This window comes from Rutidosis leptorrhynchoides, chromosome 2 (genome assembly GCF_046630445.1).
Source record: "Rutidosis leptorrhynchoides isolate AG116_Rl617_1_P2 chromosome 2, CSIRO_AGI_Rlap_v1, whole genome shotgun sequence".
NCBI classification, from domain to species: domain Eukaryota; kingdom Viridiplantae; phylum Streptophyta; class Magnoliopsida; order Asterales; family Asteraceae; genus Rutidosis; species Rutidosis leptorrhynchoides.
The window spans coordinates 82,754,238-82,826,326 of NC_092334.1; positions in this window are offsets into that span (position 1 = coordinate 82,754,238).

The following is a 72,089-nucleotide window of genomic DNA, read 5'->3' on the forward strand; positions in this document are numbered from 1 at the left end:
ACCCCTGTTTTTGTAGTGACCCGAACTTTTCCATTTTTATATATATTAATTGAGATTGATATTTACATGACTAAATGTTTCCAACGTGTTAAGCAATCAAACTTGTTAAGACTTGATTAAATGAAATAAGTTTCATATAGATAATTGATCACCCAAGTTGACCGTCGATTCATGAACGTTACAAATTTGTAAAAACTACATGTTGTGGTATATATAGACATATATATATATATATATATATATGGTTGACATGAGATTATGATGAGTAAGTATCTAACTAAGTATATTAACAATGTGTGATATACATAAGAAATGAGATTACTAAGTTAAGAAACTCGAAATGATATATATAACGATTATCGTTATGATAACGTCTACTAAATACATATGTATCATATTAAGATATTGATACACTATATTTAACATGATAAAATGATATTTAAATGTATCATTAAGTGTGTTAACAATGAACTACATATGTAAAAACAAGACTACTAACTCAAGAATTACGAAACGAGACTTATATGTAACGATTATCGTTGTAACGATATTTTAATGTATATATATCATATTAAGAGATATTCATACATCATAATATCATGATAATATAATAATTTAACATCTCATTTGATATAAAAACCATTGGGTTAACAACATTAATTGAGATCATTAACTTAAAGGTTTCAAAACAACACTTACATGTAACGACTAACGAAGACTTAACGACTCCATTAGAATGTATATACATGTTGTGTTTTGATATGTATTCTTACACTTTTGAAAGACTTCAAGACACATATCAAAATACTTCTACTTAACAAAAATGCTTACAATTACATCCTCGTTCAGTTTCATCAACAATTCTATTCGTATGCACCCGTATTCGTACTCGTACAATACACAGCTTTTAGATGTATGTACTATTGGTATATACACTCCAATGATCAGCTTTTAGAAGCCCATGTGAGTCACCTAACATATGTGGGAACTATCATTTAGCAACTAGCATGAAATATCTCATAAAATTACAAAAATATTAGTAATCATTCATGACTTATTTACATGAAAACAAAATTACATATCCTTTATATCTAATCCATATACCAACGACCAAAAACACCTACAAACACTTTCATTCTTCAATTTTCTTCATCTAATTGATCTCTCTCAAGTTCCATCTTCAAGTTCTAAGTGTTCTTCATAAATTCCATAAGTGTAGTTTCATAAAAATCAAGAATACTTCCAAGTTTGCAAGTCTACTTCCAAGTTTGCAAGTCTACTTCCAAGCTTTCTAATCCATTCCAAGTATTCATCTAAGATCAAGAAAGCTTTTTTATTTACATAAGGTTATATTTCTAATTCAAGGTAATATTCATATTCAAATTTGATTCAATTTCTACAACTATAACAATCTTATTTCGAGTGAAAATCTTACTTGAACTGTTTTCGTGTCATGATTCTGCTTCAAGAACTTTCAAGCCATCCAAGGATCATTTGAAGCTAGATCTATTTTTCTCATTTCTAGTAGTTTTATCCCGAAAACTTGAGATAGTAATGATGTTCATAACATCATTCCATTCATACATATAAAGCTATCTTATTCGAAGGTTTAAACTTGTAATCACTAGAACATAGTTTAGTTAATTCTAAATTTGTTCGCAAACAAAAGTTAATCCTTCTAACTTGACTTTTAAAATTAACTAAACACATGTTCTATATCTATATGATATGCTAACTTAATGATTTAAAACCTGGAAACACGATGAACACCATAAAATCGGATATACGCCGTCGTAGTGAAACCGGGAGCTGTTTTGGTTTGGATAATTAAAAACTATGATAAACTTTGATTTAAAAGTTGTTCTTCTGGGAAAATGATTTTTCATATGAACATGAAACTATATCCAAAAATCTTGGTTAAACTCAAAGTGAAAGTATGTTTTTCAAAATGGTCATCATGATGTCGTTCTTTCGATGGAAATGACTACCTCTTTAGTAATTGACATGTAACTTAAATTTCCGACTATAAACCTATACTTTTTCTGTTTAGATTCTTAAATTAGAGTTCAATATTAAACCATAGCAATATGATTCACTTAAAACGGATTTAAAATGAAGAAGTTATGGGTAAAACAAATTGGATATTTTTGATCTTTTTAGCTACGGGAAATGTTTAACAAATCTATACAAATCATATCCTAGCTAACTTATATTATATTATACATGTATTCTAATATATTATGTAATCTTGGGATATCATAGACACGTATGCAAATGTTTTGACATATCATATCGACCCATGTATATATATTATTTGGAACAACCATAGACACTCTATATGCAGTAATGTTGGAGTTAGCTATACAGGGTTGAGGTTGATTCCAAAAATATATATACTTTGAGTTGTGATCTAGCCTGAGACGTGTATACACTGGGTCGTGGATTGATTCAAGATATTATATATCGATTTATTTCTGTACATCTAACTGTGGACAACTAGTTGTAGGTTACTAACGAGGACAGCTGACTTAATACACTCAAATCTTTAAAACATAATAAAAATAGTTGTAATTATATTTTGATCATACTTTGATATATATGTACATATTTGTATAGGTTCGTGAATCGATCTGTGGCCAAGTCTTATTTTCGAGGAAGGAAATATCTGTGAAAGTGAGTTATAGTCCCACTTTTAAAATCTAATATTTTTGGGATGAGAATACATGCAGGTTTTATAAATGATTTACAAAATAGACACAAGTACGTGAAACTACATTCTATGGTTGAATTATCGAAATCGAATATGCCCCTTTTTATTAAGTCTGGTAATCTAAGAATTAGGGAACAGACACCCTAATTGACGCGAATCCTAAAGATAGATCTATTGAGCCTAACAAACCCCATCCAAAGTACCGGATGCTTTAGTACTTCGAAATTTATATCATATCCGAAGGGCGTCCCGGAATGATGGGGATATTCTTATATATGCATCTTGTCAATGTCGGTTACCAGGTGTTCACCATATGAATGATTTTTATCTCTATGTATGTGATGCGTATTGAAATATGAAATCTTGTGGTCTATTGTTACGATTTGATATATATAGGTTAAACCTATAACTCACCAACATTTTTGTTGACGTTTAAAGCATGTTTATTCTCAGGTGAATACTAAGAGCTTCCGCTGTTGCATACTAAAATAAGGACAAGATTTGGAGTCCATGTTTGTATGATATTGTGTAAAAACTTCATTCAAGAAACATATGTCGATGTAATATATTTCTATTGTAAACCATTATGTAATGGTCATGTGTAAACAGTATATTTTAGATTATCATTATTTGATAATCTACGTAATGCTTTTAAAAACCTTTATTGATAAAATAAAGGTTATGGTTGTTTTAAAAATGAATGCAGTCTTTGAAAAACGTCTCATATAGAGGTCAAAACCTCGCAACGAAATCAATTAATATGGAACGTTTATAATCAATATAAGCGGGACATTTCAGTTGGTATCCGAGCGTTGGTCTTAGAGAACCAGAAAATTTGCATTAGTGTGTCTTATCGAGTTTGTTAGGATGCATTAGTGAGTCTGGACTTCGACCATGTTTTCTTTAAAAATGATTGCTTAACATTTTTGTTGGAAACTATATATTATTAACATGTAAATATTATGTGATATATTAATCTCTTAATATGTTTGATATTGTGTGATAGATGTCTACCTCTAGCACAAATCCCATTGACTCACCTAATAATAACGAAGAGTCGAATATATATTGGCAAGATTCACAAGTTCCCGAAGAACCGGAAGAAGAGGAAACGGAACCGGAAGAAGAGGAACCGGAAGAAGAGGAACTGATAATGCTAAAAACGAACATATATTTCATAGCATTATTCCTCAAGAAAGACAAGCTTTTAGTTGCAATTGTTCTATTTACAAGTGATATTCGTTTAAATAATAAAAGGTGAAGACAAAAGACAGATTCGACGAATTGAAGACGCAAACGACCAAAAAGCTCAAAAGAACAAAAGACAATTAAAAAGGTTCCAATTATTGATAAGAAACGTCTCGAAATCACAAGAGTACAAGATTCAAAACGCAAAGTACAAGATATTAAATTGTACGCGAGGACGTTCGAAAATCCGGAACCGGGACCAGAGTCAACTCTTAACGCTCGACGCAACGGACTAAAAATTACAAGTTAACTATGTATATAAATATAATATAATATATAATTAATTATATTAATTATATATATATTATATATATATATAAAAAACCGTCGGCAGAGAAAACTCCAAGGGCTGAGCTGTAAATACTATCTCCGCGACTCGCGGAGTTTGAGGAGCATTTTGCCGCGAGTCGCGGAGCCCCAATTTTCAACTCTGGCTATAAAGCCAACCGAATTCTGATCAAATTTCATCATCTTTTTCTTCCTCTTCATACGTAAAATTTATATTTATATTTATAATTTATATTTTAATTTTAATTTTAATTTTAAATCCTAATAATAAGGGTATGTTAGCGAATGTTGTAAGGGTGTAAGTCGAAATTCTGTCCGTGTAACGCTACGCTATTTTTAATCATTGTAAGTTATGTTCAACCTTTTTATATTAATGTCTCGTAGCTAAGTTATTATTATGCTTATTTAAAACGAAGTAATCATGATGTTGGGCTAATTACTAAAATTGGGTAATTGGGCTTTGTACCATAATTGGGGTTTGGATAAAAGAACGACACTTGTGGAAATTAGACTATGGGCTATTAATGGGCTTTATATTTGTTTAACTAAATGAAAGTTTGTTAATGTTAATATAAAGATTTACAATTGGGCGTCCCTATAAATTACCATATACACTCGATCGGACACGATGGGCGGGGTATTTATATGTACGAATAATCGTTCATTTAACCGGACACGGGAATGGATTAATAGCCACTAGAATAATTAAAACAGGGGTGAAATTACATTCAAGGGTAATTGGTGTAATTGTTAACAAAGTAGTAAAACCTTGGTTTACACGCAGTCGATAACCTGGTGTATTCATTAAACAAAGTATTAAAACCTTGTTACAATTCGAATCCCCAATTAGTTGGAATATTTAACTTCGGGTATAATAATAATTTGATGAGGACACTCGCACTTTATATTTATGACTGATGGACTGTTATGGACAAAAACCAGACGGACATATTGAATAATCCAGGACAAAGGACAATTAACCCATGGGCATAAAACCAAAATCAACACGTCAAACATCATGATTACGGAAGTTTAAATAAGCATAATTCTTTTATTTCATATTTAATTTCCTTTATTTTATATTTAATTGCACTTCTAATTATCGCACTTTTATTTATTGTTATTTAATCGCACTTTTAATTATCGTACTTTTTAATTAACGCAATTTTATTTTATCGCATTTTTATTATTCGCAATTTCATTATCGTTATTTACTTTACGCTTTAATTTAAGTCTTGTATTTATCTTATATTTTACATTAGGTTTTAACTGCGACTAAAGTTTTAAAATCGACAAACCGGTCATTAAACGGTAAAAACCCCCCTTTATAATAATAATATTATTTATATATATGTTTGTATTTTTATAAAAGTAAACTAATATAGCGTTGAGCTTTGTTTAAAGATTTCCCTGTGGAACGAACCGGACTTACTAAAAACTACACTACTGTACGATTAGGTACACTGCCTATAAGTGTTGTAGCAAGGTTTAAGTATATCCATTCTATAAATAAATAAATATCTTGTGTAAAATTGTATCGTATTTAATAGTATTTCCTGCTAAAATTAATAACTATTTTATATACACCCCGCTGCACCTCAAGTATTTTTGGCGCCGCTGCCGGGGAACTCATCTTAAAAGCCGGAAGCGCAACGCTAATATAAAAAAAAAGATTTTTTGTTTACTTTTATTAAAATTCGTTTTTGTAAAAATACGTTTTAATTATTGAAAAATATAAAAAGAAAAACAAAAATATAAGCATTTTTAAGATTTTGTTAAATATTTAAGTTTTATAAGTTTCTTTATCTTTATTTTAGTCTATAATAATATAAATTTTATTAAACATCTTTCATTTATATAAAAAAAAAAACAGAAAACATAAAATAAAAAAAAAAATAAAGAAAACGCGTAAAAACTCAACCCTGTCAGCTGAATTTCTGATCCCCGCGACTCGCGGGGTTTTCTTCTTTAATTGCCGCGACTCGCGGAGCTACTCTGACACGCGAACAGAAGCCCTAAAACTGCATTAATTACGGGTTATTAATTATTATTATTATTATTTAACCTAATTATTATTATTATTATTATTAGTTTTAGTTTTATTTTTACTTTTTACTTTTTATTTATATATTTTAGTTAAATTAGTTTTATTAAATTATAAAATTAATAGTTTTATAAAATAAATAATATAAAAATAATATTTTTATAAAAATTGTACTTTTTACAACTTTTTGGTATATTTTTATATTTTGTCCCTTTTTAATCGTTGTAGCGTAATATTTGTATTTTTAGCTCATATTTAATTTTAAACTTAGTTTTTGCTATAGTTATTTTTACTCCTAGATTTTTAGGCTTTGCCGTAGAATTCCTTAAGTACTTTTTCTTTAGACTAAAGATTTAGGTGCTTTAGAATTTTGCGACGCCTTTTTAAGTTTTAGTTTTTTTTTTTTAAGTTATTTCCATTTGGGATTTAGTTTTTCCCTGTAAGTTTTAATATTTTTAGACCTTTTACTATGTACCAATTATCATTCCAATTAGTAATTTCAATTTGCGATTATAATTTTAAGTTAGTTGTAGTAATAAGGTTAGGTTAGTAAAGTATTTTTAAGTTTTATAAGTTTCTTTTATTTTTCCGTCACCTTTTATTTTTCAACCATTTTTTTTTCTTTTTTTCAACCCTTTTCGACGAACTCTTTTTCTCTCTTATTTCTCGCCATTCTAGTTTTTAGGACATAGATTTTTATTCTACTTCTTATCTAAATTTCTTAAAATTACAAAAATTTATTTTAAGTGGTTAAATTAATAGACATCAAAATTTTCTGGTTCGTAGTAATAGTTGGATTTGTACGTGGACCGGGTTATTGGAGCCAAACAGTCCTCAATTATATTGAGACCAAACGAATCCTGCCCCTCTGCTGCATCTTTTGGCTATTCGAAACGTGGGCAAAATCAGAAAAGTCTATTGATTGGATAACTTATTATAATTTTTCTTTCTTTTTTAAAACTAATAGGATATTCAGTGAATGCACCGAGCAAGACGTTCATCACCTTTTGTACGTTCACCACCTGTAACTAGATCAAGACATCGTTTAACAAATATAACCGCCGTTGATTTTTCTTTAGAATCATCATCTAGTCGACCAAGTACTTCAGTTCAAATTTCCGATAATCCATTTTTTGAACCCAACCTCACAATTGAGAATCCAGAGAATATTCAGGAACGGTTCATAGATCCTGAACCACTAAACTTTCCTCCGGAACCACCAATCATTCAAACAGAGATTGTTGAGGAACGAACGATTAAATCAGAATCATCTAGTGATACCGAGTCAACAAATTCAATTATGGAGAATCTGGAACCTTTAAGTATGGAAGACCGAATGAGAGCTAAACGCACTGGCCAAGGTCACGCAATTACTCATCCAGACATTAATGCGCCAGATTATGAAATCAAAGGACAAATTCTACACATGGTGACTAATCAATGCCAATTTAGTGGTGCACCGAAGGAAGATCCAAATGAACATCTACGTACCTTTAATAGGATCTGCACACTATTTAAAATCCGAGAAGTGGAGGATGAACAGATATATCTCATGTTATTTCCCTGGACTTTAAAGGGAGAAGCCAAAGATTGGTTGGAATCGTTACCTGAAGGGGCGATCGATACATGGGATGTTTTAATTGACAAATTTCTTAAACAATTCTTTCCTGCATCTAAAGCCGTAAGACTTCAAGCAGAAATTGTTACGTTCACACAGAAGCCAAATGAAACTCTATATGAGGCTTGGACAAGATATGGAAAGTTATTAAGAGGATGTCCGCAACATGGTTTAGACACCTGTCAAATAGTACAAATATTCTACCGAGGATGCGACATCACTACAAGAAAAGACATAGATATAGCAGCTGGTGGTTCTATTATGAAGAAAACCGAAACTGATGCTTACAAAATTATTGATAACACTGCTTACCACTCACATGAGTGGCACCAAGAAAAAGATATCATTAGATCATCTAAAGCAGCTAGAGCCGATTCTAGCCATGACTTAGATTCCATTTCCGCAAAGATAGATGCTTTCGAGAGACGAATGGAAAAGATGACTAAAGATATTCATGCTATACGAATTAGTTGTGAGCAGTGTGGAGGACCACATTTGACAAAAGATTGTCTCAGTATTGAATTAACAATGGAACAAAGAGAGAATATTTCATACATAAACCAAAGGCCTGGAAATAATTATCAGAATAATTATCAACCGCCAAGACCGATTTACAATCAAAACCAGAATTATAACCGAAATATTCCATACAACAACCAACAAGGTCCTAGCAATCAACAAGTATCCAATAATAATTACAATCAGCAAAGACCAAATTTTCAAAACAAACCACCACAACAAACCGATGATAAAAAGCCGAATTTAGAAGATATGATGACAAAGCTAGTTGAAACTCAAACACAGTTTTTCACATCTCAAAAACAAACCAATGAACAAAATGCTCAAGCATTTAGAAATCAACAAGCTTCTATTCAAAATCTGGAACAAGAAGTAAGTAACCTAGCAAGGTTAATAGGTGAAAGAAAACCGGGAAGTCTACCTAGTGATACAAATGCTAACCCACGGAATGAAACAGCTAAAGCTATTACCACAAGAAGTGGTACAACACTTAAATCACCTGAAATACCTGTAACTTCTGATGAAACTATTCCTACTCCACAAGAACCACAACCTGATCAAGATAAGGAAAAAGAACCGGTAGTTGAAAAGGTTAATGAAAATAACACAGTTAAGGATAAACCTTATGTTAAACCATACCAACCACCACTTCCTTATCCGAGTAAAATGAAGAAAGAAAAACTTGAAGCCGAGCAATCCAAATTCTTGGATATGTTTAAACAGATAAATGTAAATCTTCCTTTCATTGATGTGATTTCAGGAATGCCAAGATATGCTAAATTCTTGAAAGATCTAATCACAAATAGAAAGAAAATGGAAGAACTCTCGGCTGTTACTATGAATGCTAATTGTTCAGCAGTACTGTTGAATAAGATACCAGAAAAACTATCTGATCCAGGAAGTTTCACAATTCCATGTTTTCTGGGTAGTCTTAGTTCAATAGAAGCATTGGCAGACTTAGGTGCTAGTATAAATCTAATGCCGTATTCACTATACGCTAAACTAGACCTTGGAGAATTAAAACCAACCAGAATAAGCATACAGCTAGCCGATAGATCAATAAAATATCCTAGAGGGATAATGGAGAATATGCTAGTTAAAGTTGGTACTTTAGTATTTCTAGTAGATTTTGTTGTTTTGGACATGGAAGAAGATTCTCAAGTTCCTCTCATATTAGGAAGACCATTCTTAAACACGGCTAAAGCAATGATAGACGTGTTCGGTAAGAAACTGACCCTAAGTATAGAGGATGAGAGTGTTACCTTTTCAGTTGATAGAGCAATGCAACAACCACAATCTGCAGATGATACATGTTATTATATTCAAACTATAGATGCACATGCAGAATTATTAGAAGAATTTCCAGAATTACAAGGAACAGGAGAATGTTCTTTAGGAGAAGGTAATGAACCAATTGATGAAGCTGAAATGTTAGCTACACTAATAGCTAATGGATATGAACCAACAACAGAAGAAATTCAAATGCTAAAAGAAGAAGACAGATATCGATATAAATCATCGATAGAAGAACCTCCGAAATTAGAGTTAAAGCCACTTCCAAACCATTTGGAATACGCTTATTTACATGGTGAATCTGAATTACCTGTAATAATATCGTCTTCTCTTACTGAAAATGAAAAATCACAACTCATTTCTGTGTTGAAAGCTCATAAACCAGCCATTGCATGGAAGATTCATGATATTAAAGGAATAAGTCCTTCGTATTGCACACATAAAATCCTTATGGAAGAAGGTCATAAAACGTATGTGCAACGCCAACGAAGACTAAATCCTAATATGCAAGATGTAGTTAAAAAGGAAATTATTAAACTGCTAGATGCAGGTTTGATATATCCAATCTCTGATAGTCCATGGGTAAGCCCAGTTCAATGCGTACCTAAGAAGGGTGGCATGACTGTCATCACAAATGAGAAAAATGAGCTTATTCCTACTAGGACTGTAACAGGATGGCGTGTATGTATTGATTATAGAAAATTAAATGACGCCACCAGAAAAGATCACTTTCCCTTACCTTTCATAGATCAAATGTTGGAAAGATTAGCCGGAAATAGTTACTATTGTTTTCTAGATGGATTTTCCGGATATTTTCAAATTCCAATAGCACCCGAGGACCAAGAGAAAACCACATTCACGTGCCCTTATGGTACTTTTGCTTACAAACGCATGCCATTTGGACTTTGTAACACCCCTGCAACCTTTCAAAGGTGTATGATGGCGATTTTTCATGACATGATAGAAGAATGCATGGAAGTATTCATGGATGACTTTTTAGTCTTCGGTGATACATTTAAATCATGTCTAGTTAATCTGGAACGAATGCTAATTAGATGCGAAAAATCAAATCTAGTACTTAATTGGGAGAAATGCCATTTCATGGTTAAAGAAGGCATCGTTCTTGGACATAAAATTTCAAAAGAAGGAATTGAAGTGGATAGAGCTAAAGTAGATGTAATTGCTAAACTTCCACATCCCACAAATGTTAGAGGAGTTAGGAGTTTTCTAGGGCATGCCGGTTTTTACCGACGTTTTATAAAAGATTTTTCTAAAATTGCCACTCCAATGAATAAACTCCTAGAAAAGGATGCGCCATTCATCTTTTCATATGAGTGTATCAAATCTTTTAATATTCTTAAAGAAAAACTCACTAATGCACCGATCATGATAACACCAAATTGGAATCTACCATTTGAACTAATGTGCGATGCAAGTGATTTTGCAATGGGAGCCGTTTTAGGACAAAGGATTGAAAAACGATTTCAACCTATATATTATGCTAGTAAGACGTTACAAGGAGCACAAACGAACTATACAACTACTGAAAAAGAACTCCTTGCTATTGTCTTTGCTTTTGACAAATTTCGATCATATCTCGTTCTAGCAAAAACGGTGGTCTATACCGACCATTCTGCTCTTAGATACCTATTTTCAAAACAAGATGCTAAACCAAGATTAATCCGTTGGATCTTACTCTTACAAGAGTTTGATATTGAAATCCGAGATAAAAGAGGAGCAGAAAATCTCGCCGCTGATCATCTTTCTTGTCTTGAAAATCCCGAATTAGAAGTTCTGAATGAATCGGCCATACAAGACAACTTTCCTGATGAATATCTATTGAAGATAGATTATAAAGAAATCCCATGGTTTGCAGACTATGCAAACTACTTAGTTTGTGGATTCCTTGAAAAAGGATTATCATACCAAAGATGAAAGAAATTCTTCAGTGATATAAAACACTATTTCTGGGAAGATCCACATCTGTTTAAAAGGTGTCCCGATGGAATAATACGCCGATGTGTATTTGGAGATGAAGCTAGTAAAATTTTAAACCATTGTCACACAGGACCAACAGGAGGGCATTATGGGCCTCAACTAACAGCAAGAAAAGTTTATGAAGCTGGATTCTATTGGCCTACAATTTACAAAGACGCACACCTTCTTTGCAAATCCTGTGATGCATGTCAAAGGGCCGGAAAAATAAGTCAACGTGATGAAATGCCACAAAATGTCATCCAAGTATGTGAAGTATTTGACATTTGGGGTATTGACTTTATGGGTCCATTTCCAAAATCTCGTAATAATTTATATATACTCGTAGCCATTGATTATGTATCTAAATGGGCGGAAGCACAAGCTCTCCCAACTAACGATGCACGAGTTGTAGTAAACTTTTTAAAACGTCTTTTTGCAAGGTTTGGAACACCGAAAGCTTTAATAAGTGATCGGGGTACTCATTTCTGTAATAATCAACTTGAGAAAGTTCTTAAAAGATATGGAGTAACTCATAAAATCTCCACCGCATATCATCCACAAACAAGTGGACAAGTTGAAAATACCAACCGAGCTTTAAAACGTATTCTAGAGAAAACCGTAGGATCAAATCCGAAGGAATGGTCCATTAAATTGGAGGATGCACTCTGGGCTTTTAGAACAGCCTACAAAACTCCAATTGGAACCACACCTTTTAGACTTGTTTATGGAAAAGCATGTCATCTTCCAGTAGAAATTGAACACAAAGCATTTTGGGCTTTGAAGACATGTAATCTTGATTTACATGAAGCTGGACGTCTACGATTAAGTCAACTAAATGAATTAGAAGAATTAAGACATGAAGCATACGAAAATTCGTTAATCTATAAAGAAAGAACGAAGAAATGGCATGATAAAAGAATCAGAAGTTCAAAAGAATTTAAAGAAGGAGACAGAGTTCTTCTTTTCAATTCACGATTCAAGCTATTTCCTGGAAAATTGAAATCAAGATGGTCTGGACCATTCATAGTCAAAAGAGTTTTCCCATACGGAACGATAGAATTAATAAATTCAAATGGGATTGAATTTAAAGTTAATGGTCACAGAGTTAAACATTACATACATGGTCCGATGGAAGTCGACAACGAAGTTAATCACAATTTCGACACCACAGCTAACTAAGTGTGGGGAGAATCAAGTCTTTAAAGGATAATATGTATTTCTGTTAGAGTTAGATTGTCTGTTTTCGTATAGTTCTCGAAAATAGAACACGTATGGTCTTTCCCTAGCAGACCCTAAAGAACTAGTCTTCTCCCCCCATTCTGAATTTTTATTTTTTTTAGGTTTTTACGAAATGAAGACTGCCTGTGAATTAAACCATGGTCTAATGCTACACGCTTTGATCACTAAACGTAATAATGACATACTACCGAGCGAATTAGTATCAGTAATCAGAGAAAGAATGGACGGAGTTAGAAAAGGATCCAGATGCGAAGATAATAAGTTACAATTTGGTAAAGGAAAATCAAAATCCGCAGCGAAAAGAAGAGCACGACACCTAGAACGATGTCACAAATGCGGAAAATGGTCACATGGAGGTAAATGTTCAAATAATCAAACCTATTCAAATACCGAATTTGTTACTTTATGCAGAGACGGACCGTTCATATGTTTAGAAGAAAAGACAATGAATGCTCGAGGTTACGCCTATGCAGCCATGGAAAACCAATTAAACCGACTATCTTATGAATATAATAGATCATATAACTAAGAAATCTATTTCACAGGTATGTCTGTACAGTTTTTATTTTTATTTTTATTTTTAACCTTTTGATAATAAACGCTAATTTGTTCGCTAAAAAGTATTAAATTGGTATTAAATAAAATTAGGTTTGGCGACCGAAATTATTGATATCATTCAAAAATTTATTACATCACTGCGAAATTTAACGTTTATTCTTAAGGTATAAATATCTTTAATCAATCAACCCAAAATATTTCAAAAATTCGTCATGAGTTAAATTAGGTCTTTGAACCGAAATTACTTTACCGAAAAGAGGGGCGCATATTTTTGATAATATTTGATTGATTAAAGTGGGATAAAAAGACAAAAAGATTTTTAATTTATTTTTTATTTTTTACCATGTTTTTAAAATTAATATTTAAATCTTAAATTAATATTGTAAATTTTGTAAAAACAATATATTTAAAATTGTAAATATTTGAAAAATTAATATAAGTTTGGTATGAATTTATAATATGAATTTGTAAATTAAGTTTGGTGTGAATTTTTAATTTTTAAAATATGAATTTTTAATTTTATGCATTTCAAATTTTAAGTTTGGTGTGATTTTTTTTATTAATTTTGAATTTTATATTTAAGTTGTGTGAATTTAAAAACAAAAATTTACTTTATCTCATTAAGTTAAGAATATGATTTTTAAAATTCGTCGTAAGTTGAAGACTAGGTCTTTGAACCGAAATTGCTTTACCCGAGGGAGGGACGAGAACTTTTATTATCATTATTTTTAATCTTATTGATTTAAAGTATGCCAAAAAAAAAAAAAATTAAAAAAACCCAAAAATCTTAGCTTTTAAAACAATCGCTATAAAAAGACAAATTTTAAAATTTTGTCGAAGGACGGACTAGGACATCGACCCGAAACGACCTCGTCCTAAATAACAAGGGAAACAAAATTTTAAAATTAATTTCTTAATTGTTTTATAAGTTAAAGATTATATAAAAAAAAAAAAAAAGAGCAAACTCCGCGACTCGCGGAGTTTGCAGTGCAAAACCTCCGCGACTCGCGGAGGGACCAAAATCCAGAAAAAAAATAAAAGAGCTGCACGAACTGATCAGCTCCCACACACATAAACACCCAAATACTGCGAAAAAAGAACCCGAAAATACACCCAAAAACACCCCAAAAATCTCAATTTTTAACCGTTAATCACCAAATTTTTTGCTAAAATCATGTTGAGAAGGATGCTATCTAAGAATTTCTCAAGAAAAACGGTAAATTTCTACACCTAAACACCATTAATTCGAAATTAGGTGTTCTTGAGCTATTTTTCCCCAATTTGATTTTGATGCTTTTTAGTGTAATTAGACTTAAATTGTTTATGTATTATGCTTGTATAACCTAGATTGATGCTGTTTAACATGATTAGAAGCCTTAAACTACAAATTTTGAATAATCTAGGGTTTGTGTTCTTGAGCAATTTGGGGCTTTTTGATATAAACAGGTTATGGCCGATTTTTGTCATGAATTGTTGCTAAATTGAGTAGTGTAACATGTCTAGGTAGTTAAATGATCCAAACTTTGAGCCTAAACATGATTTTGAGAATTAAAGTGGACTTTTTCAAGTCTAAAATTCATGAACTTGATTTTTGAAAGATAATGCCATTTGAGACTTGTTTAATTGCTATTAATGATTATTTTGACATGTTATTTGAGTTGAATGCTTATGAACTTGGCGAACATTTTCGTATATGCTTATTTGAAAAAGTGTAGATTTGATAAAAATGTGAAAATAAGCTTAAGTTTGATATAAATTGATAATGTCATTGTAATTATTTTGATTGATGATTTTGCTGACACTAATGCATATTTGGATGCACAAAATTTGTGTTTGATGTGTTTTGCAGAATGAAAGGGGTGAATCTTCATCCCAAGCCCGCCATGCTCCTGCCGAGAATTTGGAACAACAGGAGGTAGATAACTACTACAAGCAGGATGTACCTCATCCAGTCATGACCTTTTCCGATATGCATTTGGAAGAGTTGCACCCGAACCTGAGATTTGACAGACTTTGGATAGATTATCCAAAATATCAACGGGGTTTGCATACTCTTCACTCTAAGGTTGTTAAGGTACCGAGGGTCATAGAATGGGGACCCTTGGAAGCTGTAGAATTGGCCGGGCCAATTAGGGAATTACTTGTACAGAGGTATGGTAATTCTTCTTTTAATGACTGGATATGTTTATTCACCATACGCAGACCTGTATATAAAGTATGGTGTGAAGAGTTGTTATGTAGTATAGAGTTGAATGATCGGGTAGCTAGTTTAACCGATCGTTCTTTTATTAGATTTTTGTTAGGCGGTTCGATGCGCCACATGTCTTTACTGGACATGGCTCAGGCTTTACGTATATATACGCCTGAGGAGTTAGCGTCTGCCGATTGTAGAGGATTGATACTAAACGGTAGAAAGATAGATGAGAATTTTGATACACACGGTGTGGGGAGTCAAATGACAAGCCATCACCGTTTCAAAGGGGGAAACTACTCTTATTTGGATATAGATAGAGCCGAATTAAGAGTAATACATAGGTTTTTAGCTAATTCGATTACACAAAGGGGTAAAAACAAAGAAAAGGTAAATGAACAAGATTTGTTTTACCATATGTGTATTCGAGACCCACAGAGCGCTGTAAGTATACCATATTGTGTGGGTTATTATTTATCAGCTATGGTTCGGGGGATGCGTCCACATAGCATAATAGGAGGTGGTATTTTTATTACTTTGATTGGTGAATATCTCGGTGTGGATATAAGTCGGGGGGGATTATTAGTAGAAGAACCAGAACCCCGCGACACTATAGGTTTAAATGTATACCATGGTGCGAAAGTTTTGAAGCGGCGAAATAACGCCGCAGTACGATACCATGGTAGACATCCACAGGTGGAGAGAAACCAGCAACAAGGTAATGTAGGAGGGGGGAATGAGATGCAAGAAATGCATAGGTTTATAGCTTCTCAGGAATACGAAAATGCTAGACAGAGAGCATTTGAAGATTGGCAAGTTCATCAGAACCAGATCATAGCGCATTGCCAACATATAGGTAGAAACTATATTCTTACACCGAAACCCGTCTTCCTTCCTTGGTCGATAGAGATGCAGCCACCATATCCTACGTATGACCCTGCCGAAGCATTCTATAGCACTTATGGTTATGCCTGGAACCCCTATTGGTACCAATATCATCCTTAGTATACTTATTTTTTTTTTATTTTGTAATTTGTAATTATTGATACATTTAATATTTTTGTTAATATTGTAATCATTTTTATAATTATCTAACTTTTATTCTTAGACTTTAATAATTTTTGAATGTGGGGTAATATACCAAACTTCAAAAATATGTATATATGTTTGCAGTTTATCTTATGTACACAACAGGGTAAAACAACGCATTTTCAAAGACTGGCATTAAGTTCAGCAAAAGCAACTAATTTTGACGACAAGATGCAAAATATATGTGAAATAACAACAAGACGGAATGAACAAATGATGTGCACCATTTATCATTCAGCAAACAAACGCCAATATATTTGGAAACTTTGGTAAAATTTAATCATTTTCACACAAATCACCCTCAATAATTTAAATTGTTACTGATTTCTTGCAAATGAGGGCATTGCAAGATCTTAAGTGTGGGAAGGGGTTAAATTCTTTCGTATTTTAAAATTTTTTATATTAAACAACTTGGTTACCATTAAAAATACTAGTAAAGCAGTAGTTGTATTAGAATCTAGTGCTCTCTGATAATAAAGAACAGCCCTAGTCTTATATACTGACTACCCAATTCTAGTAAAATTTTTCAAAATTTTCAATTAAATGAATTCAAAATCATGTTTATACATATTTATGAACGATAAAACTAGGTTTTAACACCGAAATTATTGTTACCTCGGAAAGGACATAAATTGAGAAACAAACTAAAATGTTAAAATTCATTTAAAATGGAATAGAGGACGATAAAAAGGAAAATAAAAAGCCAAGTGTGGGAAAATTTACCAAGTTATTTTAAACATATGTCACATATATCTGTAACAAATAACTGAAAATACTTTTGCTTTGGACTAAACTAAACTGTTTTACCCGATGAAAGAAAAGAAGAGATGGATCTACATGATGAATCAATTCCATCATTAAAAGGAAGTAAAGTCTTCCGAAAAAGAAATGCGCTTCTTGATTTAGGTCATGAAGTTGTCGTCCAGACCAGCTGTAGGTTGACGAAAAATCTAGAAAAGTCATCACTAAAATCAGCAGGAAATCCACGGACCTCAGCATTAAACAGGGTCGCCAAGTGGTCAGATTTATCCTAACCATGAGAAGGATTTATCTCGTACAATGGGGAGGCACCGTGCAAATTAGCTGGATAAGACTAATGAATCAGATCCCCAGAAAGGATAATCTCCTTAAAGATTAAAAATCAGCTTTTAAGCCTGATATTACTCAATCCTAGAGATTGACCTTAAAGATTGAGAATTCAAACTCATGGAATTCAATGATATCTAAACTCGAGCTTAAACGAGAAAATATTTTGATCAAAATTACAAACCGATTTGTTTTCTGAAAACCCTATTTTCAATGCGTTCATTACCATTGAACGTAAAATCCTAGGAATTCACCTGGAATTCATTAGGTCACCTGAACTAAATCGGGTGTCAACCGTAAGAACGGTGGTTGCATAGCATGGTCAAAGACAGGACCTTGTGCCAGACCGAAAAATTATAAGGGTGAGCTTTACTATTGCACCTACCAAGGATAGTAATTGCGTCCGACACGTTATAGACCATAATCAAAAGCATGTCACGGGACATTGCCTTAACAGTTGCTTGTTCAACGCTTTCCTTTCAACCGGACGGTAGTTTACCGAAAGGTAATATACGGGACAAGTAAACTGGACGTGTTGCTTTCCAAATACAAGGTTAGCAAGTGGGTGACACAAAACCGCAAGTTTTGAGCTAAAATTTTCAAATCTGAAACCCACCAAACCCACAAAAATATTTTGCAAACACCGGTAAAGGGTTATTCCGGAAAACTTATCTAGGGTAAAAACTAGATTTCAAAAGATCAAATGTTTTCATAAAGATCCAATTTCCTTAATGGATCTAAATTTTTATAGTCATGTGGGACTGTAAACCATATCGTTACTACCATTGTTTATACCGCCGTATAGAAATCACTGATGTACAAAGTGTGAAGAATAAAGAAGTGATTCTAGTATTTCAAGACGATATTGCTTGAGGACAAGCAACGCTCAAGTGTGGGAATATTTGATAATGCTAAAAACGAACATATATTTCATAGCATTATTCCTCAAGAAAGACAAGCTTTTAGTTGCAATTGTTCTATTTACAAGTGATATTCGTTTAAATAATAAAAGGTGAAGACAAAAGACAGATTCGACGAATTGAAGACGCAAACGACCAAAAAGCTCAAAAGAACAAAAGACAATCAAAAAGGTTCCAATTATTGATAAGAAACGTCTCGAAATCACAAGAGTACAAGATTCAAAACGCAAAGTACAAGATATTAAATTGTACGCGAGGACGTTCGAAAATCCGGAACCGGGACCAGAGTCAACTCTTAACGCTCGACGCAACGGACTAAAAATTACAAGTTAACTATGTATATAAATATAATATAATATATAATTAATTATATTAATTATATATATATTATATATATATATATAAAAAACCGTCGGCAGAGAAAACTCCAAGGGCTGAGCTGTAAATACTATCTCCGCGACTCGCGGAGTTTGAGGAACATTTTGCCGCGAGTCGCGGAGCCCCAATTTTCAACTCTGGCTATAAAGCCAACCGAATTCTGATCAAATTTCATCATCTTTTTCTTCCTCTTCATACGTAAAATTTATATTTATATTTATAATTTATATTTTAATTTTAATTTTAATTTTAAATCCTAATAATAAGGGTATGTTAGCGAATAAGTCGAAATTCTGTCCGTGTAACGCTACGCTATTTTTAATCATTGTAAGTTATGTTCAATCTTTTTATATTAATGTCTCGTAGCTAAGTTATTATTATGCTTATTTAAAACGAAGTAATCATGATGTTGGGCTAATTACTAAAATTGGGTAATTGGGCTTTGTACCATAATTGGGGTTTGGATAAAAGAACGACACTTGTGGAAATTAGACTATGGGCTATTAATGGGCTTTATATTTGTTTAACTAAATGAAAGTTTGTTAATGTTAATATAAAGATTTACAATTGGGCGTCCCTATAAATTACCATATACACTCGATCGGACATGATGGGCGGGGTATTTATATGTACGAATAATCGTTCATTTAACCGGACACGGGAATGGATTAATAGCCACTAGAATAATTAAAACAGGGGTGAAATTACATTCAAGGGTAATTGGTGTAATTGTTAACAAAGTAGTAAAACCTTGGTTTACACGCAGTCGATAACCTGGTGTATTCATTAAACAAAGTATTAAAACCTTGTTACAATTCGAATCCCCAATTAGTTGGAATATTTAACTTCGGGTATAATAATAATTTGATGAGGACACTCGCACTTTATATTTATGACTGATGGACTGTTATGGACAAAAACCAGACGGACATATTGAATAATCCAGGACAAAGGACAATTAACCCATGGGCATAAAACCAAAATCAACACGTCAAACATCATGATTACGGAAGTTTAAATAAGCATAATTCTTTTATTTCATATTTAATTTCCTTTATTTTATATTTAATTGCACTTCTAATTATCGCACTTTTATTTATTGTTATTTAATCGCACTTTTAATTATCGTAATTTTTAATTATCGCAATTTTATTTTATCGCATTTTTATTATTCGCAATTTCATTATCGTTATTTACTTTACGCTTTAATTTAAGTCTTGTATTTATCTTATATTTTACATTAGGTTTTAACTGCGACTAAAGTTTTAAAATCGACAAACCGGTCATTAAACGGTAAAAACCCCCCTTTATAATAATAATATTATTTATATATATGTTTGTATTTTTATAAAAGTAAACTAATATAGCGTTGAGCTTTGTTTAAAGATTTCCCTGTGGAACGAACCGGACTTACTAAAAACTACACTACTGTACGATTAGGTACACTGCCTATAAGTGTTGTAGCAAGGTTTAAGTATATCCATTCTATAAATAAATAAATATCTTGTGTAAAATTGTATCGTATTTAATAGTATTTCCTGCTAAAATTAATAACTATTTTATATACACCCCGCTGCACATCAGGAACCAGAAGAAGAGGAACCGGAAGAAGAAGAGGTTCCGGAGGGGGGAATAGTAGGAACCACAGAAAACCGGTCAAATAAAAGAAAATCCTCAACCAATGGACCAAAGTTAATAATGGACAATGGTGTTTCCACTAAGGAAGCAAAATATTGGAAAAATTACCAATTTTCTGATGAATCATATCCTGATGAGGATTCCGATGATGTTATAGAAATTACCCCGACCCAATTTAATGAGGCAAAAGAAAATAATAAGGGAAAAGGCATCAAAATAGAGAAATCTGATTCCGACCCCGATGAACTTTATATGTACCGTCAACACCCGTATTTTCAATATCGTGACAATAACCTGGGAACCTCTAAACCACCAGGTTTTTCTAAACCAATGTGGAAAACTACGGCTCGTATTAGAGGAACATCATATATCCCTAGAAAATTAGGAAAAAGAACCAAGTTCGAAGAAGAAGAAACCAGTGATTCAGATTAGAGGGGTGTGAGCATGTTGTGTAATAAATGTATTGTAGTGTGCTTGTACTTTTATGTTCTATGTAAAAATTGATTGTATTGTTTGTTATTACAAATCTAATCCTTGTCTATTTTACAGTATAAAAACAAAATGGACGTTAAGGGTAGACAACCGAATATTTTAGAAGACCTACCAGAGGATATGATTGAGGAAATCTTGTCTAGAGTCGGTCAGAATTCATCAGCACATTTAGTTATGGCGAAATTAACTTGTCAAACATTTGAAAGACTTTCCAGAAATGCCTTAGTTTATAAAAGGCTTTCCTTTGATAGTTGGGGTATATCACATTAGGGAGACTTTAAGTTACGCCGTGTTTTCTTTAAAGCTTTAAATGCTGGGAACCCAAATGCAATTTTACGCTACGGGTTAAGAACCTATTTTGACTCAACATATCCCAACATAGGATTTCGTGAATTAGAAAGAGCTTCTAACATGCAACATAAAGAAGCATGTTATGCTTACGGGTTAGTGATGTTCGCTTCTTACCAAAGTGAGAAAAAGAACATCGGATTACAGCTTTTAAATAAAACTTTTCCACAAGTGACGGATTCAGTAGTTGGGGTGAGAAACAAGGTTTTTAGATTATTACAAGGCTGTTGGACATTACGAAACCCTCGTCCTTTTGACGACATTACAACATGCTGCCTAGCCAATGGTCATAACTGTTATTTTCCACAAGACCAAGGATGGGTAGTCGTCTTAGTAAAACCAGAATGCATGACTTGTTTTTGGACTTATGAATTACGTGTCTTTATTTCCTTTGCTGAACAACTTGCGTATTAACTAGATTTATCTTCAAAACTGTCCTGTATCATAGTGTACTATATTTCATGTTATATGTAATATAGCGAAGTTGTAAGTTTGAAGAATATTTGTATGTGATATATTATTATAATCAGTTTTTCATATGGAATTGTGGTAGTTGAATTGTATATTAGCTACTAAGTATGAACTTAACGGGTAGGTAGTACCCGAATTTAAACTTATAAAATGCTAATATGAAGAAAAAGCTTTTATAAATGAGTTCATATTATGCTACGAGATACTATTGACTACTCTTAATATTCTGTATGATTAACTTGTTTCATTTGACTATTTTGAAGGAAATGGCACCGACTACTCGACACACCTTGAATATGAGCGAAGAGGAATTTCATGCCTTTCTTGCTTCAAACATAGCCGCAGTACAGGCCGCGCTACATACCAACAATAACTCTGAATCTAGCAATACAGCTAACGGCGTAAGAAATCGTGTAGGATGCTCCTACATGGAATTCACTGCCTGCAAACCTTCAGAATTTGATGAGACCGAAGGACCAATCGGATTGAAACGGCGGACCGAGAAAGTTGAATCGGTGTTTGTCATAAGTAAGTGTGCTGAAGGAGACAAAGTGAAGTACGCTACGCATACCTTCACAGGTATTACATTAACATGGTGGAATACATATCTAGAGCAAGTGGGACAAGATGCTGCTTACGCGCTACCGTGGTCAGCATTCAAGCACTTGATAAACGAGAAGTACCATCCCAGAACTGAGGTCAATAAGCTCAAGTCAGAACTTAGAGGGTTACGAACACAGGGATTCGATATTACTTCGTACGAAAGACGATTCACAGAATTGTGCCTATTGTGTCCGAGAGCATTCGAAGATGAGGAAGAGAAGATCGACGCGTTTGTGAAAGGGTTACCGGAGAGAATCCAAGAAGATATAAGTTCACAAGAGCCTGCCTCCATACAAAAGGCATGTAGAATGGCTCACAAACTAGTGAACCAGATTGAGGGAAGAATTAAAGAACAGGCGGTCGAAGAGGCCAACGTGAAGCTAGTCAAAAGAAAGTGGGAGGAAAATGGTGATAAGAGTCACCAATACAACAACAACTATCCCAACAATCGCAACATCAATCCAACTACAACAAACAACACAACAACAACAACAACAACTACAACAATCATCCCAACAACAATAACAACCGCAACAACAACAACAACAATCAGAAGCAGCTATGCCATGTAGTGACCCGAACTTTTCCATGTTTATATATATTAATTGAGATTGATATTTACATGATTAAATGTTTCCAACATGTTAAGCAATCAAACTTGTTAAGACTTGATTAATTGAAATATGTTTCATATAGACAATTGACCACCCAAGTTGACCGGCGATTCACGAACGTTAAAACTTGTAAAAACGACATGACGATATATATATGGATATACATATGGTTAACATGAGATTATGATAAGTAAGTATCTCCATAAGTATATTAACAATGAGTTATATACATATAAACAAGACTACTAACTTAAGGATTTCGAAACGAGACATATATGTAACGATTATCGTTGTAACGACATTTAAATGTATATATATCATATTAAGATATATTAATATATCATAATATCATGATAATATAATAATTTAACATCTCATTAGATATAATAAACAATGGGTTAACAACATTAATTGAGATCGTTAACTTAAAGGTTTCAAAACAACACTTACATGTAACGACTAACGATGACTTAACGACTCAGTTAAAATGTATATACATGTAGTGTATTTAGATGTATTAAAATACTTTTGGAAGACTTCAAGACATATATCAAAACACTCATACTTAACGAAAATGGTTACAGTTACTTTTCCATTCTTTTCTTTCATCAAGAATTCTAGTCATATTCTTACCCGTATTATACACAGCTTCAAAACGTACTTACTATGAGTATATACCAATAGGAACTAGCATGGGATTCCACTCTTGATTATGTCATGTATGAATAATCAATTTTAACTTCTACCATGAGCTAGTCAACTAACTAGAACTCCTTTTAACCCCACTCACCACTCACCAATTACCACTCATCATTCACTCCATTTCACTTCCAATTCTCTTTCTAATTCTCTCTCAACACACACACACACACACTATTATGAATGTATTTTTACAGTAGTTAATCATCATCTTCATCAAAAATCACTTCAATAATCAAGCTATAATCATCATAGGAAGAACACTTCAAGAACACTTCAAAAATCCCTTCAAGTTTACTAATTTACTTCCAAGCTTTCTAATCCATTCCAAGTAATCATCTAAGATCAAGAAACCTTTGTTATATATAGTAGGTTATCTTTCTTATTCAAGGTAATATTCATATTCAAACTTTGATTCAATTTCTATAACTATAAACTATCTTAATTCGAGTAAAAATCTTACTTGAACTTGTTTTTGTGTCATGATCCTACTTCAAGAACTTTCAAGCCATCCAAGATCCTTTGAAGCTAGATCATTTCTTGTCACTTCCAGTAGGTTTACCTACTAAACTTGAGATAGTAATGATGTTCATAACATCATTCGATTCATATATATAAAACTATCTTATTCGAAGGTTTAAACTCGTAATCACTAGAACATAGTTTAGTTAATTCTAAACTTGTTCGCAAACAAAAGTTAATCCTTCTAACTTGACTTTTAAAATTAACTACACACATGTTCTATATCTATATGATATGCTAACTTAATGATTTAAAACCTGGAAACACGAAAAACACCGTAAAACCGGATTTACGCCGTCGTAGTAACACCGCGGGCTGTTTTGGGTTAGTTAATTAAAAACTATGATAAACTTTGATTTAAAAGTTGTTATTCTGAGAAAATTATTTTTATTATGAACATGAAACTATATCCAAAAATTATGGTTAAACTCAAAGTGGAAGTATGTTTTCTAAAATGGTCATCTAGACGTCGTTCTTTCGACTGAAATGACTACCTTTACAAAAACGACTTGTAACTTATTTTTCCGACTATAAACCTATACTTTTCTGTTTAGATTCATAAAATAGAGTTCAATATGAAACCATAGCAATTTGATTCACTCAAAACGGATTTAAAATGAAGAAGTTATGGGTAAAACAAGATTGGATAATTTTTCTCATTTTAGCTACGTGAAAATTGGTAACAAATCTATTCCAACCATAACTTAATCAACTTGTATTGTATATTATGTAATCTTGAGATACCATAGACACGTATACAATGTTTCGACCTATCATGTCGACACATCTATATATATTTCGGAACAACCATAGACACTCTATATGTGAATGTTGGAGTTAGCTATACAGGGTTGAGGTTGATTCTAAAATATATATAGTTTGAGTTGTGATCAATACTGAGATACGTATACACTGGGTCGTGGATTGATTCAAGATAATATTTATCGATTTATTTCTGTACATCTAATTGTGGACAACTAGTTGTAGGTTACTAACGAGGACAGCTGACTTAATAAACTTAAAACATCAAAATATATTAAAAGTGTTGTAAATATATTTTAAACATACTTTGATATATATGTATATATTGTTATAGGTTCGTGAATCAACCAGTGGCCAAGTCTTACTTCCCGATGAAGTAAAAATCTGTGAAAGTGAGTTATAGTCCCACTTTTAAAATCTAATATTTTGGGATGAGAATACATGCAGGTTTTATAAATGATATACAAAATAGACACAAGTACGTGAAACTACATTCTATGGTTGAATTATCGAAATCGAATATGCCCCTTTTTATTAAGTCTGGTAATCTAAGAATTAGGGAACAGACACCCTAATTGACGCGAATCCTAAAGATAGATCTATTGGGCCTAACAAACCCCATCCAAAGTACCGGATGCTTTAGTACTTCGAAATTTATATCATATCCGAAGGGTGTCCCGGAATGATGGGGATATTCTTATATATGCATCTTGTTAATGTCGGTTACCAGGTGTTCACCATATGAATGATTTTTATTCTCTATGTATGGGATGTATATTGAAATATGAAATCTTGTGGTCTATTGTTACGATTTGATATATATAGGTTAAACCTATAACTCACCAACATTTTTGTTGACGTTTTAAGCATGTTTATTCTCAGGTGATTATTAAGAGCTTCCGCTGTCGCATACTTAAATAAGGACGAGATTTGGAGTCCATGTTTGTATGATATTGTGTAAAAACTGCATTCAAGAAACTTATTTTGTTGTAACATATTTGTATTGTAAACCATTATGTAATGGTCGTGTGTAAACATGATATTTTAGATTATCATTATTTGATAATCTACGTAAAGCTTTTTAAACCTTTATTGATGAAATAAAGGTTATGGTTTGTTTTAAAATGAATGCAGTCTTTGAAAAACATCTCATATAGAGGTCAAAACCTCGCAACGAAATCAATTAATATGGAACGTTTTTAATCAATAAGAACGGGACATTTCAGTTGGTATCAGAGCGTTGGTCTTAGAGAACCAGAAAATTTGCATTAGTGTGTCTTATCGAGTTTGTTAGGATGCATTAGTGAGTCTGGACTTCGACCGTGTTTTCTTTAAAAATGATTGCTTAACAAATTTTGTTGGAAACTATATATTTTTAACATCTGAATATTATGTGATATATTAATCTTTTAACGCGTTTGATATTATGTGATAGATGTCTACCTCTAGAACAAGTCCCATTGACTCACCTAATAATAATGAAGAGTCAAATATAAATTGGAATGATTCGTGGACTGATTCACAAGTTCCCGAAGAGGAACCGGAAGAAGAGTCAGAACCGGAAGAAGAATCGAAACCGGAAGAAGAATCGGAACCGGATGAAGAAATAGAACCGGTGGGGGAAATAATAAAACAGTTAAGTAAAAGAAAATCCTCAACCAACCGACCAAGGTTAATTATGGTCAATGGTGTTTCCGCCAAGGAAGCAAAATATTGGGAGGATTACCAATTCTCCGATGAATCGGATTCCGACGAGAATTCCGATGATGTTATAGAAATTACCCCAACTGAATTTAAAAAGGCAAAAGAAAATAATAAGGGAAAGGGCATAAAAATAGAGAAATCTAATTCCAACCCCGATGAACTTTATATGTATCGTCAACCCCCGAAGTCCTTAAGTTGTAACAATGACCCGGGAACCTCTAAACCACCAGATTTTTCTAAACCAATGTGGATAATGACGGCTCGTATTAGGGGAACATCATATATCCCTAGAAACTTGGCAAAACGAACCAAAACAAAAGAAGAAGAAACAAGCGAGTCGGAATAAGATAGTTGTATTCGTGTGGTGTAATATAAGTAATATAGTGTGCTTATGCTTTATGATATATGTAAAAATTGCTTGTATTAATAAGTATTTTTTTTATGAATCTAACTCTTGTCTATTTTACAGTATAAAAACACAAAATGGATAGACAACCCAATAATTTAAGAGACCTACCCGGAGACATGATTGATGAAATATTGTCTAGAGTCGGTCAGAATTCTTCAGCACAACTATTTAAGGCGAGATCAGTTTGTAAGACATTCGAAGAACGTTCCAAGAATGCCTTGGTTTATAAAAGGCTTTCGTTCGAAAGATGGGGGATATCACATTGGGAAATCCATAAGTTACGATGTGTTTACTTTGACGCATATATTGCGGGGAACCCAAATGCTATTTTACGCAATGGGTTAAGAAATTATTTTGACTCAATATATCCGAATATTGGACTTCGTGATTTAGAAAAAGCGGCTAACATGCAACATAAAGAAGCATGTTATGATTACGAATTAGTAATGTTCGCTTCTCACCAAAGTGAGAACAAGAACATCGGGCTACAACTATTAAACAAAATGTTCCCACAAGTGACGGAGTCGGTAATTGGGGTAAGAAATGAGGTTTTTAGATTGTTACGGGACTGTTGGACATTACGTAACCCTCGTCCCATTGACGACGTTACAACACGCTGTCTTATCAACGGCCATAACGGTTATGTTCCACAAGACCAAGGATGGGAAGTAATCCTAGTAAAACCAGAATGCATGACTTGTTTCTGGACGTATGAATTACGTGTCTTTATTGCCTTTGCTGAACGACTTGTGTACTAGCTAGAATTATCTTCACAATCATCTTGTATCAAATTTATTGTGTGCTATATTTCATGCTATATGTAAAATAAGCGGTATTGTAAGTTTGTAAAATATTGTGTAAAAGTTTGAACGCGAAATATTATTATAATCAGTTTTTCATATAGAATTGTAGTAGTTGAATTGTATATTAGCTACTAAGTATGAACTTAACGGGTAGGTACTACCCGAATTTAAACTTATAAAACGCTAATATGAAGAAAAAGCTTTTATAAATGAGTTCATATTATGCTATGAAATACTATTAACTACTCTTAATATTCTGTATGATTAACTTGTTCCATTTGACTATTTTGAAGGAAATGGCACCGACTACTCGACACACCGTGAATATGAATGAAGAGGAATTCCGTACTTTTCTAGCTTCAAACATAGCCGCAGTACAGGCTGCGCTACATACCAACAATAACCTTGGATCTAGCAGTACAGGAAATCGTGTAGGATGCACCTACAAAGAATTCACTGCCTGCAAACCTTTGGAATTTGATGGAACCGAAGGACCGATCGGATTGAAACGGTGGACCGAGAAGGTCGAATCGGTGTTTGCCATAAGTAAATGTACTGAAGAGGACAAAGTGAAGTACGCTACGCATACCTTCACAGGTTCTGCGTTAACATGGTGGAATACCTATCTAGAGCAAGTGGGACAAGACGATGCGTACGCACTACCGTGGTCAGTATTCAAGCACTTGATGAACGAGAAGTACCGTCCCAGAACCGAGGTCAATAAGCTCAAGACAGAACTTAGAGGGTTACGAACCCAAGGATTTGATATTACCACGTACGAAAGACGATTCACAGAATTGTGCCTATTGTGTCCGGGAGCATTCGAAGATGAGGAAGAGAAGATCGGAAGCAGCTATGCCAAAGGTGTGAAAAGTATCACTCGGGGTTCTGCACCAAATTTTTCAACAAGTGTAAAAGAAATGGTCATAGCGCAGCGAAGTGTGAGGTCTACGGACCAGGGGTTAATAGAACGAAAGGAACAAATGGTGTCGGAACGAGTAATGGCGGAGGAAGTAGTGTCGGAGCAAGTTATGCCAATGTAGTTTGTTATAAATGTGGAAAACCGGGCCACATTATTAGAAATTGCCCGAACCAGGAGAACACGAATGGACAAGGCCGCGGAATAGTTTTCAATATTAATGCGGCAGAGGCACAGGAAGACCTGGAGCTTGTTACGGGTACGTTTCTTATTGACAATAAATCTGCTTACGTTTTATTTGATTTGGGTGCGGATAGAAGCTATATGAGTAGAGATTTTTGTGCTAAATTAAGTTGTCCATTGACGCCTTTGGATAGTAAATTTTTACTCGAATTAGCAAATGGTAAATTAATTTCAGCAGATAATATATGTCGGAATCGAGAAATTAAACTGGTTAGCGAAACATTTAAGATTGATTTGATACCTGTAGAGTTAGGGAGTTTTGATGTGATAATCGGTATGGACTGGTTGAAAGAAGTGAAAGCATAGATCGTTTGTTACAAAAATGCAATTCGCATTATACGAGAAAAAGGAAAACCCTTAATGGTGTACGGAGAAAAGGGCAACACGAAGTTACATCTTATTAGTAATTTGAAGGCACAAAAACTAATAAGAAAAGGTTGCTATGCTGTTCTAGCACACGTCGAAAAAGTACAAACTGAAGAAAAGAGCATCAATGATGTTCCCATTGTAAAAGAATTTCCCGATGTATTTCCGAAGGAATTACCGGGATTACCCCCACATCGATCCGTTGAATTTCAAATAGATCTTGTACCAGGAGCTGCACCAATAGCTTGTGCTCCTTACAGACTCGCACCCAGCGAGATGAAAGAACTACAAAACCAATTACAAGAACTTTTAGAGCGTGGTTTCATTCGACCAAGCACATCACCGTGGGGAGCTCCTGTTTTGTTTGTCAAGAAGAAAGATGGTACATTCAGGTTGTGTATCGACTACCGAGAGTTGAACAAACTTACCATCAAGAACCGCTACCCACTACCGAGAATCGACGACTTATTTGATCAACTACAAGGCTCGTCTGTTTATTCAAAGATTGACTTACGTTCCGGGTATCATCAAATGCGGGTGAAAGAAGATGATATTCCAAATACTGCTTTCAGAACATGTTACGGTCATTACGAGTTTATGGTCATGCCATTTGGTTTAACTAATGCACCAGCTGTGTTCATGGACCTTATGAACCGAGTGTGTGGACCATACCTTGACAAGTTTGTCATTGTTTTCATTGATGACATACTTATTTACTCAAAGAATGACCAAGAACACGGTGAACATTTGAGAAAGGTGTTAGAAGTATTGAGGAAGGAAGAATTGTACGCTAAGTTTTCAAAGTGTGCATTTTAGTTGGAAGAAGTTCAATTCCTCGGTCACATAGTGAACAAAGAAGGTATTAAGGTGGATCCGGCAAAGATAGAAACTGTTGAAAAGTGGGAAACCCCGAAAACTCCGAAACACATACGCCAGTTTTTAGGACTAGCTGGTTACTACAGAAGGTTCATCCAAGACTTTCCCAGAATAGCAAAACCCTTGACTGCATTAACGCATAAAGGGAAGAAATTTGAATGGAATGATGAACAAGAGAAAGCGTTTCAGTTATTGAAGAAAAAGCTAACTACGGCACCTATATTGTCATTGCCTGAAGGGAATGATGATTTTGTGATTTATTGTGATGCATCAAAGCAAGGTCTCGGTTGTGTATTAATGCAACGAACGAAGGTGATTGCTTATGCGTCTAGACAATTGAAGATTCACGAACTAAATTATACGACACATGATTTGGAATTAGGCGCGGTTGTTTTTGCATTAAAGACTTGGAGGCACTACTTATATGGGGTCAAAAGTATTATATATACCGACCACAAAAGTCTTCAACACATATTTAATCAGAAACAACTGAATATGAGGCAGCGTAGGTGGATTGAATTATTGAATGATTACGACTTTGAGATTCGTTACCACCCGGGGAAGGCAAATGTGGTAGCCGATGCCTTGAGCAGGAAGGATAGAGAACCCATTCGAGTAAAATCTATGAATATAATGATTCATAATAACATTACTACTCAAATAAAGGAGGCACAACAAGGAGTTTTAAAAGAGGGAAATTTAAAGGATGAAATACCCAAAGGATCGGAGAAGCATCTTAATATTCGGGAAGACGGAACCCGGTATAGGGCTGAAAGGATTTGGGTACCAAAATTTGGAGAGATGAGAGAAATGGTACTTAGAGAAGCTCATAAAACCAGATACTCAATACATCCTGGAACGGGGAAGATGTACAAGGATCTCAAGAAACATTTTTGGTGGCCGGGTATGAAAGCCGATGTTGCTAAATACGTAGGAGAATGTTTGATGTGTTCTAAGGTCAAAGCTGAGCATCAGAAACCATCAGGTCTACTTCAACAACCCGAAATCCCGGAATGGAAATGGGAAAACATTACCATGGATTTCATCACTAAATTGCCAAGGACTGCAAGTGGTTTTGATACTATTTGGGTAATAGTTGATCGTCTCACCAAATCAGCACACTTCCTACCAATAAGAGAAGATGACAAGATGGAGAAGTTAGCACGACTGTATTTGAAGGAAGTCGTCTCCAGACATGGAATACCAATCTCTATTATCTCTGATAGGGATGGCAGATTTATTTCAAGATTCTGGCAGACATTACAGCAAGCATTAGGAACTCGTCTAGACATGAGTACTGCCTATCATCCACAAACTGATGGGCAGAGCGAAAGGACGATACAAACGCTTGAAGACATGTTACGAGCATATGTTATTGATTTCGGAAACAGTTGGGATCGACATCTACCGTTAGCAGAATTTTCCTACAACAACAGCTACCATTCAAGCATTGAGATGGCGCCGTTTGAAGCACTTTATGGTAGAAAGTGCAGGTCTCCGATTTGTTGGAGTGAAGTGGGGGATAGACAGATTACGGGTCCGGAGATTATACAAGAAACTACCGAGAAGATCATCCAAATTCAACAACGGTTGAAAACCGCCCAAAGTCGACAAAAGAGCTACGCTGACATTAAAAGAAAAGATATAGAATTTGAAATTGGAGAGATGGTCATGCTTAAAGTTGCACCTTGGAAAGGCGTTGTTCGATTTGGTAAACGAGGGAAATTAAATCCAAGGTATATTGGACCATTCAAGATTATTGATCGTGTCGGACCAGTAGCTTACCGACTTGAGTTACCTCAACAACTCGCGGCTGTACATAACACTTTCCACGTCTCGAATTTGAAGAAATGTTTTGCTAAAGAAGATCTCACTATTCCGTTAGATGAAATCCAAATCAACGAAAAACTCCAATTCATCGAAGAACCCGTCGAAATAATGGATCGTGAGGTTAAAAGACTTAAGCAAAACAAGATACCAATTGTTAAGGTTCGATGGAATGCTCGTAGAGGACCCGAGTTCACCTGGGAGTGTGAAGATCAGATGAAAAAGAAATACCCGCATCTATTTCCAGAAGATTCGTCAACACCTTCAACAGCTTAAAATTTCGGGACGAAATTTATTTAACGGGTAGGTACTATAGTGACCCGAACTTTTCCATGTTTATATATATTAATTGAGATTGATATTTACATGATTAAATGTTTCCAACATGTTAAGCAATCAAACTTGTTAAGACTTGATTAATTGAAATATGTTTCATATAGACAATTGACCACCCAAGTTGACCGGCGATTCACGAACGTTAAAACGTGTAAAAACGACAAGACGATATATATATGGATATACATATGGTTAACATGAGATTATGAGAAGTAAGTATCTCCATAAGTATATTAACAATGAGTTATATACATATAAACAAGACTACTAACTTAAGGATTTCGAAACGAGACATATATGTAACGATTATCGTTGTAACAACATTTAAATGTATATATATCATATTAAGATATATTAATATATCATAATATCATGATAATATAATAATTTAACATCTCATTAGATATAATAAACAATGGGTTAACAACATTAATTGAGATCGTTAACTTAAAGGTTTCAAAACAACACTTACATGTAACGACTAACGATGACTTAACGACTCAGTTAAAATGTATATACATGTAGTGTATTTAGATGTATTAAAATACTTTTGGAAGACTTCAAGACATATATCAAAACACTCATACTTAACGAAAATGGTTACAGTTACTTTTCCATTCTTTTCTTTCATCAAGAATTCTAGTCATATTCTTACCCGTATTATACACAGCTTCAAAACGTACTTACTATGAGTATATACCAATAGGAACTAGCATGGGATTCCACTCTTGATTATGTCATGTATGACTAATCAATTTTAACTTCTACCATGAGCTAGTCAACAAACTAGAACTCCTTTTAACCCCACTCACCACTCACCAATTACCACTCATCATTCACTCCATTTCACTTCCAATTCTCTTTCTAATTCTCTCTCAACACACACACACACACACTATTATGAACGTATTTTTCCAGTAGTTAATCATCATCTTCATCAAAAATCACTTCAAGAATCAAGCTATAATCATCATAGGAAGAACACTTCAAGAACACTTCAAAAATCCCTTCAAGTTTACTAATTTACTTCCAAGCTTTCTAATCCATTCCAAGTAATCATCTAAGATCAAGAAACCTTTGTTATATACAGTAGGTTATCTTTCTTATTCAAGGTAATATTCATATTCAAACTTTGATTCAATTTCTGTAACTATAAACTATCTTAATTCGAGTAAAAATCTTACTTGAACTTGTTTTTGTGTCATGATCCTACTTCAAGAACTTTCAAGCCATCCAAGATCCTTTGAAGCTAGATCATTTCTTGTCACTTCCAGTAGGTTTACCTACTAAACTTTAGGTAGTAATGATGTTCATAACATCATTCGATTCATATATATAAAACTATCTTATTCGAAGGTTTAAACTCGTAATCACTAGAACATAGTTTAGTTAATTCTAAACTTGTTCGCAAACAAAAGTTAATCCTTCTAACTTGACTTTTAAAATTAAATACACACATGTTCTATATCTATATGATATGCTAACTTAATGATTTAAAACCTGGAAACACGAAAAACACCGTAAAACCGGATTTACGCCGTCGTAGTAACACCGCGGGCTGTTTTGGGTTAGTTAATTAAAAACTATGATAAACTTTGATTTAAAAGTTTTTATTCTGAGAAAATGATTTTTATTATGAACATGAAACTATATCCAAAAATTATGGTTAAACTCAAAGTGGAAGTATGTTTTCTAAAATGGTCATCTAGACGTCGTTCTTTCGACTGAAATGACTACCTTTACAAAAACGGCTTGTAACTTATTTTTCCGACTATAAACCTATACTTTTATGTTTAGATTCATAAAATAGAGTTCAATATGAAACCATAGCAATTTGATTCACTCAAAACGGATTTAAAATGAAGAAGTTATGGGTAAAACAAGATTGGATAATTTTTCTCATTTTAGCTACGTGAAAATTGGTAACAAATCTATTCCAACCATAACTTAATCAACTTGTATTGTATATTATGTAATCTTGAGATACCATAGACACGTATACAATGTTTCGACCTATCATGTCGACACATCTATATATATTTCGGAACAACCATAGACACTCTATATGTGAATGTTGGAGTTAGCTATACAGGGTTGAGGTTGATTCTAAAATATATATAGTTTGAGTTGTGATCAATACTGAGATACGTATACACTGGGTCGTGGATTGATTCAAGATAATATTTATCGATTTATTTCTGTACATCTAATTGTGGACAACTAGTTGTAGGTTACTAACGAGGACAGCTGACTTAATAAACTTAAAACATCAAAATATATTAAAAGTGTTGTAAATATATTTTAAACATACTTTGATATATATGTATATATTGTTATAGGTTCGTGAATCAACAAGTGGCCAAGTCTTATTTCCCGACGAAGTAAAAATCTGTGAAAGTGAGTTATAGTCCCACTTTTAAAATCTAATATTTTGGTATGAGAATACATGCAGGTTTTATAAATGATTTACAAAATAGACACAAGTACGTGAAACTACATTCTATGGTTGAATTATCGAAATCGAATATGCCCCTTTTTATTAAGTCTGGTAAACTAAGAATTAGGGAACAGACACCCTAATTGACGCGAATCCTAAAGATAGATCTATTGGGCCTAACAAACCCCATCCAAAGTACCGGATGCTTTAGTACTTCGAAATTTATATCATATCCGAAGGGTGTCCCGGAATGATGGGGATATTCTTATATATGCATCTTGTTAATGTCGGTTACCAGGTGTTCACCATATGAATGATTTTTATTCTCTATGTATGGGATGTATATTGAAATATGAAATCTTGTGGTCTATTGTTACGATTTGATATATATAGGTTAAACCTATAACTCACCAACATTTTTGTTGACGTTTTAAGCATGTTTATTCTCAGGTGATTATTAAGAGCTTCCGCTGTCGCATACTTAAATAAGGATGAGATTTGGAGTCCATGCTTGTATGATATTGTGTAAAAACTGCATTCAAGAAACTTATTTTGTTGTAACATATTTGTATTGTAAACCATTATGTAATGGTCGTGTGTAAACATGATATTTTAGATTATCATTATTTGATAATCTACGTAAAGCTTTTTAAACCTTTATTGATGAAATAAAGGTTATGGTTTGTTTTAAAATGAATGCAGTCTTTGAAAAACATCTCATATAGAGGTCAAAACCTCGCAACGAAATCAATTAATATGGAACGTTTTTAATCAATAAGAACGGGACATTTCATGCCAAAGGTGTGAAAAGTATCACTCGGGGTTCTGCACCAAATTTTGCAACAAGTGTAAAAGAAATGGTCATAGCGCGGCAAAGTGTGAGGTCTACGGACCAGGGGTTAACAGAACGAAAGGAACAAATGGTGTCGGAACGAGTAATGGCGGAGCAAGTAGTGTCGGAGCAAGTTATGCCAATGTAGTTTGTTATAAATGTGGAAAACCGGGCCACATTATTAAAAATTGCCCGAACCAGGAGAACACGAATGGACAAGGCCGCGGAAGAGTTTTCAATATTAATGCGGCAGAGGCACAGGAAGACCCGGAGCTTGTTACAGGTACGTTTCTTATTGACAATAAATCTGCTTACGTTTTATTTGATTCGGGTGCGGATAGAAGCTATATGAGTAGAGATTTTTGTGCTAAATTAAGTTGTCCATTGATGCCGTTGGATAGTAAATTTTTACTCGAATTAGCAAAGGTAAATTAATTTCAGCAGATTATATATACCGGAATCGAGAAATTAAACTGGGTAGCGAAATATTTAAAATTGATTTGATACCAGTAGAGTTAGGGAGTTTTGATGTAATAGTTGGCATGGACTGGCTGAAGGAGATGAAAGCAGAGATCGTATGTTACAAAAATGCAATTCGCATTGTACGAGAAGAAGGAGAACCCTTAATGGTGTACGGAGAAAAGGGCAACACGAAGCTACATCTTATTAGTAATTTGAAGGCACAAAAACTAATAAGAAAAGGTTGCTATGCTATTCTAGCACACGCCGAGAAAGTACAAACTGAAGAAAAGAGCATCAATGATGTTCCCGTCGCAAAAGAATTTCCCGATGTATTTCCGAAAGAATTACCGGGACTACCTCCACATCGATCTGTTGAATTTCAAATAGATCTTGTACCAGGAGCTGCACCAATAGCTCGTGCTCCTTACAGACTCGCACCCAGCGAGATGAAAGAACTACAAAGCCAACTATAAGAACTATTAGAACGTGGTTTCATTTGACCAAGCACATCACCATGGGGAGCTCTTCTTTTGTTTGTCAAGAAGAAGGATGGTACATTTAGGTTGTGTATTGAATACAGAGAGTTGAATAAACTTACCATCAAAAACCGTTATCCACTACCGAGAATTGATGACTTATTTGATCAACTACAAGGCTCGTCGGTTTATTCGAAAATCGATTTACGTTCTGGATATCATCAAATGCGAGTAAAGGAGGATGATATTCCAAAAACTGCTTTTAGGACGCGTTATGGTCATTACGAGTTTATGGTTATGCCGTTTGGATTGACTAACGCACCAGCTGTGTTCATGGACCTTATGAACCGAGTGTGTGGGCTATATCTTGACAAGTTTGTCATTGTTTTCATCGATGACATACTTATTTACTCAAAGAATGATCAAGAGCACAAAGAACATTTGAGAGAAGTGCTAGAAGTATTGAGGAAAGAAAAACTGTACGCTAAGTTTTCAAAGTGTGCATTTTGGTTGGAAGAAGTTCAATTCCTCGGTCACATAGTGAACAAAGAAGGTATCCAGGTGGACCCGGCAAAGATCGAAACCGTTGAAAAGTGGGAAACCCCAAAAACTCCGAAGCATATACGTCAATTTTTAGGATTGGCTGGTTACTACAGAAGATTCATCAAAGATTTCTCCAAAATAGCCAAACCCTTGACTGCATTAACGCATAAAGGGAAGAAATTTGAATGGAAGGATGAACAAGAGAAGGCGTTTCAGTTATTGAAGAAAAAGCTAACTACGGCACCTATATTGTCATTTCCTGAAGGGAATGATGATTTTGTGATTTATTGCGACGCATTAAAGCAAGGTCTCGGTTGTGTATTAATGCAACGAACGAAGGTGATTGCTTATGCGTCTAGACAATTGAAGATTCACGAATAAAATTATACGACTCACGATTTGGAATTGGGTGCTATTGTTTTTGCATTAAAGACTTGGAGGCATTATTTATATGGGGTCAAAAGTATTATATATACCGACCACAAAAGTCTCCAACATATATTTAATCAGAAGCAACTGAATATGAGACAACGCAGGTGGATTAAATTGTTGAATGATTATGATTTTGAGATTCGATACCACCTGGAGAAGGCGAATGTGGTAGCTGACGCTTTGAGTAGAAAGGATAGAGAACATATACGGGTAAAAGCTATGAATATAATTATTCGTACTAACCTTACTACGCAAATAAAGGAGGCGCAACAGGGGGTTGTAAAAGAGGGAAAGTTGAAGAATGAGATACCCAAAGGATCAGAGAAACATCTTAATATTCGGGAAGACGGAACCCGATATAGGGCTGATAGAATTTAGGTACCAAGGTTTGGAGATGTGAGAGAAATGGTACTTAAGGAAGCACATAAAACCAGATATTCAATACATCCCGGAGCGGGGAAGATGTATAAAGATCTCAAGAAACACTTTTGGTGGCTGGGTATGAAAGCCGATATTGCTAAATATGTAGGAGAATTTTTGACGTGTTCTAAGGTCAAAGCTGAACATCAGAAATCATCAGGTCTACTACAACAACCTGAAATCCCGGAATGGAAATGGAAAACATTACCATGGATTTCATTACTAAATTGCCAAGGACTGCAAGTTGTTATGATACTATTTGGGTAATAGTTGATCGTCTCACCAAGTCAGCACACTTCCTGCCAATGAGAGAAGATGACAAAATGGAGAAGTTGGCGCGATTGTATTTGAAGGAGGTTGTCTCCAGACATGGAATACCCGTCTCTATTATCTCTGATAGGGATGGTAGATTTGTTTCAAGGTTCTGGCAGACGTTGCAACAAGCATTGGGGACTCGTCTAGACATGAGTACTGCCTATCATCTACAAACTGATGGGCAGAGCGAAAGGACGATACAAATGCTTGAAGACATGCTATGAGCATGTGTTATTGATTTCAGAAACAGTTGGGATCGACACCTACCGTTAGCAGAATTTTCCTACAACAACAGTTATCATTCTAGTATTGAGATGGTGCCGTTTGAGGCACTTTATGGTAGAAAGTGCAGGTCTCCGATTTGTTGGAATGAAGTGGGGGATAGACAGATTACGGGTCTGGAGATAATACAAGAAACTACCGAGAAAATCATCCAAATTCAACAACGATTGAAAACCGCCCAGAGTCGACAAAAGAGCTACGCGGACAGTAAAAGAAAAGATATAGAGTTTGAAATTGGAGAAATGGTCATGCTTAAGGTTTCGCCTTGGAAAGGCGTTGTTCGATTTGGTAAACGGGGGAAACTAAATCCAAGGTACATTGGACCATTCAAGGTTATAGATCGTGTCGGACCAGTAGCTTACCAACTGGAGCTACCTCAACAACTCGCGGCTGTACATAACACTTTCCACGTCTCGAATTTGAAGAAATGTTTTGCTAACGAAGATCTCACTATTCCGTTAGACGAAATCCAAATCAATGAAAAACTTCAATTCATTGAAGAACCCGTCGAAATAATGGATCGTGAGGTTAAGAGACTTAAGCAAAACAAGATACCGATTGTTAAGGTGTGACGACCCGGGAATTTCTGACTAAATTTAAACTTAATATTTATATGATTTCGATACGATAAGCAAAGTGTGTAATGTTGAGTCTCAAAAATTTTGAAACTATATTCATATAATCATATACCTTTGACTATGTCCCGACGATTCACGAACAACAAATTTTAAATAGTTACATATAATATAATTATTAGATATTAAATAATTAGTAAAATGAAATATTAATATATGAAATTTCAAATTGAATTATAGTTGTTATATTAGTATTTATGTTATTACTTTCATTATTATTAGTAATATCAATGTCAATATTATTATTATTATTATTATTATATATATATATATATATATATATATATATATATATATATATATAATATGAAATTGGATACATCCAATTACAAATATTATTTTTATTATTAGAGATATCATTATTATTGTAATTAGGATTTTAGTTATTATTAAAATGATTATTATATTTATTATTTTTATAAATAACCATTAAAATTAAAAATCAATATTAACATTATGATATATTCATTAATAATATCATTTTTATTGTTATGAATTATTTTCATTAACATGATAGATAATATTATTATAATTATTATTATTTATTAAATTATTAATTTTATGAATACTATAATTATTATTATTCTATTTAATTATTCATTAATATTAAAGATGTAAAGAAATCGTATATATATGAATATGAATTTGGCAATCAGAATCTGCTTTACATCCTTGTCAACTGTAACTAGTTTTGTTTTTGGTCTTCAATTTGTTAACCATCGTTATTAATCGTACAAATTTGTGAAAATTAAGTAAAGTGATTTTGTTTTCTTATTCCTGGAAAAGAATATTACTGTCATCAAATTGGGATAAGAAAGCCATTGAATTGATTTGTATTATTAACTAACCCATCTTGCTCTCTTTCTCTACTTCTCATTCCTTCTTGTTTCATTGAAAACCCGTCACCACCTTGGTGACTCTTGATCGACAACCAACCAAACACCACCAACTACGGCTATATATCTTTTCTGTTTTAACCCGTCGCCAAAAACCATAGTACCATCTTAAACAAACGCCGAGAAACCACAAATCACCACCATGGTTCACTATTCTTTTCTGTTGCAACTAGAATCGAACATAGCCCATCTATATTTTTTTCTTGTTATTCGATACCTCCCCATATACTACTACACGTTGATTGATCTATCCAAACAACACAAAAACCCTAAAACCTATGACTGATATTACCAATCGAAAACCCATTTTTTTACTGCAATTACAACAAACCCATTTAACCACCAAACAAACCGCTGCAACTGCACTTCCTTTTTATGTTTCCGTTACAGACGAACAAGGTCACCATTAAATCATCATAAAGACTGCAGTTTCACTTTCCATGTTTCTGTTCCTGCTTATATACGAACCCAACAATCAACACCTGCTATTTTCTTATTCCTGTCCGAAAGCAATCCCCACACAGACCCACTATTGCTATTCTTTATTCGCTAGTTGTTTATGGATATTTGAATACAAACTACAAAACAAGACCCCACTTATTATTTTGCTTTCGGTTTAGATGTCAAACTCCACTCAAAAGCCGGGACCCTTTGTGTTTGTTGTGTTGTTAAGATATTTTTTTTTTACCTTCCAATCCTCGATCAATTATTTTAAGTAACGTGGGATCAAGTTGTTTGGGAATTTTGGTACAACATGGACGTAATTACACTTGGAAGATGAATGTGTGTATATATATATATATATATATATATATATATATATATATATATATATATATATATATATATATATATATATATATATATATATAATATATATACGGCCTTTATTATAACCTAGTAGGCCGCAGGCCACTATCTATGAATGGGTGAGCTTAGAAAAATCAGTTGGGCCAGTTAGTTTGTTGGTGGGTTGCATCAATTGAATTGAATTTGTTTGTTGGGCCGTAACTTGTTTTCGTTTTCTATTGGGCCGTGGCTATGGTGTTGGGCCATCGAAGTTCCTCTCAACAAATCGTGTATGATGATGATGATGCTATAGCTTCAATTGCGTTTCTGCTTCGGTTCCTATTAACATAAGAAAATAATGTGTGATACATATTAATGAAGATAAAAATGATTTGTGTTGTAAAAATAAAAGCAAACAAAATTCGTATGTGTTATAAATTTTAAAAACCACGAGTTATGTCAAGATTAAAGGAACGGTTCAATGGTGTGGAGATGGTTTGTTAAACGAGAGGTCACATGTTCAATCCTGGCCTGGTGCGTTTTTATTTTTAGAAGGGAAAGAAGATGAAACAGAATAAAAGGGATATATAAAATCGGTTATAAAACAAAACAGATAAGCAGTTCAGCTCAGATGGTTATAAGGGGTGTCGGGTGAGTAGAAGGTCATGGGTTCGAACCCGGTTCAGGACGTTTTTTTTTTTTTTTGAAACAGATTTGGAGGTAGTTCTCATATATTTTTTTTATCATTATTATTAACTTAGATGTTACTAATAAAATGATTACTATTACAATTATTATTATGATTAAGGTTAAAAATTGTTATTATTATATATTCATTAATTAATATTGTTATTATTATTATTGTTATCAAAATCAATAAAAGTATTTTTATTAAAATTTTGGAATTATTAGTATTAGTAATATAGGAATTATTATTATCACTATGATTAGATTAATATTAAGATTATGAAAATAATACAAATTTTTTCATTAATATTAGTACTTGTATCATTTGATAATTATTAGTATTATTACTATCATCAACGTAAGTATTATTTTTACTAAAACTATCATTATTACCGTTATCAGTATTATCTATATCATTATCATTAAAATAAAATAATTACGATTACAAAAAAATAAAAATAAAAAAAAGTTTTAATGACATTACTAAGGTTATAAGCATAAAAATAAAGAATATATATAAATATATACTTAATACACATAACTTAACTATATTAATATATCTACATATAAGAATAAAAATATACATAATGAAACTTATTAATCTACTATATATAAATTACATCACTAATAATAATATAATTATTCGATCTCGATTATATATTAATGAATACACAAATGGTATAAGTTCGTGAATCCGAGGCCAACCCTACATTGTTCAGTTCCGTCGTATGCATATGTATTTTTACTACGAAATACAGTATTGTGAGTTTCATTTGCTCCCTTTTACTCTTTATATTTTTGGGACTGAGAATACATGCGCTGTTTTTATAACTGCTTTATTAAATGCTTTTGAAATATATTTTGAACTGCGAATACATGAAATACTTTTATAAATGTTTGACGAGATAGACAGAAGCAAAACATTCCTCGAATCAATTATTATGCAGACAGAAGTTCTGTGGATTATTATTGAATTATGTGGACATGATAATTGCCACCATTGAATTATGTGGACATGATAATTGCCACCATTGAATTATGTAGACATGATAATTGCCACCATTGAATTATGTGGATATGATAATTGCCACCAGTTGATGTGAATGTTATATATCGAGAGAATGATTTTATACAAAGGTTATGTGTATGTTATTTTTGTGCACGAGATATGTGTATGGTTACTAAGATTTATGAAAGATGATTTCGTACACGAGAAATTTGTACTGTATTTAAAAGATATCGCATGTGCATTACATGTGGGTATAGGATTCGGGCCCATTTGTACCATGCAGGATTTAAATCTTGTGGTCTATCAAAATGATGAATTTTATTGTTTACGATAAATTTATGAACTCACCAACCTTTTGGTTGACACTTTAAAGCATGTTTATTCTCAGGTATGAAAGAAATCTTCCGCTGTGCATTTGTTCATTTTAGAGACGATAATTGGAGTCAATCATCACAATGGAACCAGATGTTGGTGACTTCGTCCGGATGGATTAGGACGGGTCCTTTCAGTTGGTATCAGAGCTGGTATAACACCGTCCATGTGTGGCGGGTTAGTCGTAAAGGAGGTTCTCACAGTGTTACCTGTGACGAAGCATTGGCTCTTAATCCTTGCGATCCCTTACGAGGGTTGGCAATTGCCGAGAGGCAGGCCCTAAAATCAGTATCTGAGGTACACTCAGTGGTCACCAGGCGGTTAGCTGGGAAGGCACTGGGTGGGACGTGTGGTGTCCCCAACTGAAGATTTCAGTTGGTATCAGAGCGGTGGTCTTAGTGAACCAGGTTTTGCATTAGTATATCTAACTGATAGTCGTTAGGATGCATTAGTAAGTCTGGACTTCGACCGTGTCTGCATGTCAAAAGTTTTGCTTATCATTTTTGTCAGAAATCATCTGTTTATCATCCTTAGGAAATTATCTGCTTATCATTCTTAGTCTAGACACATCTTACTGCAATGATTGCATGAATAGTGTATAGACAAAATTCGTATCTTAGCGTATCTGCTAATTCATATCTTAGCATATCTGTTACTGTAGACTTTGCCTGACAACTTCCGTAGATTCCTCCGTAACTTATGGAATTTTAGTATTATATATGCATATGTAAATTATGTACTGCAGGGTACTAATCTACATCATATAATCTATTTCTTATCAAAAATCCTTCATCTGATCGTACGAGATGAATCCCTCAACCAGTTCGAGTCCCTCAGATTTCGATAGATATTCCGATAATTATTCCGACAGCTATTCCGACATGGATATTCACCTAAGCTCCGAAAGCGGTGTCATTAGAATGAATCAATCAATCAACCATCCCCAACTCATCTGATGGGTTCGTAGTCGACTTAATCAATGGAGACGAGAAGAAGGCGATCCTTTCCACTAACCGAATTCACCTCTTGGTGAAGAACCTGAAACACTTACCGGCGAACCTATCCAAAACATTATTTTCAGCCTCATTTCCAGAGTAGCTCGACATGATTATATTCTATCCACAATTCTAAACCTTATTCATCCGCTCGTTCTGACCGACAATCATCCCGGAATAATAGAAGAAGTCAACGAGTTTCGCGTTTGAGTAATCAATTTGGAGAATATGGTGCAAAACGTACCAGCTTCAGCAATATCACCGGCAGCAACAGTACCACCATCAGCAACACCAGCAACATAACCAGTACCAACAACAACAACATCATCACACGTCTCAACCTCGCAATATATACCTCAAGCATAATCATCGTTCTACATAAACTATCTTCGTCCTTCATGGCGATTATGTAATCTCTAATGTTTTAGAGATTATGTACTCTAGTTCTAGCCATAAATATGATGAGTTTAATATCACATTGACTCATTAAATCCATGATTACGTCTGAAGAAAATATATATGAATATATATTGTTTCATAAAGATTGTAATTAAAAATTCTTTCGTACAAACTGTTAATGGTAAAAATATTTTAACGGGTAGGTAATACCCGAGGAATATTTAGATTTCATATTAAAAAGTACATTGTACATTCTTTCAAATCTAATTCAATAGTCATTTACTATCATATTTACAACCACCGATATACGTATCCGTTCACCGCAAGATAACCCTTTTCATTTAATTTCATCTTTGGATTTTGATTTATCAGAATCCAACAAGTGGCATAATGAAGAAAACATTGGACAAAATAAAAATTGTTAGAAACAAACAAATTAATTATGAGAAATTTTGTTAAGAATTCACGCTAACTGTTCCTAGCTAATTGTTCCTAGCTAACTGATTACATTTTATTTATCGCAATTTACATTCTCGCAATTTTATTTATCATTATTTAATTTCTATTATTTTTTTACGCACTTTAAATATCGGGACACGTATACAAGGTTTTGACATATCATAACACGCATTTATATATATATTATTTGAATAACCATAGACACTCTATATGCAGTAATGAACGAGTTCTCTATACAGGATTGAGGTTGATTCTACAATAATATATATACTTTGAGTTGTGATCGAGTCTGAGATGTATACGGGTCACGACACGTATTAATTAATTCGAATATTATAAATTAAACTATATATGAATTATTAGACTGTCAACTGTGGACTATCGACTGTGGACAAATAACTTTGGACAATTAAAATGAATTAAAATATTGATTATAACATATGAAACTAAATAATTCTTCAAGTTTGCCACTTGATTTCATCTTAAACCTCATTTGTATCTCGATGATTACAAACTGCGTTCAAACCTTTCGTAATTCTTGAAAACACCTCAATCGAGAGGATGAACCAACCGCACTTCATCTACGAAAGAAGGGATTGATGCATATTGTGATGACCCGGGAATTTCCGACCAAATTTAAACTTGAATCTTAATTGATTTCGATACGATAAGCAAAGTCTGTAATGTGAAGTCTCAAAAACTTTGAAACTATGCTCATATATTCAACTGACCTTTTGACTAGTTCCGACGATTCACGAACCTATAATTGAAAATAGAAATGTAAATATAAATAATTATATATGTAAATAATTATATTAAATATATTAATGAACTATTATGTAATGAAAGATAACTTTAACAAACTAAAAATTGTTATTTTGAATACATAGAGTATATTAGATATAAACGGCTTCAAACATTAGTTATCAACTTTATCAAAGTATTACATGTATAATGTTACACTTTGAGTTTAATTGTCTAATATATATATATATAACTAGTTATCAACTTAATATTTAAAACATAATTGAATATATAACTGTATGTATGTATATATATATATATATATATATATATATATATATATATATATATATATATATATATATATATATATATATATATATATATATATATGATTTCTATTTATAATTATGAATATATTGAAATACATGTACATTAAATATTCAATGAATATTACCATATAATATATTAAATAATTATTAAATATTACATAATAATAAATTACAATATTAAGATGTTAAATGTGGTTTCAAGAAGAGTATAATTGTTATATTAATATTATTATCATTAATTCATTATTGATATAATACTCATATTAATATTAATATCAGTCTTATTAATATTACTAGATATGAAACTTGATACGAATAATGTGTTAAAATTTCTAATACTAGTATTATCATTACTAAAATAAGTATTATTATTATTTATATCATTATTAATAAATTATCATAATTATAATTATAATGTTAGTTATTAATATGATTATCTTGATTATTAGTATTATTATAATCAGTATTAACAAAATTAGTATTATTAAGTACATTATGAATAATATTATTATCACCATTATTTTTAATCATCATTATTATTATCTATTATTATCATAATTATTATTAATATAATTATTATTTGTATTATTAATATTATGATTATTATTATTTATTAATATTAATTATATAGAATATAAATGCAAGAAAGTCGTAACAAGTTGTTAAGGGGTATCAATCCAACTTATCCAAATTTGATTTTCCTGTCTTTGAATCTATTAACCAGTTAAAAGTCATGCAGAACTAAACAAAATTTGGTTGCAAGTTGTTATCAGTATATTTTTTATATATTTATTTTTTCTCCTTTCTCTTCTGCTTTATTGAATCTGACGAGTAACATATAACACATAACCGATCCATTCTTGTATAAATCTGTTATCCAAACTTCTTTTCACTATCGGTAGCAAATCACAAATTACTGCAATTGATTTCAGTTATTATATTTTTTTTAGTTTACAGCTCGATAACACTCTGTACCTTCACGTTTTATTTATAATTCAATTTCGAATGAATTTGCAAAATCTTTAAATGTAGTTATGTTAGGATTAGTTATTTCAAACTTTATGCAAATTTCCAAGTTCTAATTCACAATATCGAAGTCGAATTCTTGAAGTCAAACTTTAATTTTTAAAAGTCAACAGATTTGTTCTTGGTTAAATTCGAATTGTATTTGATGTTTCGAGTTAAATTGATGGTTCCAATAGATTGTAGGATTGAATTGAAATACACTTCGTGTTATAAACTTTGTCCAAATTCTTCTCATTTACGAAATCAATATTCTTTTTAAATAAACCTCGACGAACAGCAGGTTGGGTTCTGTTAATTTAATTTTTTTTAATTCATTCAACTATCCATAAGTATTTAAATGTTTAGTGAAGAATCCGTAGATGTTTGAATTAAGTGATTTGTTGTTTGGCTTGTGTTTAGTCGGTTGGAGGAAGAAGGAAAATAGGTTAGAACTCAGACTGTTTGATTTAAATAATTAAATATGGAGTATAAATCAGATAAAGAGTGGCAGAGGAATGGTTCAGCATGTATGGGGGCGAGCAAGAGGTCGGGGGTTCGAGTCCCTGGGATGGCATTATTCTTTTTAGGCCGAATTTTATGAAAGGTAGTTTCATTTATTATTATTATTATTATTATTATTATTATTATTATTATTATTATTATTATTATTATTATTATTATTATTATTATTATTATTATTATTATTATTATTATTATTATTATTATTATTATTATTAGTGATGTTATTATTAGATATTGTTATTATTACAAGATTACTTGTAATATAGTTACTAGTATTAGTATTAATAAAAGTATTAGTTATAAATGATTATTACCATTATCATAATTATAATTACAGTTATAATTTTTATTGTTGTTATTATTAATTGTTATTACCACTAATTAGTAACATTATAATTATTACTAGTATTATAATTATTGTGAGTATTATAACCAATATTATTATCATTAGTATTAGTATTAGTATCATTTTCGACGTATTATTATTATTAACAATAGTATTATTATCAAGATTGTCATTCGTAATAAGATTGTTATAATTATTATTATTATTATTAGATATTAAGAATTAATATCAAAATTATTATTTTTATCATTATCATTAAATCATTCATTATATTAAAAACTACTGATATTATCATTATTAGTACTATTATTATTAAAAACTATTATTTTTACAACTATATTATTACTTAAAGAATCATTATTAGTAAAACTATCATGTTTCATTTTATATCTAAGTATTATTATTATTATCTTTATTTTAACAGTATTAGAATTGTTAATTTTACAAACAAAAGAGATTATATAAAAGCATACCACCTACTATATTTTTATATGAAATATTATTAATTATAATAATAACTAATTTACATACAATATATAAAATATTTTAAGATAGTATAAATGATAATATAAAAACACATAAAAATATAAATATAAATTTTGAAACATTATATATACATAACAATAAGTTACAATTTAATAATATATTATAATATATATATATACAAAATTTGTTCGGTTATAAATATATGTGTTAATATATACAAATATTATAGGATCGTGAATCCGAGGCCAACCCTGCATTGCTCAGTTATCTAATGTTGTCATATGTAATTTTACTACAAAATACATTAGGTGAGTTTCATTATTCCCTTTTTAAATGCTTTCGCAATATATATTTTTGGGACTGAGAATACATGCGCTGTTTTTATAACTGTTTTACGAAATAGACACAAGTAATTGAAACTACATTATATGGTTGAATGATCAAAATCGAATATGCCCCTTTTTATGTAAGTCTGGTAATCTAAGAATTAGGGAACAGACACCCTAATTGACGCGAACTCTAAAGATAGATCTATCGGGCCCAACAAGCCCCATCCAAAGTACCGGATGCTTTAGTACTTCAAAATTAATATCATGTCCGATGGAGGATCCCGGAATGATGGGGATATTCTTATATGCATATTGTGAATGTCGGTTACCAGGTGTTCAATCCATATGAATGATATTTTTGTCTCTATGCATGGGACGTATATTTATGAGAAATGGAAATATGAAATCTTGTGGTCTATTAAAAATTATGATATGATTATTTATGTTAAACTAATGAACTCACCAACCTTTTGGTTGACACTTTAAAGCATGTTTATTCTCAGGTATTAAAGAAATCTTTTGCTGTGCATTTGCTCATCTTAGAGATGTTACTTGGAGTCATTTATGACATATTTCAAAAGATGTTTCATTCGAGTCATTGCGTTCATCAAGATTATTATTAAATCAATTATATTTAGATATATTATGAAATGGTATGTCTGCCGTCAACTTTCAATGTAATGAAAGATTGTCTTTTCAAAAACGAATGCAAGGTTTGTAAAATATATCATATAGAGGTCAAGTACCTCGCAATGTAATCAACTGTTGTGAATCGTTTATAATCGATATGGACTTCGTCCGGATGGATTAGGACGGGTCCTTTCAGTTGGTATCAGAGCGGTGGTCTTAGTGAACCAGGTCTTACATTAGTATGTCTAACTGATAGTTGTTAGGATGCATTAGTGAGTCTGGACTTCGACCGTGTCTGCATGTCAAAAGTTTTGCTTATCATTTTTGTCAAAAATCATCTGCTTATCATCCTTAGGAAATCACTTACTCATTATTCTTAGTCTATACACGTTTTACTGCATTGACTGCATGAATAGTGTATAGACAAAATTCATACCTTAGCGTATCTGACAATTCATATCTTAGCGTATCTGTTACTGTAGACCTTGCCTGATATCTCTCGTAAATTTCTCCTTAATTTAAGGGATCCTGGTACTATATATATCTATGCAAATTATGCATTGAGAATGCCATCCAACTATCAATTGCTGTCACTAAACTCTTCACGTCAAAAATCTTTCCCGAGATCGCGTAAGATGGCCTCTACGAATCGACCAAGTTCCTCTGACTCCGAAGACAGCGTGACAGGAGCACACCAACCAATCAACTATCGTGATTACTGGATAAAATGGGGGTGATTTTGCGACATACTCACCCTATGGAAAAGGGAAGAAGGTACTCCATATCATGAACCGAATCTACCACCTAACCTTGGAGTACTCGACCCGCTCATCGGCGAACCTGTTCGCAACACCGTTTATACCCTTTTTGCCAGAATTTTTCGTCTTGAGACTACCATTAACGGAACTAGAGAAGATATCTGATCTCTACCTTACACTGATAACCAACCAGGGTTAATATAAGAAGTTAAAGAACTCCGAGCTCGAGTGTTAACTTTAGAGAGCACGGTACACAATTTGCAAGCACCACCAGTATCACCAACACCAGTAACATCACCAACCTTAGCACCAACAGCATTAGTACCACCAACAACAACATCCGCATCACCAGCTTCGACATCTCATTCTGTACCTCGAGTATAATCATCGTTCTACGTATCGTTCTATCTATTTTATTTTCGTTCGACATGGCGATTATGTAATCTCTAATGTTTTAGAGATTATATATTCTTGTTCTAATGGTAAATCAAATGAGATTAATATTACATTAATTCATTAAATTCATGATTATATCTGAAGAAAATATATATGTATATATATTTTCATAAAGATTGTAATTAAAAAAAAATTCTTTCGTACAAACTGTTAATGGTGAAAATATTTTTAATGGGTAGGTAATACTCGAGGAATATTTAGATTTCACTTTAATAAGTTACACTGTACATTCGACGAAACTGATTCAACAGTCATTTACTATCCTATTTACATTCATCGATATACGAATCCGTTCACCACAGAATAACCATTTTTATTCAATTTCATATTTGGATTTTGACTTCTCAAAATCCAACAAGTGGCATAATGAAGAAAACATTGAACAAAATAAAATTTGCTAGAAACAAATGAATTATCTAATTGAAATATTGTTAAGAATCCACGCTAACTGTTCCTAGCTAACTGGTTACATTTTATTTTCCGCAATTTAATTATCGCAATTTATATTCTCGCAATTTTATTCATCGTCATTTAATTTCTGTTATTTACTTTACGCACTTTAATTATCGTCATTTATTTTCTGTTATTCATTTTACGCACTTTAAATATCGGGACACGTATACAAGGTTTTGACATATCATATCGACGCATCTATATATATTATTTGGAATCACCATAGACACTCTATATGCAGTAATGATCGAGTTCTCTATACAGGGTTGAGGTTGATTCTACAATAATATATATAGTTTGAGTTGTGATCGAGTCTGAGACATGTACACGGGTCACGATACGTATTAATTAATTCGAATATTATATATTAAATTATATATGAATTATTGGACTGTCAACTGTGGACTATCAACTGAGGACTACCAACATTGGACAATTAAAATGAATTAAAATATTGATTATAACATATGAAACAAAACAATTCTTCAAGTTTGTCACTTGATTTCATTTTAAACCTCATTTGTATCTTGACGATTACAATCTGCGTTCAAACCTTTCATGATTCTTGAAAACACCTCAATCGAGGAGATGAACCAACCACACGATACCTAAGAAAGAAAGAACTTATGCATATAGTTATGCACCTAAAAAACTCTCGGAAACTTAGTAAACGTTTAACACGTAGTTGTGCTAATTCCTTAGTGTTATTATCACCCAAAATAACATTGCAATTCTTTTTCACAATTAGCCAATTTTGTCACAGCTCCAACAAATCCACTTCAATTTTTTTATTCGAATAAACTTTATTATAAAGATTACCCATCATCATCGTTACCGGAAAACCGTTTATATTTCACCACACTAGCAGTAAACTTACCAGCAACCTCATTACTTCTTGGTTTAAATCTCTCCGATAAATCATTATATTTATTCATTAAAACCTTATCATATACTCATCCGCATCTTGTAACAAGAACTTTCATACCAATTATCGGGAGTTAGCAATCAGTACTTTGAAAACGCACAGCATATCTACATCAACAGTTATATGTATAACTGTTATCTTCTAGAATTATGGTCTTTTATTCTGAATTTCAGAACAGCACTCAGTCTACAAATCAATACTTTGAATGTTGAAAAAGTTGAATGAAGCAGTAGAAACTGTAGACAATCGTAAACGACCTTAGTCGTCAGAATTTGATGATAAAGAATAATATGTTGGAAAAGCTCAGAAACGTTGGAACTGGAAAACGGATAGAGTTAACCATGAAGGAGACTAAGGACAAATACAAGGACCATACCATATATTCAAAGAGCCCAAGTAATTCTGGATCCGATGAAACCTTCAACGAATATCTTACTCCGTATCCATGTTAAAATCTTGCGGAAAAATCTTTCTTCATCAACCATCGAACTTAGAAATTCCAAAATATCATCATAAATATCTTCGATATTTCTGAAGATATTTTCATAAATATTCTCGTCCGAAATTATTTATCTCTTCGTGCTATCTATATTATATCATAAAAGAAACTACTTTAGTTTCTAAAATTCTTTAAAATTCGAGTTTAAATTATGAATGATTTCTGGAGTAGTGTTGAAATTGATGCATGAGTTAGTATAATATAATGACACTTGATCAACGTGATTATATTACAGTAAGTCCTGCTGAGTTTCTAATGGGACGTGATGATTCACATATCATAACTTCATCATGTGCCATGTTACATAACTCTTTCATTCTAATTAACCTCTGAACATATCAAGAAAAATATATTTTTGATAGTTCTATTCTCAATGATTCTGGTAATTTGACGAATCAAATCGTACTATTACGTTCTTTCTTGATTATAATATTTAAATTCATTCGACACTCCATACTTACAACTTCTGGACAATTACTCGTTTTACTAGAGATCGAGAGGAGATTAAAAAGACAAAGAGCTCCGAAACATAAGGGAAGATATAAAACTCGACAATAACACTAAAATTACAATAATTAAAAATTAAAACATCACAACAATTAAAAATTAAAAGATTACGACAATTAATCTAAAAATACAAACTACTTGTCATCGTCGTCGTCATCTGCGATGTAGCGTTCACCAGTCATTTCATCATCTGTGAGTTACTCTGGAGACATCGGTATTTCTCTTGCTGATTCATCTACTGCTTCAGCTGATTCATCGAGGTAACGATAACCCAATGTCTCTTCATCTTCAAGAACCACATACAGAGAAATGCGTTTACCACGATCTTCAATGGTATCTTTTATAAAGTACCATTGATCATCGGTACACAGAAAACTTGCCCTACAATCCACATCATAATCATCTTTATAAAAGAACACATACGTGAATTCACACGGAACTTTTTCCTTCAGAAAGGATAGCAAGTCTTGCAAACCAACATCACGAATGTCGATATCTTCAAACGAAATACTGTCGCTCCACTTGTATTCCTTCATTTGATTACGAAAATCACCTCCGTAATGAACATCGAATGAAACAATCATTGGGAGAAGTGTTAGCATTTTGCAGTTTGGGAGTGTTTGATTTTGATTTTTAGAGAGGTGGAAATATAAAAGAAATATATGTTTAAGTGTATAAAATGAAGTTTATGGTTGGTGTTTATATAATGTAAAAGTGGCCGTTGGGAAAGCCGTTGGGATTTTTTTTATATATTTTTTATATAAATGGCTACAAATTTAGGCGAGTTTTTGGGCAGAGATGGACAATGTCGTTGGGACCTCTCTTATGATAGCTTCATTCGTACTCTTCGAATAATCGAGTTATTTAGATCCATATTACTCAATAATGATAACACTCAATTTATCAACTCATATTCGTCATGAAAATATTTTTATTGTTAGCCATGACGACCTCACTCAAATTTCGGGACGAAATTTCTTTAACGGGTAGGTACTGTGATGACCCGGGAATTTCCGACCAAATTTAAACTTGAATCTTAATTGATTTCGATACGATAAGCAAAGTCTGTAATGTGAAGTCTCAAAAACTTTGAAACTATGCTCATATATTCAACTGACCTTTTGATTAGTTCCGACGATTCACGAACCTATAATTGAAAATAGAAATGTAAATATATATAATTATATATGTAAATAATTATATTAAATATATTAACGAACTATTATGTAATGAAAGATAACTTTAACAAACTAAAAATTGTTATTTTGAATACATAGAGTATATTAGATATAAACGGCTTCAAACATTAGTTATCAACTTTATCAAAGTATTACATGTATAATGTTACACTTTGAGTTTAATTGTCTAATATATATATAACTAGTTATCTACTTAATATTTAAAACATAATTGAATATATAACTGTATGTATATATATATATATATATATAAATCTATATATGATTTCTATTTATAATTATGAATATATTGAAATACATGTACATTAAATATTCAATGAATATTACCATATAATATATTAAATAATTATTAAATATTACATAATAATAAATTACAATATTAAGATGTTAAATGTGGTTTCAAGAAGAGTATAATTGTTATATTAATATTATTATCATTAATTCATTATTGATATAATACTCATATTAATATTAATATCAGTCTTATTAATATTACTAGATATGAAACTTGATACGAATAATGTGTTAAAATTTCTAATATTAGTATTATAATTACTAAAATAAGTATTATTATTATTTATATCGTTATTAATAAATTATCATAATTATAATTATAATGTTAGTTATTAATATGATTATCTTGATTATTAGTATTATTATAATCAGTATTAACAAAATTAGTATTATTAAGTACATTATGAATAATATTATTATCACCATTATTTTTAATCATCATTATTATTATCTATTATTATCATAATTATTATTAATATAATTATTATTTGTATTATTAATATTATGATTATTATTATTTATTAATATTAATTATATAGAATATAAATGCAAGAAAGTCGTAACAAGTTGTTAAGGGGTATCAATCCAACTTATCCAAATTTGATTTTCCTATCTTTGAATCTATTAACCAGTTAAAAGTCATGCAGAACTAAACAAAATTTGGTTGCAAGTTGTTATCAGTATATTTTTTATATATTTATTTATTTATTTATTTATTTTTTCTCCTTTCTCTTCTGCTTTATTAAATCTGACGAGTAACATATAACACATAACCGATCCATTCTTGTATAAATCTGTCATCCAAACTTCTTTTCACTATCGGTAGCAAATCACAAATTACTGCAATTGATTTCAGTTATTATATTTTTTTTAGTTTACAGCTCGATAACACTCTGTACCTTCATGTTTTATTTATAATTCAATTTCGAATGAATTTGAAAAATCTTTAAATGTAGTTATGTTAGGATTAGTTATTTCAAACTTTATGCAAATTTCCAAGTTCTAATTCACAATATTGAAGTCGAATTCTTGAAGTCAAACTTTAATTTTTTAAAAGTCAACAGATTTATTCTTGGTTAAATTCGAATTGTATTTGATGTTTCGAGTTAAATTGACGGTTCCAATAGATTGTAGGATTGAATTGAAATATACTTTGTGTTATAAACTTTGTCCAAATTCTTCTCATTTACGAAATCAATATTTTTTTTTTAAATAAACCTCGACGAACAGCAGGTTGGGTTCTGTTAATTTAATTTTTTTTTAATTCATTCAACTATCCATAAGTATTTAAATGTTTAGTGAAGAATCCGTAGATGTTTGAATTAAGTGATTTGTTGTTTGGCTTGTGTTCAGTCGGTTGGAGGAAGAAGGAAAATAGGTTAGAACTCAGACTATTTGATTTAAATAATTAAATACGGAGTATAAATCAGATAAAGAGTGGCAGAGGAATGGTTCAGCATGTATGGGGGCGAGCAAGAGGTCGGGGGTTCGAGTCCCTGGGATGGCATTATTCTTTTTAGGCCGAATTTTATGAAAGGTAGTTTCATTTATTATTATTATTATTATTATTATTATTATTATTATTATTATTATTATTATTATTATTATTATTATTATTATTATTATTATTATTATTATTAGTGATGTTATTATTAGATATTGTTATTATTACAAGATTACTTGTAATATAGTTACTAGTATTAGTATTAATAAAAGTATTAGTTATAAATGATTATTACCATTATCATAATTATAATTACAGTTATAATTTTTACTGTTGTTATTATTAATTGTTATTACCACTAATTAGTAACATTATAATTATTACTAGTATTATAATTATTGTGAGTATTATAACCAATATTATTATCATTAGTATTAGTATTAGTATCATTTTCGACGTATTATTATTATTAACAATAGTATTATTATCAAGATTGTCATTCGTAATAAGATTGTTATAATTATTATTATTATTATTATTATTAGATATTAAGTATTAATATCAAAATTATTATTTTTATCATTATCATTAAATCATTCATTATATTAAAAACTACTGATATTATCATTATTAGTACTATTATTATTAAAAACTATTATTTTTACAACTATATTATTACTTAAAGAATCATTATTAGTAAAACTATCATGTTTCATTTTATATCTAAGTATTATTATTATTATCTTTATTTTAACAGTATTAGAATTGTTAATTTTACAAACAAAAGAGATTATATAAAAGCATACCACCTACTATATTTTTATATGAAATATTATTAATTATAATAATAACTAATTTACATACAATATATAAAATATTTTAAGATAGTATAAATGATAATATAAAAACACATAAAAATATAAATATAAATTTTGAAACATTATATATACATAACAATAAGTTACAATTTAATAATATATTATAATATATATATACAAAATTTGTTCGGTTATAAATATATGTGTTAATATATACAAATATTATAGGATCGTGAATCCGAGGCCAACCCTGCATTGCTCAGTTATCTAATGTTGTCATATGTATTTTTACTACAAAATACATTAGGTGAGTTTCATTATTCCCTTTTTAAATGCTTTCGCAATATATATTTTTGGGACTGAGAATACATGCGCTGTTTTTATAACTGTTTTACGAAATAGACACAAGTAATTGAAACTACATTATATGGTTGAATGATCAAAATCGAATATGCCCCTTTTTATGTAAGTCTGATAATCTAAGAATTAGGGAACAGACACCCTAATTGACGCGAACTCTAAAGATAGATCTATCGGGCCCAACAAGTCCCATCCAAAGTATCGGATGCTTTAGTACTTCGAAATTAATATCATGTCCGATGGAGGATCCCGGAATGATGGGGATATTCTTATATGCATATTGTGAATGTCGGTTACCAGGTGTTCAATCTATATGAATGATATTTTTGTCTCTATGCATGGGACGTATGTTTATGAGAAATGGAAATTTGAAATCTTGTGGTCTATTAAAAATTATGATATGATTATTTATGTTAAACTAATGAACTCACCAACCTTTTGGTTGACACTTTAAAGCATTTTTATTCTCAGGTATTAAAGAAATCTTTCGCTGTGCATTTGCTCATCTTAGAGATGTTACTTGGAGTCATTTATGACATATTTCAAAAGATGTTGCATTCGAGTCGTTGCGTTCATCAAGATTATTATTAAATCAATTATAGTTAGATATATTATGAAATGGTATGTCTGCCGTCAACTTTCGATGTAATGAAAGATTGTCTTTTCAAAAACGAATGCAAGGTTTGTAAAATGTATCATATAGAGGTCAAGTACCTCACAATGTAATCAACTGTTGTGAATCGTTTATAATCGATATGGACTTCGTCCGGATGGATTAGGACGGGTTCTTTCACATATAGTTATGCACTTGAAAACTCTTAGAACCTGAGTAAACGTTTAACACGTATCTGTGTTAATTCCTTTAGTATTATTATTACCAAAAATAACTTGGTAATTCCTTTTAAAGTAGCAAATTTTGTCACAGCTCCAGCAAGTCATCGTTCGAAACAACCTTATTATCACCTTGATTTATATGCATGCTCTTTTATTGTTACCGGGGAATTTTTTATTAAACTCAACCATATTACCAGCAGATGTACCAGCAACCTCGTCGCTCCTTGGTTTAAATCTCTCTGACAAATCACTATATTTACCTATTGAAGTCTCATCATGTACACATCTGCATCTTGTAACAAGAATTGCCATACCAATTACCGAGAATCAGCAAATCTGTATTTTGAGTCTCGCAACAATTCCATATCAACAGTTATATGTATCCATATAACATTTATCCCTTAGAACTATGATCTTCCATTCTAAAATTCTGAAAAGCAATCAGTCTACAAATCAATACTCTGAATGTTGAAAAAGCTGAATGAAGCAGCAGAAACCGTGGGCAATCGTAAACGACCTTAATCGTCGGAAGTTTGATGATACAGAATAGTATGTTGGAGAATCTCAGAAAAGTTGGAACTGAAAAACTGATTGAGGAAACTACGAAGGAGTCTCTGAACAAAACACAAGGACTAAACTTGTACATTAAGAATCCTGATGATTCTGTTTCTGATGAAATCTTTAGCGAATACCTTGCTTTTGACTCCAAACTCTGGCGGATAAATTTTCTTCACCATCCTTCGATATTAGAAATTCCAAAATATCGTCGTATCTTTTATTATAAATATCCTCCATATTTCTGAAGATATTTTCATAAATATTCTTATATGAAATCATTAATCTCTTCGTGTTAACAGTGTTACATCATATAGAAACTGTTAGTTTCTATATTCTGTAAACCTTCTAATTTAAAATATGAATGTTATTGAAGTAATGTTGGAAATTGATGCATGAATTAGTATAATATAATGACACTTGATCAACGTGATTATATTACAGTAAGTCATGCTGAGTTTCTAATAAAACGTGATGATGGTTCACAGTAGATTATACCATCATCATGTGTCATGTTACATAACTCTTTCATTCTACATAACCTCCGAACATATCAAGAAGAATATATTCTTAATAGTTCTATCGTCTGTATTTTTGATAAATTTGAAAATCAAATCATGCTATCACGTTCCACCCTGCTTAGAACAATAGTCATGTTCATTCGAAACTCCATACCTACGAATTCTGAACCAGTATTCGCTTGACATAAAGTCGGGAAGAGGAAAACAAAAGGATGTAACTCTAAAATATAAAGGAAACGAAGAGAGTGAATTTATAGTGAAATATCCGGCAGAGCAATCAAAACGGATTATCGTATTTAATCATAGAAGATCATATTTCCTTAATTATCGAAGAACCAAATCTTATTACAAGGATTTTCTCTAAATCCCTTGAACTCCGAAGATCAACCATATCTACGTCAAAAGATATGACGAAACATCATTCATTCATTTCACTCTTTGGTGATAGCTTCACTTGTACTCTTCACAAAATCAAATGGTTTTATCTATATTACTCAGTGGTGATAAAACTCTATTTATCAACTCATATGCGTCATGAAAACATTTTTATTGTTAGCCATGACCACCTCACTCAAATTTCGGGACGAAATTTCTTTAACGGGTAGGTACTGTGACGACCCGGGAATTTCCGACTAAATTTAAACTTAATCTTTATATGATTTCGATACGATAAGCAAAGTGTGTAATGTTGAGTCTCAAAAATTTTGAAACTATATTCATATAATCATATACCTTTGACTATGTCCCGACGATTCACGAACAACAAATTTTAAATAGTTACATATAATATAATTATTAGATATTAAATAATTAGTAAAATGAAATATTAATATATGAAATTTCAAATTGAATTATAGTTGTTATATTAGTATTTATGTTATTACTTTCATTATTATTAGTAATATCAATGTCAATATTATTATATATATATATATATATATATATATATATATATATATATATATATATATATATATATATATATATATATGAAATTAGATACATCCAATTACAAATATTATTGTTCTTATTAGAGATATCATTATTATTGTAATTAGGATTTTAGTTATTATTAAAATGATTATTATTTTTATTATTTTTATAAATAACCATTAAAATTAAAAATCAATATTAACATTATGATATATTCATTAATAATATCATTTTTATTGTTATAAATTATTATCATTAACATGATAGATAATATTATTATAATTATTATTATTTATTAAATTATTAATTTTATGAATACTACAATTATTATTAATCTATTTAATTATTCATTAATATTAAAGATGTAAAGAAATCGTATATATATGAATATGAATTTGGCAATCAGAATCTGCTTTACATCCTTGTCAACTGTAACTAGTTTTGTTTTTGGTCTTCAATTTGTTAACCATCGTTATTAATCGTACAAATTTGTGAAAATTAAGTAAAGTGATTTTGTTTTCTTATTCCTGGAAAAGAATATTACTGTCATCAAATTGGGATAAGAAAGCCATTGAATTGATTTGTATTATTAACTAACCCATCTTGCTCTCTTTCTCTACTTCTCATTCCTTCTTGTTTCATTGAAAACTCGTCACCACCTTGGTGACTCTTGATCGACAACCAACCAAACACCACCAACTACGGCTATATATCTTTTCTGTTTTAACCCGTCGCCAAAAACCATAGTACCATCTTAAACAAACACCGAGAAACCACAAATCACCAACATGGTTCACTATTCTTTTCTGTTGCAACTAGAATCGAACACAGCCCATCTATATTTTTTTCTTGTTATTCGATACCTCCCCATATACTACTACACGTTGATTGATCTATCCAAACAACCCAAAAACCCTAAAACCTATGACTGATATTACCAATTGAAAACCCATTTTTTTTACTGCAATTACAACAAACCCATTTAACCACCAAACAAACCGCTGCAACTGCACTTCCTTTTTATGTTTCCGTTACAGACGAACAAGGTCACCATTAAATCATCATAAAGACTGCAGTTTCACTTTCCATATTTCTGTTCCTGCTTATATACGAACCCAACAATCAACACCTGCTATTTTCTTATTCCTGTCCGAAAGCAATCCCCACACAGACCCACTATTGCTATTCTTTATTCGCTAGTTGTTTATGGATATTTGAAGACAAACTACAAATCAAGACCCCACATATTATTTTGCATTCGGTTTAGATGTCAAACTCCACTCAAAAGCCGGGACCCTTTGTGTTTGTTGTGTTGTTAAGATATTTTTTTTTACCTTCCAATCCTCGATCAATTATTTTAAGTAACGTGGGATCAAGTTGTTTGGGAATTTTGGTACAACATGGACATAATTACACTTGGAAGATGAATGTATATATATATATAATATATATATACGGCCTGTATTATAACCTAGTGGGCCGCAGGCCACTATCTATGAATGGGTGAGCTTAGAAAAATCAGTTGGGCCAATTAGTTTGTTGGTGGGTTGCATCAATTGAATTGAATTTGTTTGTTGGGCCGTAACTTGTTTTCGTTTTCTGTTGGGCCGTGGCTATGGTGTTGGGCCATCGAAGTTCCTCTCAACAAATTGTGTATGATGATGATGATGCTATAGCTTCAATTGCGTTTCTGCTTCGGTTCCTATTAACATAAGAAAATAATGTGTGATACATATTAATGAAGATAAAAATGATTTGTGTTGTAAAAATAAAAGCAAACAAAATTCGTATGTGTTATAAATTTTAAAAACCACGAGTTATGTCAAGATTAAAGGAACGGTTCAATGGTGTGGAGATGGTTTGTTAAACGAGAGGTCACAGGTTCAATCCTGGCCTGGTGCGTTTTTATTTTTAGAAGGGAAAGAAGATGAAACAGAATAAAAGGGATATATAAAATCGGTTATAAAACAAAACAGATAAGCAGTTCAGCTCAGATGGTTATAAGAGGTGTTGGGTGAGTAGAAGGTCATGGGTTCGAACCCGGTTCAGGACGTTTCTTTTTTTTTTTTTGAAACAGATTTGGAGGTAGTTCTCATATATTTTTTTTATCATTATTATTAACTTAGATGTTACTAATAAAATGATTACTATTACAATTATTATTATGATTAAGGTTAAAAATTGTTATTATTATATATTCATTAATTAATATTGTTATTATTATTATTGTTATCAAAATCAATAAAAGTATTTTTATTAAAATTTTGGAATTATTAGTATTAGTAATATAGGAATTATTATTATCACTATGATTAGATTAATATTAAGATTATGAAAATAATACAAATTTCTTTCATTAATATTAGTACTTGTATCATTTGATAATTATTAGTATTATTACTATCATCAACGTAAGTATTATTTTTACTAAAACTATCATTATTACCGTTATCAGTATTATCTATATCATTATCATTAAAATAAAATAATTACGATTACAAAAAAAATAAAAATAAAAAAAAAAGTTTTAAAGACATTACTAAGGTTATAAGCATAAAAATAAAGAATATATATAAATATATACTTAATACACATAACTTAACTATATTAATATATCTACATATAAGAATAAAAATATACATAATGAAACTTATTAATCTACTATATATAAATTACATCACTAATAATAATATAATTATTCGATCTCGATTATATATTAATGAATACACAAATGGTATAGGTTCGTGAATCCGAGGCCAACCCTACATTGTTCAGTTCCGTCGTATGCATATGTATTTTTACTACGAAATACAGTATTGTGAGTTTCATTTGCTCCCTTTTACTCTTTATATTTTTGGGACTGAGAATACATGCGATGTTTTTATAACTGCTTTATTAATTGCTTTTGAAATATATTTTGAACTGCGAATACATGAAATACTTTTATAAATGTTTGACGAGATAGACAGAAGCAAAACATTCCTCGAATGAATTATTATGCAGACAGAAGTTCTGTGGATTATTATTGAATTATGTGGACATGATAATTGCCACCATTGAATTATGTGGACATGATAATTGCCACCATTGAATTATGTAGACATGATAATTGCCACCATTGAATTATGTAGACATGATAATTGCCACCATTGAATTATGTGGACATGATAATTGCCACCAGTTGATGTGAATGTTATATATCTAGAGAATGATTTTATACACAGGTTATGTGTATGTTATTTTTGTGCACGAGATATGTGTATGGTTACTAAGATTTATGAAAGATGATTTCGTACACGAGAAATGTGTACTGTATTTAAAAGATATCGCATGTGCATTATAGGTGGGTATAGGATTCGGGCCCATTTGTACCATACAGGATTTAAATCTTGTGGTCTATCAAAATGATGAATTTTATTGTTTACGATAAATTTATGAACTCACCAATCTTTTGGTTGACACTTTAAAGCATGTTTATTCTCAGGTATGAAAGAAATCTTCCGCTGTGCATTTACTCATTTTAGAGACGATAACTGGAGTCAATCATCGCAATGGAACCAGATGTTGGTGACTTCGTCCGGATGGATTAGGACGGGTCCTTTCAGTTCGTATCAGAGCTGGTATAACGCCGTCCATGTGTGGCGGGTTAGTCGTAAAGGAGGTTCTCACAGTGTTACCTGTGACGAAGCATTGGCTCTTACTCCTTGCGATCCCTTACGAGGGTTGGCGAGAGGCAGGCCCTAAAATCAGTATCTGAGGTACACTCAGTGGTCACCAGGTGGTTAGCTGGGAAGGCACTGGGTGGGACCTGTGGTGTCCCCAACTGAAGATTTCAGTTGGTATCAGAGCGGTGGTCTTATTGAACCAGGTCTTGCATTAGTATGTCTAACTGATAGTCGTTAGGATGCATTAGTAAGTCTGGACTTCGACCGTGTCTGCATGTCAAAAGTTTTGCTTATAATTTTTGTCAGAAATCATCTGTTTATCATCCTTAGGAAATTATCTGTTTATCATCCTTAGGAAATTATCTGCTTATCATTCTTAGTCTAGATACATCTTACTACAATGATTGCATGAATAGTGTATAGACAAAATTCGTATCGTTAAGAAACTCGAAATGATATATATAACGATTATTGTTATGATAACGGCTACTAAATACATATGTATTAAGATATTGATACACTATATTTAACATGATAAAATGATATTTAAATATATCATTAAGTGTGTTAACAATGAACTACATATGTAAAAACAAGACTACTAACTCAAGAATTACGAAACGAGACTTATATGTAACGATTATTGTTGTAACGATATTTTAATGCATATATCATATTAAGAGATATTCATACATCATAATATCATGATAATATAATAATTTAACATCTCATTTGATATAATAAACATTGGGTTAACAACATTAATTGAGATCGTTAACTTAAAGGTTTCAAAACAACACTTACATGTAACGACTAACGAAGACTTAACGACTCCATTAGAATGTATATACATGTTGTGTTTTGATATGTATTCTTACACTTTTGAAAGACTTCAAGACACATATCAAAGTACTTCTACTTAACAAAAATGCTTACAATTATATCCTCGTTCAGTTTCATCAACAATTCTACTCGTATGCACCCGTATTCGTACTCGTACAATACACAGCTTTTAGATGTATGTACTATTGGTATATACACTCCAATTATTAGCTCTTAGCAGCCCATGTAAGTCACCTAACATATGTGGAAACCATCATTTGGCAACTAGCATGAAATATCTCATAAAATTACAAAAATATTAGTAATCATTCATGACTTATTTACATGAAAACAAAATTACATATCCTTTATATCTAATCCATATACCAACGATCAAAAACACCTACAAACACTTTCATTCTTCAATTTTCTTCATCTAATTGATCTCTCTCAAGTTCCATCTTCAAGTTCTAAGTGTTCTTCATAAATTCCATAAGTATAGTTTCATAAAAATCAAGAATACTTCCAAGTTTGCAAGTCTACTTCCAAGCTTTCTAATCCATTCCAAGTAATCATCTAAGATCAAGGAACCTTTGTTATTTATAGTAGGTTATATTTCTAATTTAAGGTAATATTCATATTTAAACTTTGATTCAATTTTTACAACTATAACAATCTTATTTCGAGTGAAAATCTTACTTGAACTGTTTTCGTGTCATGATTCTGCTTCAAGAACTTTCAAGCCATCCAAGGATCCTTTGAAGCTAGATCCATTTTTCTCATTTCCAGTAGTTTTATCCAGAAAACTTGAGGTAGTAATGATGTTCATAACATCATTCGATTCATACATATAAAGCTATCTTATTCGAAGGTTTAAACTTGTAATCACTAGAACATAGTTTAGTTAATTCTAAACTTGTCCGTAAACAAAAGTTAATCCTTATAACTTGACTTTTAAAATCAACTAAACACATGTTCTATATCTATATGATATGCTAACTTAATGATTTAAAACCTGGAAACACGATGAACACCATAAAATCGGATATACGCCGTCGTAGTGAAACCGGGGGCTGTTTTGGTTTGGATAATTAAAAACTATGATAAACTTTGATTTAAAAGTTGTTCTTCTGGGAAAATGATTTTTCATATGAACATAAAACTATATCCAAAAATTTGGTTAAACTCAAAGTGAAAGTATGTTTTTCAAAATGGTCATCAAGATGCCGTTCTTTCGACGGAAATGACTACCTCTTTAGTAATTGACATGTAACTTAAATTTCCGACTATAAACATATACTTTTTCTGTTTGGATTCTTAAATTAAAGTTCAATATGAAACCATAGCAATTTGATTCACTCAAAACGGATTTAAAATGAAGAAGTTATGGGTAAAACAAGATTGGATATTTTTGATCTTTTTAGCTACGGGAAATGTTTAACAAATCTATACAAATCATATCCTAGCTAACTTATATTATATTATACATGTATTCTAATATATTATGTAATCTTGGGATACCATAGACACATATACAAATGTTTTGACATATCATATCAACCCATGTATATATATTATTTGGAACAACCATAGACACTCTATATGCAGTAATGTTGGAGTTAGCTATACAGGGTTGAGGTTGATTCAAAATATATATATACTTTGAGTTGTGATCTAGCCTGAGACGTGTATACACTGGGTCGTGGATTGATTCAAGATATTATATATCGATTTATTTCTGTACATCTAAATGTGGACAACTAGTTGTAGGTTACTAACGAGGACAGCTGACTTAATACACTCAAATCTTTAAAACATAATAAAAATAGTTGTAATTATATTTTGATCATACTTTGATATATATGTACATATTTGTATAGGTTCGTGAATCGATCCGTGGCCAAGTCTTATTTCCGAGGAAGGAAATATCTGTGAAAGTGAGTTATAGTCCCACTTTTAAAATCTAATATTTTTGGGATGAGAATACATGCATGTTTTATAAATAATTTACAAAATAGACATAAGTACGTGAAACTACATTCTATGTTTGAATTATCGAAATCGAATATGCCCCTTTTTATTAAGTCTGGTAATCTAAGAATTAGGGGACAGACATCCTAATTGACGCGAATCCTAAAGATAGATCTATTGGGTCTAACAAACCCCATCCAAAGTACCGGATGCTTTAGTACTTCGAAATTTATATCATATCTGAAGGGTGTCCTGGAATGATGGGGATATTCTTATATATGCATCTTGTTAATGTCGGTTACCAGGTGTTCACCATATGAATGATTTTTATCTCTATGTATGGGATGTGTATTGAAATATGAAATCTTGTGGTCTATTGTTACGATTTGATATATATAGGTTAAACCTATAACTCACCAATATTTTTGTTGACGTTTAAAGCATGTTTATTCTCAGGTGAATACTAAGAGCTTCCGCTGTTGCATACTAAAATAAGGATAAGATTTGGAGTCCATGTTTGTATGATATTGTGTAAAAACTGCATTCAAGAAACATATGTCGATGTAATATATTTCTATTGTAAACCATTATGTAATGGTCATGTGTAAACAGTATATTTTAGATTATCATTATTTGATAATCTACGTAATGCTTTTAAAAACCTTTATTGATAAAATAAAGGTTATGGTTGTTTTAAAAATGAATGCAGTCTTTGAAAAAAGTCTCAAATAGAGGTCAAAACCTCGCAACGAAATCAATTAATATGGAACGTTTATAATCAATATGAACGGGACATTTCAGTTTTAATGAGTCCATTGACTATTAATCCATCCATGTGTCCGGTCAAATGAACAATTATCAGTATTTATAGATATCCCGCCTACCGTACCCAGTCAAGCGTATGTGGTTATATATAGATACGTCAAATTGTAACCTTTATATTAAATTAACAACATATCATTTAGCTAATTAAATATAAAACCCATTAATAGCCCATAGTCTAATTTCCACAAGTGTCGGTCTTTTGTTCAAACCCCAATTATGGTCCAAAGCCCAATAACCCCGTCTTAATATTTAGCCCAACATCACGATTACTTCGGCTCAAATAAGCATAATAATAACTTAAGTACGATACATAATTAAAAAGGGAAAATTTAGCTTACAGTGATTATTAATCGCGTAGTGTTACAGGGACAGAGTTCCGACTTTAAAACTCGTAAAATAACCTTTACATTACCCAAACTAACTTAATATAAAACTAAACTATATTATATATATATATATATATATATATATATATATATATATATAATAATATACAGAGGGAGAGATTGGATGATGGTGTGATTACTCGTCGAACAAACTGGCTATTTATAGGACCTGACCCAACTTTCTGACCCATGCGATCGCATGAGTTTTACTCATGCTGGCCATGCGATCGCATGGCCGCCTATCCCTGGTCACAATGATTTGTTTGCTAGCTTGTCGACGTTATATTATAATATATAATATAATATATATAATTTTATATAATTTTATATATATTATATTATATTCTTGTGCATAGTTGACTAATAATTTTAGGTCCGTTGTCTCGCGCGTTGATGCTCGATTTATGTCTCGGTTCCGGATTTTCGAACGTCTTTTTGTGTGCTTAGATATCTTGTACTTTGCATTCCGCGACTTGTACTCTTGTAATTTTTAGACGTTTCTCATCAATAAATTGAACCACTTGGATTGTATCTTGTACATTTGAGCTTTTTGGATGTTTGCGTCTTCAAATCTTCGTTTTCTTCTTTTGTCTTCGCACTTATTTATTTAAACGATTATTACATAAAAATAGAACAATAGTAACTAAAAGCTTTACATATTGGAAGGATATTGATACTAAATATATGATCATTTGGAGCACTATCACTATGCATTGACTTTGAATCTTGATCCAACTTTCGTTTAAACGCGGCTTTCTTCTTAAGTTCGTGTTCCCTCACAAAAGCCCTATTCATCATCTCGGCTAACGTCTTATACGTACCCTTATCAATAAACTCACTTATTTAGGGGTTTAACTTTTCATGATAGTGATCCATCATCAACTTAGGACTTGAAACAAAGTCCGGGCAAAAACGAGACTTATCATTAAACTCGACATTAAACTCGGTCACTGATTTGCCCCCATGCTCGATATTCATGAATTCGGACTTTAACATACTAACTTCGGCGGGTGGAGCAAATTGATCCATAAACATCTCACGAAAATTTTCCCATGGGAAACTTGTTGCCACATCCCGTCCATGTGACTTAACTATGAAATTCCACCATTCATAACCACTTCCCTTCATTTGGTGTGCCGCGTAAATTACCTTTAAGTGTTCGGGGCATTCACACAACATGAAAGTTTCCTCTATCTCATCGACCCACCTTTGACTAACAATCGGGTCAACCTTACCATGAAATTCCGGTGGATGGCAATTTGCAAAATTCTTGTACTCAAAGCGTTCATCCTTCTTTTTCGGGGCTTCTACTTCATTTTGCCTTACCCCACTTCCCCCTTATCCTCTTAACATAGGATTATTAGTCATAAGAGTCTTCAACTTTTCATCCAATTGATCATTAATCAACTTCTTTATCTTTTCTAGGAGAGTTGAGGTATATCGCACCAAATCTTGTCCTATTTGTCCCGAAAGATCATTTGCCATTGTAACTTCATCAGATTCGGTTTGTGTGCCTTCGATAGATTCCATTGATGGGGTGTGAACGTACTCATCCTCCTCGTCATTACCTCTATTTAGAGATACAATAGCCATTCTGAAACGATACATCCAACTCATTAGTTCAAACACATGTATCAACAATTAATCATAATTTTAAAAGACCGAAAGAATTCTTAACTCATTTCACCACGACCCTAGTAGATGTTCATGCGTACAAAAATGATGTAATGGCAATGGCCGGTCGTCATTACACCATCGTATTACGCACTCAATCCATTATGACTCATGGTTAATGAGCATTAAACTCTTTGCTCAAATTATCCACAATCTTAGTATCGCACAATAAGTCTCTTCAACAAAATTTATCCAATGGAGCATGGCATAATCCTTTAAACTCATCTATCATGCAAGTCCTAAACCGCTTATCTTTTATCAACGATGGTTTAAGCCTAGATAATCCCTATAGTGGATTATCCAAGTCCCTTAAACCATAGCTCTGATACCAACTTTTAACACCCTTAATTGATAGATTTTTTTTTGGTGACCTCCCAGACCAAGTGATATGCTGCGGCGCGGCAAGCCTTGGTCGCGGCGCGGCCTTTCAAAGAAATACGGATATGTTTAACAGCCCTCCTGGAATCCAAACACGTTATATGCCGCGGCGCGGCAATTGAGGTCGCGGCGCGGCCTTACACTGACGCTGGTTCTGATCTGCAACTTGTTATAAAAACCACATTTTCACCATTTCAATATCACCCATCACATTTTAACAACATAATTCATAAACAAGCTTCATTAAAAACGGTTTCATATGTCATTAAGCCTTACAAACATCATTTAGTCATGAGCGTTACGTTTACACATTTTAAACATGCTATTTGGTCCCAAATCTCAAAAGAAACATAATTTATGAACATAATAGACTTAGCGTTGATAAGCGGTATCGTATGAGCTAGATTCAAAATGGGGACTTGCAATACCACTTACTAAAGACCAATGCTCCGTTATCCTTACATAGTCTCCTTACCTTCACGGTGTCCTTTCGCTCCTATAAAACATAAAACAACATGCGGGTAAGCTTTATGCTTAGTGAGTTATAGGCGAATAAAGAAACACATGTCATTGAGCATAATCATTGCATCACTTAGTCTTTCCAACCTAAAGTGGTTGCTTACTTACTTTCGGATCCGACTCCTTTCCTTACCATAGACATAACTTACTAAGGCCAATCTTAGTAATTATGTCTAAGCTAAACATAACCATAGGCATACACATATCCCTAAGCTACCTTAATCACATTGCATACATATTTACATAGACACCCTAGATGTCTAAGCTAAGTCATACCATAGGCAAGATCATTAAGCAAGCTTAATGACATTGCCTAAGCTAATCATCAAAAATAGATACAATTACTAGGCATGCTTAATAATTCTATCTAAGCTATCCATCTAGTGCACTTAGTCGTTGTCCTCTTGCACGGATGCAATCCGGAAACACTAAGTCACTCTTGACCCGCCCAATTTACCCCATATAAACTCACCTTGATTAAGTGAGATTCCTTGATCACTTGGAGCTCCTTTGCCTTGATTAACACCTATACATGAGCTAGTCTCGTCATTAACATAATCCAACGAAATTACATCTTTCAAAAACTTACAACACTTTCATATACCTACACATTTGACTTAATCCTCTTTTTACCCCATTAATCACATGAACACTTACATACATGACAATTTAACTTATCTTTTCCCTTATTCCATTATAACAAACATTAACATTCAAACATAAATTCCTTAATTACATAATTTCTCTAGTTTATCTCTTACAAACATGACTTGTAATTCTTTCAAGCATTTCATCAAACATCAAATGTGCATAAACCCATTTCAACTACTAATATCCTTAAAATCATCACACATCCAAATATCATTACTTACGACAACATCAACAATTTACACATAAATTTTCTTCTTTACAAATTAACTAAATTTCATAAACATCTTCATTGAGGCGTTTCATCAAACACCTAGAGTGCATGACTTGATTCTAGACTATAAACATCACCAAATTCACAATATTCATATCATACACTCAATTAGCAAGTTCATTCATGAACTTACATCCAACATTAATAAAGATTCATTTTTACTCATACACGTGTGTATAATTACACCATACAACAACTTATAAGCTTGAGATTCATCTAAAACACCCAATTTTAGTGATACTTAGACATAGAATTTCATACCTTATCTTTAGGGATTTAAGAATCCTAATTATGCACAATGGAGAAAAAATGGAAGATTTACAACTTGCTATAGTGATTAAGGCACACTATATTTCATAAATTCCCAATTGCATGCACTAAATTCTTCCAATTGAAGGTTCTCCTTCTTCCTCTTGCTTGGGTCGCCACTTACACACACACACACACACACACCTTATGTGTTTTAATTTGCAACTGATAACAAAATTCTGCATTTAACATCTTTTTATTAAATTAACTTTGCTTTATTTGCACTTTCTACCCTCCTCACCAAAACTCTATTATAGGAGGTCCTTAAATCTAACTTTGCATCTCTAGTCTCTTCCAACTTAACTAACAAACATTAAATATTATCCATTTATTATACAAAATCATACCATCAATATATATATATAATAATTTTAAATTACATAAAATATTACCTTAAATAATTGGGATGTTACATTTTATATGTATTTCAGGTGATAA